The sequence below is a fragment of the Symphalangus syndactylus genome, chromosome 17 (genome assembly GCF_028878055.3).
Source record: "Symphalangus syndactylus isolate Jambi chromosome 17, NHGRI_mSymSyn1-v2.1_pri, whole genome shotgun sequence".
Lineage (NCBI taxonomy): Eukaryota > Metazoa > Chordata > Mammalia > Primates > Hylobatidae > Symphalangus > Symphalangus syndactylus.
In genome coordinates this window covers 36,740,467-36,810,728 of record NC_072439.2, presented here as the reverse complement: position 1 = coordinate 36,810,728, position 70,262 = coordinate 36,740,467, and the positions used below count along the sequence as shown (strand labels likewise).

At 46.8% G+C, this 70,262-nt stretch overlaps 2 protein-coding genes and 1 long non-coding RNA gene across 5 annotated transcripts; 1 reads left to right on the top strand and 2 right to left on the bottom strand.

Moving 5' to 3' along the window:
* Positions 1-10,051: 10,051 nt before the first annotated feature.
* LOC129465405 (keratin, type II cytoskeletal 72) lies at positions 10,052-25,869 on the bottom strand. 3 transcript variants are annotated; one of them, XM_055247452.1, is made up of 10 exons: positions 25,434-25,869; positions 23,304-23,518; positions 17,325-17,385; positions 16,846-16,941; positions 15,914-16,078; positions 15,266-15,391; positions 12,082-12,302; positions 11,398-11,432; positions 10,428-10,637; positions 10,052-10,300 (listed from the first exon to the last, which is right to left on the bottom strand). In XM_055247452.1, exons 1-9 carry the CDS (start codon positions 25,857-25,859, stop codon positions 10,447-10,449), a joined length of 1,536 nt encoding a protein of 511 aa, XP_055103427.1. In that variant the 5' UTR covers positions 25,860-25,869; the 3' UTR covers positions 10,052-10,300; positions 10,428-10,446. The 3 variants fall into 3 exon arrangements, with proteins under 3 accessions (XP_055103427.1, XP_055103426.1, XP_055103428.1); XM_055247451.1 differs by having other exon boundaries at positions 10,052-10,637; XM_055247453.1 differs by lacking the exon at positions 15,266-15,391 and having other exon boundaries at positions 10,052-10,637.
* A 6,062-nt stretch (positions 25,870-31,931) lies between these two features.
* Positions 31,932-43,269, bottom strand: KRT73 (keratin 73). Its single transcript, XM_055247795.1, has 9 exons — positions 42,791-43,269; positions 40,879-41,093; positions 39,959-40,019; positions 39,258-39,353; positions 38,366-38,530; positions 35,554-35,679; positions 34,966-35,186; positions 33,609-33,643; positions 31,932-32,814 (listed from the first exon to the last, which is right to left on the bottom strand). The coding sequence occupies exons 1-9, from the start codon at positions 43,235-43,237 to the stop codon at positions 32,558-32,560; spliced, it is 1,623 nt and encodes a 540-aa protein (XP_055103770.1). The 5' UTR covers positions 43,238-43,269; the 3' UTR covers positions 31,932-32,557.
* Positions 34,214-39,985, top strand: LOC134732875 (uncharacterized). The gene is made up of 3 exons (XR_010116407.1): positions 34,214-35,777; positions 36,690-37,184; positions 38,243-39,985. It is a non-coding gene; the product is annotated as an uncharacterized lncRNA (long non-coding RNA).
* Positions 43,270-70,262: the final 26,993 nt, after the last annotated feature.

Here is a 70,262-nt window from a genome sequence, read left to right as displayed (position 1 = left end):
GTTGCTTGTGGTTTTCTAAGTCAGGCTGCAAAGGCAGCAGCAGGGGTGCTGCCAGATGCTGGGTTTGCCGCCTTCCTGTGCTGGAGTGTGCAAGACAACAAATGGTGTGAGTTCTTTGACCTGGGGGTGACTGTCCTAGGGCCCTAGCCACCAAGAAGCCTGCAGACCAATGAGAGGAATCTACACAAAGAACTTAAAGTAGAGCCAAAGCTCTGGGATAACAGAAGAGCATTATGAACCATGAATCAGAGGTGCACTGAGGAATGGCTCATCTTGATTAGGGTTTTGGGGGATCTCCAGAAGCCAGGCTTATATTCCCAACAACACCCATTACAGGTGCTGACTCAGAGTAGTGGCTCAGAGGTAGTGGGGCTGGAAGTATTCCTTATGGTAGTAGTAGCAATAGTGGTAGTAACGTTGTTGTATAATAGTGATGGTAGTAACAGAAAGAGTTAACATTTATTGTTCACTTCACATGTGCCAGGCATGGGATGTCTCACTTAACCCTCTTTAACTAACTTCATTTACAGTTGAAGAAACGGAGGAACTTACCCATCTCACTCAACTAGTAAGTCAGAGCTGGGCCTGGAATTCAAGTGCGTCTGGTTTCAAAGTCCATGTTCCTGACCATCATGTTATGTGATAGAGATGGAAGTTAGTGGCAAAGATGCAAAGACATTGTGATACGTGTGGCAGGCATGGCAGCTGTGGGCTGGGGCCCTTGTGCTTGTGTTTCTGTTGTTTTTGATTCAAGTGTGACATGAGGAGAAGGGGAGGTTGTTGCTGAACTAGGGGCTTGCAAAGGGTAGCTGCTCAAGATAAGACATCACTCTAGGTTCAGAGAGAAAATCAGCCACAGCAAGGATGGGCAGGCGGAAGGAAGAGACTCACTTTCATGAGCGGCTGTTTTATTCTAGAATCACCAGCAGCTGACCCTTCGTTGCCCGGCTCTAAGGGGAAATAATCATAGTTCTGGCTAGCTGAGTCTTTGCGCCACCACTGCCTGGCTGACTATGAGCCCCAATCTGATAGGAACTTCAACAAAAAGGCATTTACAAAGCAGAAAAGGCAAGAGGCTAGATCTTTGAGGCTGGAGAAGACTTGGAGTAAACAAAAAGCAGACATCCAGGTGCCCAGGGAAATAACAGCAGAATGAATGGGGTCCATCCACACTCAGAAGTGATGGGCTGGGGAGGGCCAGGACTAACGCTAGGTGTCCTGGCACCCTTTGTATTCATTACAAAGGGTGCCCCTGTGGGCTGGGCCCTGTACTGGAGGCTGGCCAATAAGGGTTACTGACAGTGGCGGTAATGATGGTGGCAGTGTGGCTGTGACGGAGAAGGAAAAGGTAGAGGCAGAGTAGAATTTCCTGACAACACTGTTGTGATTGTGGCCACACAGAAGCAATCCTCCTAATTGGTTCCTAGGGAGCTTAATTGCAGGGGAATTGCCTTTGGCTTATGCAGTCAGATCCCTAGAGTTCCAGCCTTCACTGTGTTGGATACCCTTTAATTAGTAATCACACACCACACCCTGGTCTTTGAGTTCATTGGACTAATGAGTGTCCCAAGGCCTGAAGAGATTAGTTCATTAAATGCATATAAAACTGGGCATCTACTGTGTGTTCAGCTCTATGCTAGATAGGGGGAGATGTCTGAGACACTCTCTTTCTCTTTTAGGAAGTTAATTGAACTGGAGGAGAAACAATATAAACATACAAAAGTTGTCTTGCTGTTGTTATTGCTGTAGTTTTAATTCTACATGCCTATATTGGATTATGTGCTTGAACAAGTAACTCAGACAAGCTGCTCATTGAAATTCTGATCTAAAAAAAAGAATTTAAAAAGTACATGAAAATCAACTTTTTGCTTACCCTAAATCTTCTCCGTCCTTGAATTAAAAAGAAACAGAAAAATAGAATAAAAGACAGGTTGGGATCTCTGAGGTAGGGGTTGGGAACTGGAAGGTCGGCCAGATTGGGCAGGTGCATGGGGCATCCCTGAGACAGCGAGAGGCCCAGGCAGATTGTAAATGAAGGGTTGACTTGGGAAGCAGAGATGGAGGCAGAGATGGCAGCGCAGGCCTAGACAGTTCCCTTCTCCCTACAGAGAGTGTGGAATCATGCAAGGGTCCTGAGGGGAAGCAGTTTCACAGGGCCAGTGCTTTCGGTTAAGGAATAGGCTCTGTGTTGCAAGAGGAGGGCTGTGGAAGACACAGGTACCCCAGGGAGCCCAAGGGAGCTGAGTTAATTGTGCCATAGTCTCTCACCATCTTCCTGGAGGGTAAGAATCCCATTCTGCAGAGCACATCTCACCAGAGGGAAATAAAAAACAGCCCCATGAAAAATCCCAGTGGCCATAACCATCATGTCTGTAGTTTGAAGATGAATAATGAAGGTCATTTTTCTCTAGCTCTTTGGCCTTTGACTGCTCCTGGGCACAGAACAACAGTTGAAGGACCCAAATTCTGTAGATCAAAGTCATTAAAGAAAAGAGAAAGAAGGCCGGACATGGTGGCTCACACTTGTAATCCCAGCACTTTGGGTGGCCGAGGTGGGCAGATCACTTGAGGCCAGGAATTAGAGACCAGCCTGGCCAACATGGTGAAACCCTGTTCTAATAAAAATTAGCTGGGAGTGGTGGCACATGCCTGTAATCCCAGCTACTTGGGAGGCTGAGGCAGGAGAATCGTGTGAACCCAGGAGGCAGAGGTTGCAGTGAGCTGAGATTGTGCCATTGTACTCCAGCCTGGGCACAAGAGTGAAACTCCATCTCAAAAAAAAAAAGAAAGAAAGAAAAGAGAAAGAGAAAAAGAAACTAGAAGGATTCTTGAGCTAACTTTGCGGGAACAAGACTTGGGGACAAACCACAGCACCTTAGCACTGGAAAGGACCTGAAACTGAGTTCTCTGATTTCCCTTTGAAAATAAGCTCAGTGCAGAAACCTAATACTCTCTGCCTGTCTGAACCGGTTTGAAAGGAGCCTGTTTGTCCATCCTAGTCCAAAGTTAGCTAGCCCAGACAATAGAGTTCATCTGCTTTTTCCCCATGTGTCTCCCAAAACCTTTCACTTTCCTGACATTAAATTTTCTGTGCCAGGAGTCCGATGACAGATGGGATATGCACCAGAGACATGGGCAGAGCCCACTGCTGCAATCCCCGGCTCTAGACATGGCTGGGAGCCGAGTCGGAGTGGGTGTGGAGAATGAAGCAGAAAGCTCTGTGTTGGTGAGTAGGGGAAGAGGAAACTCTCGGCACAGAGGAATAGGAAAAGCGACCCAGGCAAGATGATAGGGAGTATCTAGATACTGTTTTGTAGAGTACTCAACTATCCCAGTCTTCCTAGGGCTGAGGGGTTTTCCAGAACATCCGACTTTCAATGCTGCAGAGGTTCTGGAAAGTTCTGCACTATTCTGGAAAAAATTGGACCCTTGATCGCCAGAACATCACCCATCATATTGCAGAGCTCTGAGTACCAGACTCTCCAGTGGACCCTAAGGATCACTGAAGTCACATCTACCAAGCCTTTAAAACTTAAACACTCAAGCAATCCTTGGTCTGTCTCCATCCCTACTAGACCCGCTTTTCCCCTCACACACACTCTTGTTAAATGAATTCCTAAGATTATGAGAAGAAAGCAGGTGGCTGGATGGCATCAATTTTTATTTAATTCCAATCCCTCTCACTCAATGCTTATTCTGTTACAGGCACTGTGCTAAGTGAAATCCCAGACAGGCAGTCAGCATGGTCAAAATTCCCATTTCTTGGTGTCACATTAGTGTACAGCATATTGTGCAATAAGCCTCTATTTATGAAACACTTAGCAGAGGATATTTAGTGACCTGAAACTTGGCAGTTTCCTTATCACTGCCAGTCTCATGGAAATTTCTACCTGCACCTCTCGGGGTAAACATGGGGGAGCTGCGTCTCTGCAGACACCCTTCTCTGAGTCTAGGACCTTCCCCACTTCTTCCCAGCATGGGTATCTCCCTCGTCTCTGCTGCAGCCCAGCTCAGGAGGGGTATGCTCCACCCTTCCCACCTGGAGAGAGAAACATCAAAGCAGTTTAACCAAGTGGTTGCAGGGCCCGTATGGCGCCTTTATGCCAATCAGAAAAAGGCACCCCTTCCTCTGGGCAGACGCAGCCCTTTCCCAGGGTGCATGGCTGGATTTCAGCCTCTACTTCCCCCGCACTGAGACTTAGTGCTCAGCACAACCTGCATGCCCCTCCAGGGCCACCCTGGTAGCTTGCCTAAGTCTTGGGGATGGGCTCACGTTCCACAGATGAGTTGGAGCCTCTGATCAGAGCTGTCCTCTTGCACCAAGGGTCATGGGAGCCTTCTGGCTACCCCGAGCACTCGCCTCCTTCTCCAGGGCTGCCTGAGCTCTGTCTGCCAGTTCCCAGGGTCTTTCCTCTCTGATCCCTGGGGAAAAGTGGTGGTCTCCTAGCTCCCCCAAGGGCTTGTCCACCAGGAACTCTGCCCCGCCTAGCTTTTCTCTGGCTTGGGGATCGGCGGACTACTGTTCATTGTCCCAGCCTGAGTCTCCTTTTGTCTTCAGCACCTCCTGGATTGTGTCTCTCCAAGCTCCTCCATGCTTGGTCCTCTCCCTGCTCGGGTTCCTAAGGCTTTTATGATGGAACAGGCCCCTGGCCCCTTACTGTAGATCAAACACTCTGTAGTTCTCTTTCTCTCCTCCTCTTTTTTTTTTTTTTTTTTAAAGAAAAGCTCTTTGAACTCTTTACGACTCTACCCACCACCTACCTAGTCATCACAGGGAACTTTTCTCAGCTCCAGTGCACATAGGTATGTGAAGACAAGCACCGTCTTGCCCTGGGAAGGACACATTTCTTCCATTTGTTCATTTTAAAATTCGACTAGGCCCCCATCTGGGCACTATTTAATCCATCTCCTTACCTCAGACCTCCTCCACCTCCCCTCCAGCCACTTCAGGAAGAAATTTATATTTTCTGAGACCCCAACATCCTTTATTACAGGATTCGTTTTTGAAAGAGAACAGGGAGGCTGGGGGAAATGCCTTAATCTTTTGATCTTCACTGTGAAGTTTGATGCTTGATCCACCTCTTCCTCTGCCCATTTGCAAAGCAAACAAGCCGGCTGTGCACTGGGCTATAATTAAGCCACATCATCGTTAATGACATGCTCTCTATCTCCCATCATCAGAGCATCACACAATCCATCCAAACAGGAAGGAGAAGCCCAGCCCTGCACTGTCCCTGGGGAGTGCTAGAGTGGTGGGTCAGTCCTGGGGTGGCAACTGCCTCCAGTGTGGAAGGAATGACCAGCATCCCCCCCGGGCCCACATCATATCTGAGCCTGCTGAGCCCTGGGGAGAGGCGTTAAGAAGGGACAGGAGAAAGGGAGAGATACCAGGCAGGGCAGAAGCACTAGGGGCCTGGACCACCATAGGCAATGTGGAAATTGGGAGGAAGAAACATCAAAGTAGCATGTCAAGAAGAAATAGAAGAAGTAGAGTCTTTAGAGAAAGGAGCTAGGGAAGGCTGGGTCAATGAGGAGGGGAGGTTGCTGCTGAGGGAAGGGCTAAAAACAGAGAGAATGGAGGATGAACCCCAGGCTGGGGCAGGGGGCTGAACTGAGCCCTCCAGAGCTCCATGAGAGACACATCCATGCAGCCCCGGCCTGCGGGTGGAAGGGATGGGTGGTCTGCTGGGTACAGGGAACCTCTCACTGCTGTGGGGTGAGGGACCCTCAGCACCACCCTCACCGATGCAGACCTGCCATGGAATTAGAGGCTTGGGCCCGTGGGGCCTAGGGGAGGCTGGACGCTGGCACCTCAGCTTCCGGGTCAGAGAGTGAGCTCCTCCATCTGGAGCCAAGACCACAGGCAACCCTTTTGGAAAGTTCTATCCCCTCTCCTGCAGAAAAGGAGGCAGGAGATGTTGACACCAGAAGACCAAGTCCCCATCTTCCCAGTGTCATGGGCCCCCACTGAGGCAAGTGGTGTCTTATGCAGTGCTACCAGGTTGGACACACAGCTGTGGGTTCAGGAGGCAGGTTATGAAATGAGCCAGGAGGCTGCAGATTCGAGAGTTGGGGAGAATGACTCATATCACAGGGAAAGCCGTCTGGAAGTGAGAACCAGTGAAAGCAGGTCCTGGGTCATGGTGGCTCCTATTTCAGGGAAGAGGAACAGGGGCAGCGTGGAGCAAGGATGGGGGCTGCATGTTATAACAGGGGGCCAAGGAGAAGGCTCAGAGGAACCGGCGGCCCTTCCTGGAGGAGAGAACCTTCTGGAAATGGATGTGGGCTGGAAGGCTGGAGGAGAATGTAATGGGACTGGAACGGAGCCGGAAGCTAGCCTGGCAGGTGTGCCTCAGGTGCGACGGGGCTTGCTATGCACTAGTCACTGTGCTAAGCTCTTTGCACATTTTAACTCATTTCATCCTCGCACCAACCTGTCAGGTAAATACTCTTGCTTTTCCCACATTACAAGTGAGGAAAGAGAAACTGAGCAGAGAAACTGAGTTGCCCACACCTCAGTTATAACTGGGAAAAGAAACAAATTAACAAAAGGATTCAGATCCACACCTGGCCGACTGCAAAGTGTGTGTACCTCCACACGGGACTTCTAAGGTCCCTTTCAGTCCTGGATCCACCACGCTATGGTTCAGGTCCTGAGCTGGGAGCAGCTTTAATCTAGAACTTGGGCTGCATCTGGAGTTCCAGTAAGAAGGATCTGGAATCTCTCCTGGAGATGGAAGAATTGGAAGCAAGAAGGAGGGATTTCAGGGATAAGCCCCCTAAGAGGGGTCTGCATCTAAATGGGGATGCGGCGTGGACGACTCACCAGGGAGGAGGAAGGGACAAGCCAATGGCAGCTGGTTTGCAGGAGAGGAGAGACCTTCAACATCTCTGGTGCTCCTGGAAGCTGTGCTAAATGTGAATGTAAGGACTGAGGGGCAGTGCAGAACAATTGTCCTTTGTCTAGTTGCCATTCTCTAGGTAGCAGAAGTGGCAGAGCCCCTGAGAGGGAGATTGGAAACGGCGGCAAAGGTCAGCTCAAACCCCAGAGCAGCTGCCAAATGGGACCTAAGCAGTCTTTAACAAGCTCCCTGTCTCCAACAATTCACGTCCCTATTACTGCCTCCTCCAGGAAGCCTTTCTAGATTGAGTTCATCTCTCAGGCCTTTCTTCCTATGGAGCCCCTTGGCTGTGCCTTGCCAGTGCCTCCATGCCTGGCTCATCTAATGCCTGAAAAAGAAAGAGTTCTCAGAGGAGGGAGGGGTTTGCATGTGCAGGCAGGGCTTAGGAGAGGGGGTCTCAGCTGAGTCATGGGGGCCCCCACTCCAAGGACCTCTAGATCAGCACCAAGATTTTCAGGAAAAGCTGTCTGAAGGCCTCAGGTTCTCTAACTAGAGGGGCGGAGGTTCAGGCATCAGGCAGCATCAGCCCCTGCCCCCTCCTCCTTCCTGTAAGAGAAGAGGCCAGAGAGGAGAGGAAGAGGAGACAGGAATCAGGCCCAGGCAACACAGAGGCTGGAGCCAGCCTGTGCACGCCAGGGAGTGAAAGAGCATCCCCTCCCACTGGCAGCTCCGCGAGGGGTGCAGAGGCTGTCTAGGGTCATCCCACACCTTCTCTGCTCTAGGGAAGTCTTTCCACCTGAGTCACAGGAATAGAAAATGCAGTATCCAGGACCGATGGCAGAGGGCAGTGTGTGCACAAAATAGAGGCACCGAGGGTTTTTTCCCCTGCTTGGAAATGAACAGCCAGTGACCAGATAGGAATGTATTTTAGTGAGTGGACCCAGTGCCCTCCACCTGTCACTTAAGGTCTCTGGGCAAAGTCCTGCTGTTGATCCACACTCCTCGGACATGAACCAGCCCACAGCCGGCAAACACAGACACATGCTTTAAAAATACTAACAGTGAGCATCTACAGGTGGCAGACTGTGTTCCAGGCACTGTTTTACTTCCCTTATCTCTTTTCCTATTCTCTGATCCCCTCTAAGGTGAGTTCTTTGAAAGGTAAGGGGGTGTCGAAGCCGGGAGCAAAGACTCCAGAATCAGACTGGAATTCAGTGCCTCCCATTTACTAACCGGGTGACGTTTGGTTAGTTTTAACTCCTGTTAGCTTCAATACCCTCACAAGTTAAATGGATATTATAAAAATCGCATCTTATAAAAATAATACGTGTCAATTGTTGGGAGAATTAATTGAGTTACCAGCCATAAAGTGCTTACCAGAATGAGTGCTGAGAACAGTTTCTGGCACACAGAAAGCACTTTATAACGGCCAGCTTGTATTCATCTTCTTTTACAAGGGCAGGATTAGAAGAGCCAGAATTCAAAGCTAGGTATATGACTCTTCTGCCACAATGCTAGGCCCAAGGGGACCATTTATCTGACAGTCCTGGCTTTGCCAGTTGTCCAAGGATCCACCTTAGTATGTATTTAGATCAAAAGGGTCCCAGTTTGAGTGACTGCCTGCACACAAATGCATATAAGACACAAATTTATTAACACGAATATGTCTCATCACTTGCATACCAGACCATCGAGACATGGGTATGTTGTGTGTATATCCAGCTCTTTTTCCCAGGGAAAGTGGGCTAAACTAAGGCATGCATTCCCGTGGCAAAAGTGCTGACTGCGAGCCAGATGTAGGGCATGGAGTGGGATGAAACAAGGGGATGTAGGGCATGGAGTGAGGGACAGACATGTGAGCAGCTGACATGACATCAGAAAAATAGAGTGCCGGCTTCAACACACCTCAGGACAGGGCTGTGAGTGTACAGGCCACTGGTCCAGCCCCGGCTGCTCACCAGTGCTGTGAACATGGACAGATCACTCAGCCATCTGGGACTCGGTTTGCCTGCCTGTAGAATGGGGGTGTGGGGTAGGGAGGTGTTGGGCCACAGCCGTAATGATCCTTCTCATGTAATGCTTGAAGATGGATGGATCCACCTGGAAAGACCAGGCACCACAGAAATGTGGGTGGTGCAGTCTCAGCCAGGCCACACAGGTGCGCAGGCTGTCCATCAGCGGGTAATGGACATCTGAGGTTGAGAAAATGATATGTGCAAAGGCCCTCAGGTGTGGCCTGCATGGGGAAAGGCTGGAGAATAAGGTGGGAAACGATGCGGCGGAGACAGGATCTCGGGCACTCTGAACGCCATCCTCAAACGAGGCTTGCACTTGAAAGATGGTCTCGCATTAAGGGTTTTTCTCAAATCAACTGTGCTAACTGACTCTGAGAAACAAACATTCTTGCAGAAACACACACATACACACACATACACACACACACATACACACACACGCAGAGCTAAAAGAGCATGCTTGAATCTCTCAGCTTCTTACTCCACTGAATTTTTCTTCATAGTAGTTAACACTGCTTGACTTCATATTATATATTGCTTTGGTAGGTGCATATTTTCACTCTCCCTCTATAGGGCCAGTGTCTGTCCCTATTTTGTTTATTCGGGTATTCCCAGTGCCTGAGCAATGCCTAGCTCACTGAATATTTGTTAAACGAGCACTATTTCATATACACCTTAGATAGAGAGGCTATAAGCATATATACACACAGGCCTTACATATTAGGGTGACAAGGAAGTCGGTTAAAAGAAGAGGAAGGCAGGGCCATTGTGTGGCAGCAGGACTGGGGAGTGAGTGGTGGGTGGTGGAGAGTGAGACAGTGGGGAGAATGAAGGGATGACCCCTTGCTACACAGACAGTGGGTGTGCACAACCGTGGGTGCTTTGAGAACCAGAGCAGGAAGCCATGCAGAAGCTCTAACGTCTGTATCTATCGTGGGGTAATGATGTCTTGCAGGGCTATTGTGCAGAATAGGTGGCACAGGGCACATGAAGCAACGGGCCTGCCCGGCAGTGGCCTCGGTAATACATTTCACCTGTTTACAAGGATCCGCCCTCACCCAGTGCCTACCTGGCTAAAACCAGTGAAGAGCATCATGAGCCCAGGGACCCAGAGTGAAGCAAGAATCAGATGAAGAAAAGCTAAGGCACTGCAGATGGTGACATCCTGGGCAACAGATTCAACTGAGAACCAAACAGATTTAATCATTTATTGCAGGAGAAGCAGAGGACTGGACACAATCCCAATCAGAAGATGAAGAGAGTCCCTTAGCAGTGAAGGCCCGAGAAAGGCATGGGGGCAGAGGGGCTTGTAGCTGGCCTTGGGGAAACATCCTGGGCATGTGTGCTGTCTTTGCATTTCAGGCAATGACCCAACGAAACGGGACCAAGAAAGAGGCCACTGAGAGAGCTCCTGACTGGACTCCTTGCATCAAAGCATCACACCTTGAGGACAACAGGGAGAGGAAATGGGGTTGGGACTGTAGTGACAGACAAAGCATTTCTTGACTTGGAAAGGGAGCCCAGAGAAGGAGAGGGAGGAGATGGGTGGGTTGGGAAGCTTTCTGCTCACAGAGCCAACCACTTGTCCATCATCTGGAGGCCTTTTTGGTGGCACAGCTGCTCCCCGAGGTTTTGGCAAGGGGATCCTTGAGCTCGCTGCCACAGCTGCCTTTGGTCTTGACGTCTGCAGCTGCAGTTTTGTAGCTATAACTGCTCGAGGCTCCAAAGCCCATGCTGAAGCCAGCCCCTCCTGCCCCAGCATTGGTGCTGCTGATGACAGCTGGAATGCATGAGAGAAGACCTCAGCCCCAGTCAGCTCCAGCCCCACATCAGAGCCCCTCCTGGGGCATCCTAGGCCACCCCCTTTACTCTTGCCCGCAGTGGCTTCCTGCTGAGATGGATTCTCTCTGTTGTGTGTTTCAGTCTACTAAGAGATTTTTATCAGCACTGATCATACAGCTTCATTTTTCATGCACTTAGCCTCATACATTTTACCTTTTCCTATTAGTGTGTGAATTTCCCCCATGGGCAGGACCAAATGAAGAGAGGCACTTCCCAGGGCCCATCTGGTGCTGCTGGTCTGCTGATGGGGAAAGGGGCCACTGAGGGCCCTGTCTCTCAGCACCACAGCATCTCCACACAGGCTCTCTGAGGACATGCTCTCATTCATTCATTCAACCATTCCATCTCATTCATTCATTCCATCACTCAACCCTTCAGGCCCCCCAATTCCCCTTAACTACAATTGGAGGCCTTTGCTTTGATCAACAGAAAAATAATGTCACCATTAAGCATCATTCGTTGGATGATACACTCATGAGTATCATTTGATCTTTCTATAGGTTGTACTTTTGTCTCTCATGATAGTCTTCTCCATCCACTGCTTCCCCTTAGTTACTACAGCCAGCTCCTTCCTTTTGCCCTTAAGTCTCCCCTGAGCCCCCTCTGTCATTCTGATTTCTCTTTTGTGTCATGAATTAAAGGGACTCGGACTTTTGGTAAGGTGACCAAGGGCAGAACTGAGATCTGCAGATACTTACAGATGCTCACAGAATTTGGATATTCGCCAGACATCCTGAAAAAGGAGAAGAAAAACAGGTAAATCTCTCATAAATAATCACCCCAACCACCTGGAAGTCACCTCTGTGAATAAGCCTCTCCACACAGAATGTGCCTTCCCAACCTCATCCCAGCCTCCTTTCTTCCCACACACCCCAGTGCGACCCCCCCAAGAAATAGAAAACTGAGATGAAAATCTGCTGCAAGGAGTCAGCCCTCCATCAAGATGCTTTAGAGCTGCTTGCTGTGTGGGATCATTAGGCTTCCACTTCCCTCTAGTCATGCCACTGTTCTTAGACAATTAAGAAGAATGAGCTTACCTCCCCATTGGAGCCCCAGGCTTTGCTGGAGCGACCTTGAACTTGGACAGCCCTTAGAGGCCATCTTGCTCCTCTCCCCACCCACAAAAATGCACCATGAAGGGTCAGGGGATGCTGTTTCTCAAACATTGCCAGCATTAATACCTCATCTCCCACAGCCTTTGGGATTTTTTACAACTTGGTCTTTCTTGCTGTCTAACTTTGGCCTTCCTAATCATGTGACAAGCCTATTTGCTGTATGGTTTTACTTCAGTAGGACCTAAACAGGACCAAACTGTTTGCCTTGGAGCTTCCTACCAAAGCAGAGAGAAAACTGGCCCCGAAACATGGTATCCGGCCCCTCACCTGCACTCCTCACTCTCCAGCAGCTTGCGGTAGGTGGCAATCTCCACATCCAGGGCCAGCTTCAGACTCATGAGCTCCTGGTACTCACGCAGCATCCGTGCCAGCTCCTCCTTGGCCTGGTGCAGGGCACCCTCCAGCTCATCCAGCTTGGCCCGGGCGTCTTTCAGGGAGCAGTCCCCCCGCTGCTCAGCGTCGGCTATGGCAGTCTCCAGATTGGTGCACTGAGGGGCAAACAGATCCAGCACTTAAGAGTCAGAGCCCAGTTCTGAGATCTTGCTTGGACAACCTCCCCTTGTTTTGTCCTGACTGATGGTAAGTACTTGGGATCCTCCTGGTTTATCCAACTTTGGCCATCCCTAGAGGTGAGTCTGTCCTTCCCCTAACTCCAGGCATGGTTCACCCTGGCTCATGCCTCTGCATCTGAAAGTAGAAAACCTTCACCTGGGAGGGGGGAGGGGAAAGCGCTGAGAAAGTGGGTGGCCTGGGCACATGGCCCCTGCCCTCTCCCTCCTGGCCTGAAATATCAGCTGTAAGATTCTTATGTCAACTCTGAAAAAAAGTCTCTGAGCAGCTAGACTTCAATCAGCTCTGCAGTGTACAGGTTGTTTTAGGAGATCCCATAAATCACAGGGAAAACATGAGGGCTAATAAAGGTCCTATTAATAAAATGTCCTATAAACTTGCCACATTTAGAGTTTGGTCCCCAAATCCCACAGAGAACTATGCTAAATGGCAACAGGCTTAGAAGATGCCTTTACATAACTAGAAACAGAAAACCAAACACCACATGTTCTCACTTTAAGTGGGAGCTGAACAATGAGAACATATGGACACAGGGAGGGGAACAACGCACACTGGAGCCTGTTGGCGGGTGGAGGGAGATAGAGCTTTAGGAAAATTAGCTTAAAAAATAGCTAATGCATGCTGTGCTCAATACCTAGGTGATGGGTTGATAGGTGCAGCAAACCACCATGGCACACGTTTACCTGTGTAACAAACCTGCACATCCTGTACATGTACCCCAGAACGTAAAACCAAAATTAAAATTAAAAATAAATAAATAAATAAAACAGACTAGGCACAGTGGCTCATGCCTGTATTCCCAGCACTTTGGGAGGCCAAGGCAGGTGGATCACCTGAGGTCAGGAGTTCAAGACCAGCCTGGCCAACATGATGAAACCTCGTCTCTACTAAAAATACAAAAATTAGCCGGGAGTGATGGTGTGCAGCTGCCTGTGGTCCCAGCTACTCGAGAGGCTGAGGCAGGAGAATCACTTGAACCCAGGAGATGGAGGTTGCAGTGAGCCCAGATTGCGCCACTGAACTCCAGCCTGGGTGACAGAGGGATAATCCCTCTCAAAAAATATATATATTAATTAATTAATTAAAGAAGATAGCTTTGCATAACTGCAGCTGGGGCTGTGTGCTTGCACTTATGTGAAAGCCCCCAGGGGACTTCCTGAGCCCTTCAGTCTGAGTATGTGTTTCCTCAGTTAAGGTTTTGGTGGGAGCTGAGGTTTTCTTTCTGGGCTGTGCCCGTCTGTGGAGCCACATTTGCTTCACACCAAGGAAAGCAGCTGATCCAAGGCCAAATGGGCTCTAGAATATTGTCCAGCTGCCACCATCCTCCTCTGCTGGGCAGGCCCCCAGCAGTGCCAATGCCCTCGCATTTTGGATGAGTGGCTCACAGCCTCAAGGAGATGCCTAGGACCCAGCCTTCTAACCACAGAAAACCCTGCCCCACCCTTGGGACTGTAGAGGTTTTAATCATTCATGGAGTGGCCACACACACTGTCACCTGAACTCATCAAACTGTCTTCTGTTCTTTTTTACTGACCAAGATCCCACAGAGTGAACCTGGGGCAGAGGGACACCAAAAGCTTGGGTCTTGTGAACATGACCCGAGTTGAGAGGACTTGAAATTTTAGCATCCTTTGAAACAAATGTCACATGAATGCTGAGGACACCAAATGCTAAGAAACTCTGCATGTGACATGGTGGGCTTCTTTGATGGAGGAGGCCAGAAGGGCAGGAAGCACCTTAGCTAAGGGCCCTCAAAAGGAGCCGCAATGGGGACTCAGCATTGCGAGGGATCCCCATTTGTTCCCCACACAGGGTATCTTCCCTGACCACCAAAGCAAGTCACTTCCTGGTAATAACCTCATCCAACCATAAACACATAGCATTTCATTAGTTAAACACTGTAGTAGAATACTGAGGGTAGCTTCAAACATCTGTGTTTTTTCTGCACTTATATAGCTCTTGATTAAACAAAAACACCGTAAGTTATTTAATGCTGGTCTTTCTTCTTCCCACTACCATAAGCACAGAGGATTAGTGTGTGTGTGTGTGTGTGTGTGTGTGTACATGTGTAAGCATGCACCATGCAGGGTGAGAGATGGGGTGCAGGGGAGGGTAAGGAGATGGGACAACTTGACTTGCCTGGGAGCTGAGAGCCTTAAACCCTTGCACTGCCTTCACAAACTTGAGGACTCATGGGTTTGCTTGCTTTAGAGCCACAGATGTGGTTGCACGGGTACTACCTCCCAAAAAGGGGGACCTCGGTGCAGTGTCCTCTCCATAGCACAGCACTAGTTCAGGAAAGCTCCACACGCGTGCAGGGCCCTGAGCCCGATCTGGGTTGTGGGGGCTGTGCCTCCTCCATTTTGTTCTAAAATCTCCTGCTGGATTCTCTCTCCTCCCACAAGGTATCATCATGGGAAATCTCCAAATGGCTCCCTTTTACCTCCCGCGTTAGGTCTAAACCTCAAGGCCTACCTATTCATACCCAGTGGTGTCCCCTGCTCCCTACCACCCCTGCTGAGCAGCGAGCCGCCTGCCCCAGATAGGCAAGCCCACCTGCATGCGTGCCGTGCACATCCCTACCTAGGCCCATTGCTCCTGCGGGCTCCTTCACCTGCTCCTTCCCCTCTCCTGGTGTAATCCCACCTCCTGCAAAGCTTCCCTGGGGTCCTCATTCACCTCTCACCCCTCTGGGCTCCTGTAACACTTACCTACAGTGTGTAGGCCGCTTTATCCCTCCATATCTGTTCAGATCATCCTCTCCTGGTAAATTGGAGGAGGCCCTAAGGAGGGCACTGTGTTTTACCCTTTCTTCATATTCTGTCTGGCCCAGATTGTGACTCAATAAATACTGTTAGTGGATTAATTTCATAGAACCCACCTGCTTCTTCACATTCCCTATCTCTGAGCGGATCCTCTGGATCAGGCGGTTGAGCTCAGAGATTTCAGCCTTGGTGAGCTTGAGGTCATCCCCATGCTGGCCTGCTGTGACCTGCAGCTCCTGGATCTGAGGTTGGGTGACAAGAGAAGAGGAACACAAGGATCCTACTGAACTAGGGCAGGTCCCTTTTCTTCTGGACAGAAAGGATCCTGCCCTAGTTCAACAAGATCCTCAGGTTCTCAAACACGAGAGCCTTGGCAGAGTGTGAATTTCCTATCCTCATTTTGCCAAAGTGGAAACATGAAGAAAACATGAAGATAAGAAAATATATGTGAATTACCCATAGAAACTGTGTCAGAATCCTATCAGGGTTGTAGGTGGTGTGGCCTCAGCCAAGGGCCGTGACAGGAGAAGGGCTAAGCCCCACATATGTCCGCAAAACAAGCCAAGACTGTAGTTAATCTCCCTCACCCATGGGGTGGCACTTCCGTGAGGCCCACCTCCAGGACAAAGAAGGTCTTGACTGAGCCCAAATACACACACACACACACACACACACACACACGCACACACACGTACACATGCACACATACTGAGAGGGTGCTAGCTGTGGCCAGTGGGACTCAGCACACCTGGCACCCAGCTCACCTTGGTCTGGTACAGGGTCTCAGCCTCGGCCTTGCTCTTTAGGGCGATCTCCTCATACTGGGCACGGACCTCGGCAATGATGCTGTCCAGGTCCAGGTCCCGGTTGTTGTCCATTGACAGGATGACGGACGTGTCGCTGATGTGGGACTGGATCTGAGCGATCTCCTGGGGATGGTTGGGGGAGGGGAGCTAATTAAGGGGTACTCATGAGGAACCAGTTCTCTTGGTCCTCCCTGGGCAAATTCCTCACTGTCCCTCTGCCTTTCCTCAGCGTTTGAACTCTGCCTCCGCACCAGTGCCTGGCAGGCACGTGAAGGAGCACCTTAGGCTTTCAGCCGCAAACGCTTGGACTCCTCTCTCCATTGCACACTCAGGAGCACTCCTGCCCTCTTCTACATTCTCATCCTCAGAAACCAGCCACCGCCACCCTCCACCCATAGGACCAAGTCTGGACTCTTTACCTAGCACGTGAAGGCCCCTAGGGAGTCACCAGCACCAGTCCCTTCCCCAGGCCTCTGGGCCCTTCCTGATTCCTCATGCTTTAGCACAAGACAGGCTCCTTGACCTTCTATTTTTCTGCCCCCCTCAGCACCCACTGAAATCGTCCTCTTTCTCCTCTGTCTCCAACAACCTTCACTGATGGCCCGGGCGGAACCCACCATTCCTTCCTCTGTTCTCTGAAAGCTCAGCTACATGGTGTTTTCCTGCCAGGCTGTGAACTCCTGGAGGGCAATAATCATTTCTTCTCTTTCATGGACTCCTCAAAACCTAGCTCATTGTTCAGCACCCAGTAGGGCCTTGGTGAATGTCAGGGGCACCAGGTTGAAAGCTTTCTCCCTCCCAATTCTTGGTCCACACCACCTTCCAGCCAGGGGCCAGAAACCACTTGTTAAAAGAGCAGACCTCACAAGAGAGGTCAGCCAAGTCCTTACCCCTTCATAAAGGCACTTGAAGAATGTAATCTCATCTGTCAAGGAGTCCACCTTGGCCTGGAGCTCAACCTTATTCATGTAAGCAGCATCCACATCCTGGGAGCACATGACAGTCAAGCCGCCCTGAGAGGGCCTCCTCTGCCCATTCCTCCCCCCCGCCACAGGAAGCCTTGCTCTCTCCGCTCCCTTCACCCTGTGCTTCATAGGGGGCTCAGTCCCTGAGAGTAAACCAACTAACGTGCAGTGCAATGGCTACACCAGTAGTGCAGTAAAATGCCCAGATTTTAGACTGGCAAATTCTAGAAACAGCATGCATCCCAGGCAAGGGACTTGGAGGGAGGGGCTGGGAAGTTAGAGTACCAGTCACCCCTGCCCAAGGGACTGAGTGACCTACAGGGCCCCTTTCCTCACCCTACAAGCATCATTGTGCCAGGTGGTCAGGTCTAGGCTTCTTCCAGCCCACCTTGCACCCCTCTTACCTTCTTCAGCACCACAAACTCATTCTCAGCAGCTGTGCGTCTGTTAATCTCCACTTCATACCTGCATGGGGCAAGACAATGAGGTAATTCAGTTCTGCAAACACTCACTGAACAGTTAGTGACCACCTCTGTGCTGAGAGCTGCAGGGTGGGGGTCTTCAAACTGGGATTCATGTACCCCTGGGGCATACATAACCTTGCTTAAGGGGATGCAGGCAAGGACATATTTAAAGGAATCAATTTCCAGCTCCTCTGTGCCTATGCAGTCCGTCTTAAAACTACCTGCCTCAGAGAGCACCTGTGGTTGAGATGTCATGCAGATTCTACTGTCCCTCTCCCTGTCACAATTAGCCCCTCCCACATTACAGCAGAGGTGAAAAGACACTCCCTTCTGGCACATGGCATCTTAATACTGTGCAATGGCTCAGGGTGCAAAAACCTCCTAGGCACCAAACAAAAGCACCATTCTCACTTTCAGACTGTATGTTTTACCTATTTCTTATACATATTTCTGTTCCAGGTGAAGCAGAAACAGAAGCAAGGTCTAAGACACAGAAATGTGGTTAGGACTGGGATGTTCTTAATAGACATATTGTTGATTGGGGAAGTAACAGTACTAACCATTTTATTTAAAGAGCTTACCTCTTCCATCCCTTATTATTCTCAAAGAATGCGTTACAGGACATTTGTGAGAGTATGGTAACGAAATAGAGCATTGGTAAGAAATAATTAATGCTAAATGGATAAGCAAAATGTGGTGTATACATACAATGGGATACCATTCAGACTTAGAAAGAAAAAAAAATTCTACCATATGCTACGACATGGATGAACCTTGAGGACATTCTGCTAAGTGAAAGAAGCCAATCACAAAAAGACAAATATTCCAAAAGACAGATGGTCTCATTCATGTGAGGTACTTAGAGTAGTCTAAGTCAGAGACAGAAAGTAGAATGGTGGGAGCCAGGGGCTGGGAAGAGGGGAGGGAAGAAATGAGGAATTAGTGTTAAGTGGGTATAGAGTTCTCATTTCACTAGGTGGAAAGCATGTTCTGGAGGTGGACAGTGGTGATGGTTGCACAACATTATGAATGTATTTGATACCACTGAACCGTCCACTGAAAAATGGTTAAGATGGTAAATTTTGTTATGTGTATTTTACCATAGTAAAACATTGAAAAAAAGAATTAAGGCTAGATAATAGCTTTTTTATTCATGTACTTAACATAAACAATCCTTTTCAGCTCTTCACTCATTCCTAAGGCATGTCCTTTTGAAAGCCCCCTCCTCAAAAAGCACTGTTGAGTGTGGCAATTCCTCGAGGATCTAGAACTAGAAATACCATTTGACCCAGCCATCCCATTACCAGGTATATACTAAAAGGATTATAAATCATGCTACTATAAAGACACATGCACACGTATGTTTTTTGTGGCACTATTCACAATAGCAAAGACTTGGAACCAACCCAAATGTCCATCAGTGATAGACTGGATTAAGAAAACGTGGCACATCTACACCATGGAATACTATGCAGCCATAAAAAAGGATGAGTTAATATCCTTTGTAGGGACATGGATGAAGCTGGAAATCATCATTCTGAGCAAACTATTGCAAGGACAGAAAACCAAACACCGCATGTTCTCATTCATAGGTAGGAATTGAACAATGAGAACACTTGGACACAGGAAGGGAAACACCACACACTGGAGCCTGTCGTGGGGTGGGGGGAGGGGGGAGGGATAGCATTAGGAGAAATACCCAATGTACATGATGAGTTAATGGGTGCAGCAAACCAACACAGCACATGTATACATATGTAACAAACCTGCACGTTGTGCAAATGTACCCTAAAACTTAAAGTATAATAACAACAAAAAAGCACTGCTGAATGGCTGAGCAGTGCAGAGTAGTGAAGGGAGCTATTTCAAATGTGACTGGGATGTTTTCTGAGGCTGTAGATCTTTCTAGTTATGCTGTATAAAAGACACAGAAAGCAGTTTATATGATTTATCCCAGATTCTGTGTCTTATTCAAAAGATAACTGAAATCTTTTAATCAAATTATGTCATGAAACAGCCATTTCTATTACAGTCAATCTTTATTTTATATTATCTTACAAAATGATTAATAATGTCTACCCCCTCTTAATAAAAATAAAACATATGGTAGTTGCCAGACCAATTAATTTTTAGTAGTTTATGTCTATTTCCTAAAATACATAGAAAACGTTTGACCAAGTGGACTATCAAAATCAATGACATTAGTTGTAAATAATTTTACGTTATTTACTTCTACATGCCAAACACTAGAGTTCAATACACACATTAAAAAGAAAAATAAGTTTTATAGCATTATTAACCTAAAAATAACTTATTATTTAAAAATATATTACAATGAATAACTAAAAGTTAAATCATGAAAAAGTACATATTGATTTCTCTTGTTTTATAACATAAACAGTTGTATTAGTTATATTAAATCTAAATCATTTTAATCTTGAATGCTTTCAGTAACCTATTATACAAGACATATTTCTTAGTTTATTGCTGAGTGGATTTTATAACAGTCCCTAAAGTACAAAGTCTTATTTTTACTTGAATTTAGAAATGAAGTCAGGCTTTTTCTGATAAAAAGCAACTCATGTCTCTGATTTGAACATGAAAATTGGCTTTTCCAATGAAGCTAGAGGGCAGATATTTTCTATATAAATTGAATGAGGTAAATCTGCAGCTCCAAAGTTTCAAAAATGTGCCAGTGTGTGTATTCGTGTACAAAAACATGAGGCAGAATCACATTATTTTTTAAGGATAAAGAATTGGCATAGGTGTATTGAGTACTAACAATGTTTTATGTTTCCAGTTCTTTCTGATCCATTGGATTAAACGTGGTGCTCCTAAAGGACAGAATAAGTTGTATAAGCATGGTCATTTGATCAGTCTTGGTAAAGCCTTATTGAAAAATTTTCCAGAAATTTGGAAGCTAATGACTTTACTGACTAGGAAACAAGTTCTTTTTGCAAGTCAGATGGTTTTTAATTTTTGCTTTCAGAAAAAGAAGGATTTGAATTGTCAGCTGACAGATGGTTAAACATGATCTTTAATGATGAGTCATTATGTGATTTTGACATGTAATCATTCACCTAAGAAAGTATGTATTGAGTGTGGGGTACTTTGTAGGCACAAAACAAAACAAAGATCCCTGCCCTTACAAAGCAGAGAGAGACAAACAACAAATACAACAAATAAGTTGTGTCAATTATGCAGCATGTTACAAACAGTAAGCACTATGGAAGAAAGAAAAAGCAGAAAAACTGGAAAGGCATTCCGAGAACTAAATAACACTGGGCTCGCAAAGCTCCTTCTATTAAAATCTACTTATATAATTAAAGTTTCCCAGCACTCACCTAAGAATGGAAAACACACAGGACTAGAATCCTATCTCAGCTCAATAAGAATCAATATTCATACATAGATAACTAAGCCACTTAGAAAAAAATCTGCCCCATTCAACTCATTAGAAAAAGTAGTTTCAATTTTTTTCATTTTTTATGTTTAATACTTATTTAACAAAATTAGCAATACGTTTTGCTGTTTGGATAACTCAACCCAAAATAAGTCTTTTGACATTTAAAAACTTATGATCACAAAAGGTAAACTTTCTTTTTTTCTTTTTTTTCTAGACAGAATCTTGCTCTGTCGCCCAGACTGGAGTGCAGTGGCTTGATCTCAGCTCACTGCAACCTCTGCCTCCCAGGTTCAAGACATTCTAATGCCACAGCCTCTGAGTAGCTGGGAACACAGACACGCGCCACCATGCCCGGCTAATTTTTTATATTTTTTGTAGAGACAGGGTTTCGCCATGTTGGCCAGCTGGCCTCTAGCTCTTGAGCTCAAATGATCCACCTGCCTCAGCCTCCCAAACTGCTGGAATTACAGGCCACAAGAAGCAAACTTTCTAAGGTTTCAAGATACATGCATATTTTGTGATAGGGTGATCAATAAAAGACTTAGAGGCATAAAAATATATTATAACAAAATTATGTGGGGAAAGTGGCATGAAAATTGGAGTCCAAATGGGAAAAGGATCAAGGTAAAAGTTATGATTTTTAAAGCAGAGCCCATTCATTGGCTTTTTAGATGAAGGGTGATGGGCACTAACCTGCTGCAGCACCTGGATGCAATTGGATACATCTAAATGAGTGATGTGGCTATTACAATTTTAAATGGGAACACACATAATACGTTTGAAATTACACCCTTTGAAACTACTTACACTTATGATTAAAAGGTTGTAGCTTCAATTTTTTAACTGTGAAATTTTTTAATTATGAAGTTTTTTAAAATCATTTTAGAGAGTCTATGAGAAAAGCTTCAGCGTGTACAATGATGCTTAAGACATATACACTGTGCATCTTCTAGAAACTCACAGTTTAACAGGAAGGCAAATGCACTGAAAATTCTAATTCAATGATGATATATGATTAGCATTTCTTATGATATAAGAGAGATGAAAAACCTGGCATGAGGACCCACAGGTGGAAGAGATGGGTGATAAAATCAGTTTTAAAATACTCCTAATAAATGCAGCTAATATTTATTGTATCCCTTACTATATGCTAAACACTGTGCTAAATTCTTAGCACAAATTATTTCATTTAATCCCTGCAACAGCCCTATGAAGTAGATTCTATTATTATCCCAATTTTATAGATGAGGTCATAATGCTAGTTACTAGTGAAGCTGGGATTCAAATCCAAGCCTTCCGACATAGGGAAAACAATGCCTTACATTTGTGTAGCACTTGGATTCTTTTCAAAGCTGCTAATACGCTACTGTCTGGCTGGCATTATCCTCTCAATAGCTCTTTTAGGTAGCAAGGCAAGTATCAGTATTTGGTTTTCATAAACACTAAAACTAAAGTTCACAGAGGACACAGAGACTCACCTGTGGTTGCTCAACTAGTTCATGGTGGTTCAGGAACACAAAGCCACTCCAATCTGAAAGGCCCAGAGATAGCACCGCCCCTGTACGCCTCCATGTGAGACTTCTGGACTATGTCTGGCAGCCGCCTGTTCTTTCCAGACCCTGCTTGCATCTAGAGATTGGGCTCCAGTTCCCATCTTAATTCCACTGATCTCAGTTCACACCATATTTGTTTCTTCTTGTTGGTGGCTATCTGAAACTGTTTTTTAAGCCTGTCCTCACAATCTGTGTGCTTTCTGAGGTCAGGGACCGTGTCTCCTCCTTCCTCAGGTTCTCCATGCATGGCTTGGGCCAGGGTTCCGCTTTGAGGGAATTTCAGAATAGGGATGGGCAGGTAGATTGAATAGGGAACAAGAGAAAGAACTCAGCTCTGACGGTCTCCAGCCACTTGAATTGTGGAAGAAGCCACAATTCAGGATTTCCCTAGAAATTCTGGCATCTGGAAGCAAACTTCCAAAATATCAGGTCACACTGAGCCTTGATTTATTACTGTCTCATATTCAGCTCAACTTGGAGGAAGACACAACCTCTGGTTCCATCTCATTCTCAATCATCCTCAAACATTCTCAATTATTCTCTTTAAAGCCAGGATTCAGCAGCACAGCCATGATTCAACGTGGAATAAGTTTTTAAAATTCTTTTTTTTAGATTTAAAATTTGTTCTGGAATTGATGGGGTGTCTTACGTTCTGGGAACTGCCATGGAAAACTTAACTCAGGAGGAACTACAAAGGCATTTGGGTTGTCCATCTGGTTTTGATACAACTCTCTTTCCCCATTCCTCCATTTTCAGTGCTAGAAATTGAGCACACATTTCCTAGACAGTTTGGAGAACTGGTGTAGGTAGATCTATTCTTTTCCTAAGTCCCATTCTGTCTGGATGTTCCTTCCTCCCCCGGTATCAGCAAAGGTTCTAAGAAGCAAAAATGCTGTCTCCAAACAAAAACCTCATTTGAAATCAGATCCTCCAGGGGCATATTCCCTGCCACTCACTCACCTCTTCTTGTAGTCCTCCACCAAATCCTGCATGTTCCTCAGCTCCGAGTCCAGCCTCACCCTGTCCCCAGACAGCGTCTCCAGCTGCTTCCGCAGGTCGCTGATGTAGCCCTCATAAATGGGCTCCAGGTTCTTCCTGCAGTTGTTCAACTCCAGCTGCTGTAGGAGGTTCCACTTGGTCTCCAGCACCTGATTCTGCTGCTCCAGGAACCGCACCTGGAACCCAAAGGCAGTCATCTCCCAGAGTCCCCATGTTGTTGCCTCTCAAGAGTGAGGAGAGGGCCCCAAAAACCAGAGGCAGCCATCCTGGGGGACTGAGGGTAGGAAAGAACAAGGCTCATCCCGGGGTGGATTCAGCCGAGGGACTTGCTCACCTGGATCTCCAAGACAAGAAATAGGACCTGGTCTATAAGAAATCAGGAAGAGGACTTAAGCAATGGTACCATCTGCCTCTGCCTCAGTGAGTTTTCATGAGACAGAGGTAGCTTCTCTTGCTATAAATGCTGGTGTTTTCTGAGTAAAGAGAAATGGGGAGCAGGGGAGAAACAGGGACTGGGGAGTGACATTGGAAAGCACACAGGCATTTAGAGCGTTCCTCCTGTTGTGTAGCCTAAATTGCACTTGGTTTGTTCGTTTCTTTGTTGTTCACAGCAGGTTACCACATCTTCGCAAGGTTCCTTCGTACTTGACCAGGGTGCACATTTTTAGACTCAGTAACTCCAAGCCCTCTGCCACACACCAGCATTCCTCTTCTCACCTATCTTTTAGTTTGAGGGGCAGAAGGAAACATGCTAGGGAACAACAGACATAAAAGAGCAAGAGAATGCCCCGGCCTCTGGAATAGCCACTGTGTTTCTTCCATGCAGACCTGTGCCCTCCTGCCACCTCACTTCCTCTTCCCTAGCAAAGTGGTGACACTCGGTCCACCACTAACTGTCCTGTCCAAGGTGAGCTCATTTCTTAGCCTCCCATGTCTTACTATCCTCACCTGCAAGGCAGAACAACGACAGAATCATGGGTTGTGCATTAGTAAATGAGAATCACTTGGGACAGCACCATAAATGTCAGCTATTGGTATCAGGCTGTCCCCTTATCACTCACCGTCTACACCTTCCACCCAGGTGGAGACAAGAGAAGCCCACTCCCTGTCTCCTCTCCACTCACTGGGGTCATTGCCTCGGAAGCTCCAGGGACAACTTCCCTATTACCCCAATTTCTGGATGCCCCACCCTCAGCACACACCTGTAACTTTACATGCACTCTTTCCAAGTGCCTCCTCAGCCTCACCCTTCAGTTTTCTGGCCCTTTCCTCTCACCTCTTCTGTCACCTTCCTGGCTACACACTCACCCCACTCCTCAGGCACCAAGCACCATGTCCTGCAACGTCTCTTGGCCTCTGTTCCTAATGCCCTGCCCTGAATGTGGGTCCCATCTCTTCTTCTGATATTGGGAGCTCTCAAAGTGCCCATTCCTTGGAGATCCTGCCCCCTCCCTTCCCACGGTCTTGTCTCATGCAAGAAAGAAATGAACGTCCTTGACGGGTTTTGGCTGTGTCCCCACCCAAATCTCAACTTGAATTACCTCTCCCAGAATTCCCACGTGTTGTGGGAGGGACCAGGGGGAGGTAAATGAATCATGGGGGCCAGTCTTTCTCCTGCTATTCTCCTGATAGTGAATAAGTATCACGAGATCTGATGCGTTTATCAGGGGTTTCCGTTTTTGCTTCTTTCTCCTTTTTCTCTGGCCACTGCCATATAAGACGTGACTTTGGCCTCCCGTCATGATTCTGAGGCCTCCCCAGCCATGGGGAACTGTAAGTCCAATTAAACCTCTTTTTTTTGTTTCCCATTCTCGGGTATGTCTTTATCAGCAGCATGAAAACGGGCTAATACATCCTGTTTATTGGAAGTATGTGCCGGGCACTGTTCTGAGCACTTTGTAAACATCCCCATTAAGCCTCATCTCAACCCACTCGAGTAAGACCCATTATTGTGCCCATTTACAAATGGAAAAGGGAGGCTCGGAGAGGTTATGACCCGCCCACGCTCCCACGCAGCTCGCCAGTGGCAGAGCCAGCACCACTGTGCACACTGCGCCCAACGCAGGGACAGGCCGATGCCTGAGGACTCACCTTGTCGATGAAGGAGGCGAACTTGTTGTTCAGCGCCTTGATCTGCTCCCGCTCCTGGGCGCGCACCCTCTGGATCTTGGGGTCCAGCTCCACGTTGAGCGGGGCCAGGAGGCTCCTGTTGACGGTGACCTGAGGGATGCCCCCGGGCGGGCACACGGAGGGACACGTGGGCCCCAGCCCGGCGCTGCCGAAGACGGTGCCCACGAAGCCACCCAGGCGGCCGCCGCCTCGCCCCGCCGCAGCGCTGAGCGCCAGACGTCGGCTGCCCCCAAGGCAGAAGAGGCTCTTGCTGCCAAAGGAGGCCGAGCCCTTGACCCCGGCCCGGAATGAGGCAGAGCTGCTGCCGATCCCGCCGGAGAGGACTGCGGAGTAACCGCTGAAGCCCAGGCGCTCCCCGCAGGGGAAATGGGTCAGTTGGCGGCTCATGGCTGGCAAGGAGGCAGGAGGGGCGCAAACAGCCGCTGCGTTCTCGGTCCGGCTTGCCTCTTAAATAGCCTGGCTGGCTGGAGTCAGCCTAATTTGTATGTCGACAACACCTTTTAGATCCCTTGAGGCCTCTTGGGTTCTTCATGTAGGAAATTACCATGCACTCACCGAGATTTTTGTCTGTTCCACCGTGAACTCCCCATGAATCCCTATAAAGTGACCCAGCACCCAGCATTTACTTGGCTCACCTCCTGCATTATCATGGCTTAGCGACCTTATCTCCACCTGCTGGCCTCCAATTACTGGGGTTATCACTCCCAAGATCGCCCCTGGAAACTTCCAGTGGGGCTGACCCTCTGGGTGTGTGTCTGGGGAGACGGGGGTGTGTGTCTGGGGAGACGGGGGTGTGTGAAGCAGAAATCCAGGCTGCTTCTGCTTCAGAAGGCCATGGAATAGAGTCAAGACTATCCCAGAAAATCATCCTTAGCCTGTCCTCCTCCTGCCTCCCAGGCTTCTGGATGAGGAAAGCTCTGTCCCGTGTGCAAGAAGGAAGTTCAGAAGGAGGAGATTTTGGCCCCGTCTGCAGAGACCTCTCAGTCTACTGGGGAAGGCAGGACACAGAGAGCTCTGGTCACAAGTGTTGGGGGTTGACTTTGGACCACAGAGAAAAGATTTCTCCACTAAACATTTCTGGATTAAGAATGGGGACCATGCTATCTGGGAGGGAGGGAGGAAGGCCTGGGGAGGTGGCACAAGAAGGCTCAGGCGTGGTTTAGCAAACGATATTTCCTAAGGTTTTGGTTGTTTTCATTTTTGTTTTCTTTTAATAGCAGAAGAGGCTTATTTATCCCATCCAGGAAACCTCTGCTCAGGTCATTTGCAACCCTGTCATTTCTAATTCAGCATCAAAATGTGATCAGTTATTAGGAACAGGTCAAGACTCTTCAGATCTAAAACCAAGAACTAGATTCTAGAACTTCATTCCCTTTAAGCTACAGAGGCTCCTTCTTCCACCTAACTCGATTTCCTTTTCTCAAACTTAAGCTGCCTTCAAGTCTCCTCCTCTCTTAGCAACAGCTCTCCTGTTCCTCTGGCATGCAGGTGGGATTATTTCATTGCTCTTATTTCTCAAGCTGCCTGAGTCCTGGGTGTGTGTTCCATTTCCTCTATCAGATTGACAGGGACCCCTGGATTCACCCTTCCCTCCCCTGCTTCCCCAGTGCTCAGCCCAGGCCTTGGCCAAAGGGACATTCAGGATGATTGTGAAACAGCAGAGTGCTTAGGGCAAGGCTTGTTTCTGCACCTTCAGTGATACCCTGAAGGCTGGGCTCCCCTTGGGGACCTCATGGGATGGCTAAATGGTACCTGGGGGTAATTGGCTGACATAGCCTCCTCTGGGCCAATGACAGGACATAATAACAGCCGAAGCGTTTACTCCATGGGGAACGAAGTTGTGAGGGCATTGTTAAGCGGTGGAGATGGCACCGATCACAGATGAACAGATAATGGCGTCTGGGTGTCCTAGGTGGGACAGAGGGTGGGCTCTCAGTGCTGCCTCAGAGGAGGGGCTGTAGTCCATTCCCTCTGAAGAGGAGAAGGGCAGTGTCAGTGTGGCTGGGTGACGGCAGACCCTTCAAGAAGATCAAGGTTATGTTTTTCATTATTACATGAGATTTTCCCTCTACCCCGTAATTTTAGCCAGTTTTTTTTCCACAAGCACAAAAATGAATTTACGTATTCTAGCCACTGAGAGTAGAAAAGCAAGGAATGGATTACATTGAAAGAGGAGAATTTTTCGTAGGATTGACTGACAAAGGGTGTCTTTGAAATCTTTTTTTTTTTCTTCCTAGAAATTTTCTAAGGAGTTGAGATATCCTGGGACCAGGGCTCTTCTGCCCAGGGTTAGGGAAGAGTAAGATGACCTTTTCTTATCTTCCTATGAGGGGTTGACTGGCCGGATGAATAAGGAATTCCTCAACCCCTGAATCACCTTTATTACAGATCATGAGGAGACAGAAGTGACACATGCAGATTTCAAAGGCCTCAGATGTGTGGGGATGTCAGCAGATCAAAGGGGGTTGAGGCCAGGGAGGAGGGGTTCTCATTGCCTCTGCCTCTGACAGCAGCTTATGGTGTCACCTCAGGCCTTGGTGACCACCTCTGTCATTAGTTCTTGGGTTAAAGCAACCCCTGGATTAGTAAACCAGACAAGGAACATCGCCCTTAGAAATCAGATCTTTACTACAAAAGACGGATGAAACCACTCTAGGCTGAGAATTGAAAATGCATTGCTGGTTAAACTGGGTCTCCTTTGCCCTATAACACTAGTTCTTGGGAAGTTAATAGGTATCATGCAAAAAAAAAGATATGGGAATGGATTCTGTGCTTGGCTTAAAAAAAAATGAAGTGAGCATCTTATTGCAGGACTTTCTAGGCCCATTAACATGCTTAGTGCTAGAGCAATTTTAGGGCAGTGAACTATTCTATACAGTACTGTAATGATGGCTACATGTCATTATACATTTGTCCAAACCCACAGACTTCCCAGTGAACGCCAATGTAAACCTGGGACTTGAGGTGATAATGCTGCATAAGTGTAAGTCCATCAGTTATAACAAATGTACCCCTGTGGAGGGAGATGTTGATAAGGGAGGAGGTTATGCATGTGTGGGGGTAAGGGGTAAATGGGAAACCCAAGTACCTTCCACTCTATTTTGCTGTAAACCTAAAACTGCTCTAATGAATAGTCTAGTAAACAAATAAATGGATGTATAGATGGGTGGGTGGGTAGATGGATGAATGGATGGACAGATGGATGGTATTAAACCATAATAACAGAAAAACGCATGATACTTTCTGTTGTACCAAAGGGTAATACAAAACTTCATGTTTTTCACACCTGATGGCTGAGAGGTGAACTTGTGAATGGGGCACTGTCAGTGGGTTTTTTTCTATTTTTTAATATTTCTGAATTTTCTAATATGAGCATATAATGCTTTTATAAATAAGTTATATTAAAAAAACAAACTAAAGATGAAAGGAGAGGGAAGTTGATTCTAGAATCAGAAATAAAGTACTGTTCTTGTCACACACAAAAAACCTCCACAAAACTCAGTGTTTTCAAAACTATTTTTTAGGCCATTGAGCCCTCTCTTTGGCCAAATACTTTATGGGGCCAGAGTTTCAAGGAATATACTTTAAGAAACACTGAACAAGATATCTCCACTTCACCATTAAATTGACTTAAATTTCCCATATCTGAAGAGACTTACAATATCTCCCTAAAAACATGAAGGAGGCCTAAATATAATATGCAGGCTTATCTAGTTTATGGCAATATGGCCAGGGTTGTACTGTCCAAACCAAAGGGAGGTAGTTTGCATGGACTCCTGAGAGCATGGTCAGCATCATCCCTGCACTGGCCAAGGGAGAGAGAATTCTCAGCCTCGTGATCAGCCTTGGGTACCTAGACTGAGCAAGGTGAGCCACAGACTGCCAGAGCTCACCAAATAACCTTGCTCTCCTCTCACTTCCCAGCCTCCTTTGCAGTTCTGGTGGGGCTTGGGGTCATGTGACTAGTGCTGGCCAATGAAACATGAGTGGCATTGAAGTGTATCATTTCTGGGGTGGGGCAGTAAGCAGGTCATGTGCCTCTTCCATCTCTTTTCCCCTGTCTGGTGACCTTGGAGTTCATGTGTTCCATGTGGCAGGGCTACAAGGCAGAAGAGCCTGGGTCCCTGAGACACCCAATGGGAGAACCACATAGGGCAGCTGCCCTAACCTGCCTTGGACAGTGAGTGAGAAATAAATCTTTGCTGTGTTAAGTTAAGCTGCTCAGATGTCAGGGTTTGTCTCTTGAGGGTGTCAGCTTTCATTATATGAACCCAAGCTTAGAAGTTAGATGGCAGAAATCTTACATAATAGCTAATGTTCTGTATCCTAAGTTCATGTTCTCAAACAATCTTCTGATCACTATCAGACATTCTCTACTTCCCTTCTCACTTCAGTTTCCTGAAAGAATAGTCTATACCTAAAAACAATAGGGGCAGCCATTTATGGAGCACTTACTATGTGCTAGAAGAACTAAATTCTCGTACATTATTTCATTAAATTTAATTCTCATGACAACTCTATGAGGTAACTCCAATTATTAACCCCTTTGTACGGATGAGAAAACTGAGGCTTATGGAGCAGAAGTATCTTGCCTAAGTTACACAGTTAGTAAGTGGCAAAGACCTTCTGACTCAGGGTCCATCTGACACCCAAGGTGTTAACTTCTCTCTCAAGCTCTACAGGATAAAATCCCAGCTCTTAGCATACATGAAGGGGCCTCTCTTACACATCTGCTGCCTGCCTCACCAACTCTGGATGCGACTGCACCCTCCTTTTCCACCTGCTGAGTCTCCTCCATCCTTACGCTTCACACTCCAGCAACAGTCACCTATTTGTACCATGTTGGTGCCTCTGGCTAGAAAGCCCACTTCCTCCTCTTGTCCACCTAGTAAATTCCTATCCATCCTCTAAAACCTCTACACATATTGCCTCCTCTGTGAGCTTTCCCTGACCTCCCTGAAGTTCCTCTCTCTCCTCTGTGATGCCTCTGTGTCTTCTATTGTTGCTGATACCTCACCATGTTACAGTTAGGTGTTTTATGGTTATGCCTCCATTAGGGGCATGGACAAGATTTCTTCATCACTGTATCCCCAGCACTAGCACATGCCAGGTATATGATATATGCTTAATGAATATTTGTTGAACTGACTTTCTTCACTGGCTCTAAGAGTATACTCCTGAGACTAATTATTGTGCCTGCCAGTTCTCCTTTGGGAAATAAGCTTGTGCTGTAATTTATGAGATGGTCTCTTTAAAGTCAGAATTTTTGAATGGCTTTACTGGCAGCTGTACACCTCTTTCGGCAAGCTAATTAAGTCAAACCAAAAATACGGAGGACACGCTTTTGTTTCCACTAACATTTATTAAGCATCAATTTTGTGCCAGTAATTGCACAAGACATCCTCGTGTTGTCTCATTTTAGCTTAACAACAATTTAGGGGCATTAGTCTTCCTGTTTTATAGCTAACGAAATGAGGTTCAAGAAGATTGAGAGCTTCGTTCATTATTGCCACTTAGTTGCAGAGTCTAAATCTGAATTCAAAGCTATTGACTTGAAGTCTAGGACCCTCCCAGGAACCACAGGGACCTGTTCAGATGCAACGTGGTGGCCCCAACCTGAATGTGTGCTAGCCTCTCACTTGCCTTTGCATCCTGTTGCATCCTGATGGCATCGTCATGGCCTGGGGATCTATGAGAAATCTCTGAGCATTTTCAAAACAAACATTTCCCCCCTGAGTTCCTCCCTAGGCCTCACTTCACCTCTCCCATGCTCACAGTGGTTGAGCCCTCCTCTGTCCTGCTCCATCTCCTCCTAGAGCAGAGACCCAGCCATATCCAGGTGGAGTCCTGTCAATCTGGGACTGAGAGGCTTGTTACGCTGGGCCCCACAGCTTTATGAAAAGAATCTGCAATTGTGTGTGTAACAGAGAGCCCCGTTTTTAAACACATACACATATGCACACACATATTCATACATACATAAACAAACTCATACATACACACATATACATAAACACCCATGCTCAACTCAGTGGGAACTTTACTAAGGGCCAAGAGAAAATGTGTCATTACTTCAAAGAGGAGTCTCTACCTTTGGGCCTTTCCTTAGGGGACATGGAGCCATCATAATTCAACCCTAGGCTACCTAGAACTGGCCTTCTTCTGCCTCTTGACCAGTTTTAAATCTTGATACCAGGCAAGTGTGGGCTCCTTCTCTCTGCCAATAACCCGAATATTCTTAGAGATCCCCCATTCACTGGAGAATTGGCCTGAGAAAAGCATGACTTAGAAGGTGATGGTGAGATAACCCAGGCTGAGTAGGGTCTCTTTCTTTCAGATCAAAAGATCCTTCCAGACTTCAGGTGCCTCAGGCTCCCATTCATTGACCACTCCACAGGCAGAAGACACATGGACGGAGATGAGGACTCCCTTAGGAGAGAGAAGCAGCCTGACCCCACGTGGGCTTTATAAGTTTATTGGTAAGACACAGGAGCAGGGAGGTGAGGCCTAAACAAGGACAAGTACCCACAGATGAAGAGCGCAAATCCCTTGGTTGATAGAATTAGCCTCAAGGGGTACTCCCGGCTATGTAATACTCAGTGGCTATGCAAGATACAACTTCCCACCAGGTGTTTTGCCTGAGCCAGTATTGCTCTAACACGAGAGAGTTCCTGCAGGTCTATCAGTAGATCTGAAACCTTGTGTACCCAGGCAGCACATGGCCAAATAGTTACTGAGACAGGATATGAAAGAGCAGCGCAGGCAGATTGGGGTTACCCTTGAGAGATAGCCTTCCTCTGCACAGGGACATGCAGGCAGAGAAAGGGCCAAGTCTTCATCCAGAAGGGGAGGCTGAGTTAAAAGGCCTCTTTGAATGGAGGCAGAAAGATGGGCTCCAGCTCTCAAATCCTGATTCAACATTAACAAAGACTGAGGCAGAGAGGTCAAGGAGAAGGAGGAGAGGTCCACAGCAAAGCAAAGCAAGAAAGAGATGAGGACAAATGAGACAGAGGAATTTCCTAGAGGAGTCCGGAGCAGTCTGCCAGGGCAAGGCAGACTACTGGGAAATGGGCTGCCTTGAACTTTTATCTCACGGTTTTTTTGGTGGGTGAGCTTAGAGCTAAGGTCTTTCCCTGGGAGTCCTTGAACTCACTTGCACTCCCCAGCCTGGTCCTGGCTTCCCCACGGGGGCTGCAGTTCCCACTGCCAGTGACACAGCCCCCAGGCAGCATGCTGTAGCCCCCACTGACAGAGCTGGGCCAGTAGCCATAGGTGCCAGCATTGCTGAATCCAAAGCCAGCCCCTGTGCCTGCCGTCCCGGCCACAGAGCTGTTGATGACCGCTGCGGAGGAGGGAGGGACGAGTGATCAGTGTATATCCCAGGACAGAGGTGGCCCTAAGTCCGCCTCCAACCTCCCAGCCCCACTAGCTTAAATGCTTCCTTCTTAAGCAAACACTTCCCATCAACCATGAACTTGGGTTCATTTGAGCAACTCAAGCACGGGAAGAATAGCCCCAATCCTGCAAGACTCCCAAGTCAGGCACCTTGTCATTCTATGAACAAACAGGAGTAGCAGGGGCTTTCCCCAAGGGGCAGATGATGCTTGAGCATCAGATAAGCCAGCAGGTTCTTGCATTTAGCTTTACAATACCTTCTGAGTATTTTTCAAAAGAATTTCCTGATTGTTAAAATTAGGGAGTTTCTGCTGGTCCCGCTATAAGAGGGAGACTGCCAAACCCTGTGGGGCCAGCATTAAACTGGCTTTCACGGTGGTCCACACACCGGTCTCTACTCCCATTGAGGAGGCACCACCCTGTGCTCAGTTTCCTTCATGCAGGAGAGCCAGTGTGGGGGTGACAGAAGAGGGGAGGGGCTGAGAGTTTCACCGCAGCAGGGAGGAGATTGCTATGAAAGAGGCTAGTGTGCAATATCAGAATGTGCTGGGCACTGACTCCACCTGGAAGAAGCAGCTCTGAACAGGGAGGCCACAGGTCTCAGCAAGGAAGGTGAGTATGTTATAAAGTGGTCAACAGGCAGAGCCAAGCTGTTCCCCAGGGGGCTGGGTGGTGGACACCCACCCACTTTGTGTTTGTTGATGGACTAAAAGTATTCCCTCAGAGTCATGAAATACTTACAAATGCTCACAGAGTTGATATATTCTCCAGACATCCTGAAAGAGAGAAAAGCACTGGAGAGTCTGAATCACGTGGACTCCCATAGTGGCCCTCACTGCCTAAACACAGGCTGGGGATCCCCAGCCAGACAGATTCAGCCTCCACGCACCCCACACTTGCCGGATGGCACTGGCTGCCCTTGCGTGTCTCTAAGTCCTCCCTCTTGCTCCTCAATCTACTCTTCCCGCTGCAGAGATGTGGAACCTGCAACTTTGGAACCCCCAACAGCATTACCACACCCAAGGTCCCTCCTGCAGGGTTTCTCTTGAACCCTTTTCTTTACTACTGTGAGCAGCTGCCTGAATAAATACATATGTGGAAAGATCAGGATCAGGAGTTGCTACTAATGAACGAACTGTATGATTTTGGGACAAGTGACTTCTCTCCAGGTCTCAGTTATAAAATGGTGCTAGGTTATAACAGGGTTTTTCAAATGTTCATGCTTCGTGTGTCACCCTTCCAACTGTTGCTAGGACCATGTTTGACTTGTACTGTTAGATATTTAGTATTTTTAATTGACTCTGCCTTTTACGACAAAAGTGCATTTCTTTTAAAAAGAAGTTTTATATCACCAGGGTAAATAGAAACCAGTATTATTACCTAATCAAATAAGAAAAAAAGTAGCAGTAAAAATAAATATAATGAAAAGAAAACAATTTAAAACTTTTGGGCTAGATAATGCTATTATCTTCCCAGAGATTCTGCATCTGAGATCTACTGTCTCTTTATCAATAGGGGATATTTGCAAGTGTCTGAGAGGTGTTTTTGTGTTTGTTTTGTTTGTTTGTTTGTTTGTTTTTGAGACAGAGTCTCATTCTGTCACCCAAGCTGGAGGACAGTCGTGGGATCTCAACTCAGTGCAACCTCAGCCTCCTGGGTTCAAGCGATTCTCCTGCCTCAGCCTCCCAAGTAGCTAGGATTACAGGCGTGCACCACCACATCCAGCTAATTTTTGTATTTTTAGTAGAGACGAGGTTTCTCCAATGTTGGCCAGGCTGGTCTCAAACTCCTGACCTCAGGTGGTTCACCCACCTCAGCCTCCCAAAGTGCTGGGATTACAGGCATGAACCACTGCGCCTGGCCATCTGAGAGGTGTTAAAGACACAACAGAACCCGGCTAAGACTTTCTCCAAAGAGTCAAAAGAGAACTGTAAAGGAAATTGCTGTCACATTATCTGGCAGGATGCTGTTTGAAACTATGCTTGTGGGTGAAGTAAACACATCTCCAGCGCCCCCTCCCCGCCCCACCCCCAACCACACTCTGGGAAACTTTAAGGTGGAGACTTGCAGTTTCTTCCAGTCCCTCGGTCCCGCCCACCTGCACTCCTCGCCCTCCAGCAGCTTGCGGTAGGTGGCGATCTCAATATCCAGGGACAGCTTCACGCTCAAAAGCTCTTGGTACTCGCGCAGCATCCGTGCCAGCTCCTCCTTGGCCTGCTGCAGGGCGCCCTCCAGCTCATCCAACTTGGCCCTGGCGTCCTTGAGGGCGCAGTCCCCCCGCTGCTCGGCGTCAGCGATGGCCATCTCCAGGTTGGCACACTGGGGTCAGGAGGTAGCATTTCTCCCTGAGTTCCTCCCTGGGCCTCACTTCACCTCTCCCATGCTCTCAGTGGTTGAACCCTCCTCTGTCCTGCCACATGTCCTGGAGCAGAGACCCAGCCACATCCAGGTGGAGTCCTGTCAACCTGGGACTGAGAGGCTTGTTACGCTGGGCCCCACAGCTTTATGAAAATAATCTGCAATTGTTCCAAACTTCAGATGGGAGCTAAAGGTGAGGGATGAGAGCAGGACCTCCATTTGAGGAAGGGGATTCTGAAATGGATGCTCAGGAGAAGGAGGGGCAGGGGGTGCTAAGAAGTTCACCCCTCCCTTAGGAGTGAGTAAGGAACGCTCCAGTCCCCTTCACCTGCTTCTTCACACCCTCAGTCTCCGAGCGCAGCCTTTGGATGAAACGGGTCAGCTCTGAGATCTCATTTTTGGTGTGTTTCAGATCATCCCCATGCCGGCCGGCTGCTAGCTGCAGCTCCTGGAACTAGAGGAAAAGGAACCAAAGCAAGGACACTGACTCAGGGCTTGGCTGGGATCAGCCCGGTACAGAGGCTGTGCCTGCACTTGCAGAGCCTGGCAGAGGTTGGTCCAGGTCCCCCTCCTCACTGTGTCTATCAGCAGCCTCCCATTAAAGCATTGGGCCATTGCATTTGCTTGCCTTAAGCATGGCTGATATGGATGGTTAGAATTGGCCATAAGGACTGGTGAATGTCCCAGACTCTCCACGTGGCAACTTTATAACACACTACTCCAATTATGACATTCCTCTGCCTATCGTCCTTCAACGTCAAGGTCAAATTCAAACTCTTACATGGCATCCAGGGGCTCATTTCTTCCTGCCCTTGCCTAACACCTGTCTGACTCCCAAGCTGGGCCAAACAGTCCCACAGTTCCCCCAGATGTCCCATGTGCTCTTGTGTCTCTCTGAGTCTTTGCCTGAGCCTCTCCTCTGACCTGAAAAACCCTACCCCATCCATCCTCCTTTTTCCCTAGCTAGCTCCAGCTTAGCCAGTGCAGAGTCCCTTCCTCCATGAGGCCTTCCGTGATGCCCTGGTTGGGTGCAATCCTACTCCACTGCCACTGGCACACCAGTCCATAGGTCTCCCCACACTGTACTGTATTGTGAACCTGTTTCCATGTGTTCTCCATCAGACCCAGAATGAATGGATGACAGAGACTTTTTCTTTTAACTTTAAATTCCCAGTACCTAGCATAATGCCTGGTTGGTGCTCAAAAAAACTCTCATGAATGAATGAGTGAGCCAGTGAGCTGTCCATCTGTATTTTCTGTGACTCCCTCCCCTTGATACCTTAGCTGGGCCCCAACCCACAGGCAGCTTTGCTGGGCTGGGATGGAGGGAGGCATTACCATGGAGGAACATTTTGTGTGCATGATGGGGGTGGATTCAGCTATATCCCAAAACCACTAGCCATGAATTTTAGGTCATCTACTAATTTGGGATTATTTCTGTCTTTGATGTCATCTATTAAACAGTCACAGAGAATACATCAGTTCTACTCAGAATGTGGCTCAAGGGGAACACAAAACAGGGACCCTTCAGCACTCTGGAGGTGGTGTACTGCTCTGTCTCTGTCACTGGGTGCTCCACCCCAGCATGGCCCAAGATTTAGGATTGTTCCTAAAGATACCAAATTATCCAGAAGGCAGAGAAGGCAGAGGGGCTTCTCTCTTCACTCCTGGTGTTTTATCTTTGGTGCCAACCCTAAACAAGGGGCCTTCTCCCACTTCTCTGCAAGGCTGTATGAGCAGGATGCCTCCCCCTACACTGGTTCTGACACCAAGCAGCTTCATTCTGAGACGAACAGGTGAACATCTTCCTGCCACTCCTCTGTCAAGCCACACAAAGCCCTTAGAGTAAATGCTTCTTTCCCAGAGTCACCTTCTGATTTTCTGTCTAAATGCAGTGGAATTTGAAGTCAGTCACCTAGATTCTGATCTAGCTGTGTCACTTGCCAGCTATTGCCTTTGGTAAGTAGCTTGAACTCCCTGGGCCCTACCTTCTCTATCTTTAAAAGGGAATCATCAAAACAAGCAATCATAATACTGTTATGATTCTGGGCATTCCTGACCCTAGCTTGCAACACTAATGTGGAAGGCTTTGGGGACTGAGGAGTTGAGTTTGAACCTCTACCAAGAAGCCCTAGGCTATGTCTCCTAGACCTTGAAAGCCTCCCTCCTCCACCGCTGCAGGCTAGCAAGGAGGCAGGGAGAGGGATGAGATAAAATCTCCCAAGAGTGAGGATTCCCTTGAGAAGGAGCCTGATAAACAGCAAGGAACAATTAGGAAGTTGCCATCTTGATCTGAGAAACCAAATTATCTAAAGAATCACTTCCCAGGCAGGGCGTGGTGGCTCACGCTTGTAATCCCAGCACTTTGGGAGGCTGAGGCGGGAGGATCACGAGGTCAGGAGATTGAGACCACGGTGAAACCCCGTCTCTACTAAAAAGACAAAAAAATTAGCCGGGCGTGGTGGCGGGCACCTGTAGTCCCAGCTACTCGGAGAGGCTGAGGCAGGAGAATGGCATGAACCCGGGAGGCAGAGCTTGCAGTGAGCCGAGATTGCGCCACTGCACTCCAGCCTGGGCCACAGAGCGAGACTCTGTCTCAAAAAAATAAATAAATAAATAAAATTTAAAAATAAAAAAAGAATCACTTCCCACCCACTACCATTAGGGGAGTTAAGATCTGAGGCCTCAAACTTCTGCTTTATCCTTGGAGTTAGACTTGAATGAAAAGGTAGAAATTACTTGATTCCAGATCACACTGAAGAGACCCCCTCACTTATGATAATTAGCAAGGGAGTTGAGATGCCAACTACTCATGTTGCTTCTCCCCTCCAGACAGAACTCTCTGCCTCCAGGGAGTTGTTTCTGACCTGCCCCACCTGGTCCTAGTTCCTCAATCTGGACTCTGTTTGCACCACATTCACCTGCACTCAGCTGAGTGCATCCTCCAGGGGTGCTGTTGATCTAAGTGGGTGCCAAGGACACAGCTGTGTCTTCTCCTCCCCTCTGGCTTCCCCCAGTGCCCAGGACAGTGCTGTGCTCCCAGCAAGCTATGGGCCACCACAGTGAGTCACGGGGCAGACAAGACAGATCTGGAGCAGAGGGCCCTGCATACTTCACTGTGGGGAGTTTTGCGACCTCACCTTGGTCTGGTACAAGGCCTCAGCCTCGGCCTTGCTCTTCCGGGCGATCTCCTCATACTGGGCGTGGACCTCAGCAATGATGCTGTCCAGGTCCAGGTTCCGGTTGTTGTCCATGGACAGGATGATGGATGTGTCACTGATGTGGGACTGGATCTGAGCAATCTCCTGCAGAGGAAACAAGGAAGCATGAAATGCCTTCTATGACCAGAGAAAAGTGCCAAGGTGATGGCCCTGTCCCAGGGGGATGGCCCTAGACCATCCCACACAGATGGAAGCTGCACTTCCCAAAGCTTGTAAGAACGGAGCTCACAGCCCAGAGGTTCCAATAGCACATCTGAAAACTGCTGAATGGGTTTGAAGCAGCCCAGGAAGAAAACAGCCCATACGTCTGTCCCCTGGGACAGGACAGGAGTGGGGAAGGTGGAAGACAACAGCCTGGCTGCCACACATGGGACACTAAGGGGCACAGGAGCCCAGGAATGCTTGGCCAATAGGTTGAGGCTTGAAACCAGATGTGCATAGAGAAGGTAGAAGGGGTATGAGGACTTCCTACCTCTATCCCTGGGGATTCCTGCCCAAGACCCCCAGGAAACATCCCCAGCCACAGAGAGAAGAGAAGCAGGAATGAGAATACGCTTGGCTGAAGTTCAGTGGGAACGCCTTAAGGACTCTGTTTTCCTGGAGGAAGTGAAAGCCGGACATCCTCAGGGCAGTCAGGGATGGATGGGGCACCAGGATAGATGGCCACTCCCACCTTTGATCTACAGATTTCTCAGCACCCCAATGCTGGAGGTGCCCTGGACTGTTTAAGTTACTGATAAGTAAGAAACTGTTCATCACATATCTGTCCTTCCAGAAGACAGAGCCAGAGGTGGGGCAGGGGGAGCCTTACCCCCTCGTACAGGCACTTGAAGAACTTGATTTCTCCATCCAGGGCATCCACCTTGGCCTGCAGCTCCACTTTGTTCATGTAAGCTGCATCCACGTCCTATGGAGAATCCAGATACCCCTGACCTCACCTTTCTTCAAGCCCAGACAGGCCTCTCCAGCGAACTGACACCCGCAGGCCCTGCCCTAGCTAGCTGCCCAGGACTGCAGATCCAAGGGGCAGGAACCTGCCTTCCAGCCACAACTTCACTGTCAGACTCACTGCGAAACCTGGGGCAAGTTTCTCAAACCTCTGGAACTCCTTCTGCCTCTATTTCTCAGAGAAGGGTGTGGGACTCTGTACCCCACTCAGCCAGTCATTCAGCCAACAGAGAGAGCCAAGGACAGCCACGGTGATTTGCCAGAAACTAGCAGAGTTGGAAGGCAAACCTGCAGCCTCTCCCAAAGCCTGTCCTGTTCCCCAGCCAAAGTGGACATGAGTTGGGACTGACTATCCACATCTAGGTTCCTGTCCACAGATAAAGTACTGTGTGCTAAACCAACACCCAGGTGTCCCAAAATGTCCTGAGCAGCCATCCCTTCACCTCCTCCTTCAGCACTTCGGCTCCAGGCCCTTCTGTGGGGGACTCAGACCTCAGCTGCTCCTCTCTCTTAGACCAACACCCACTGCTGGGGGACTGAAGGGAACCCATGCACCCTCCTCACCTTCTTAAGCACCACAAATTCATTCTCAGCAGTTGTGCGCTTGTTTATTTCTTCTTCATACCTGCAGGGAAAGCATCACAGTGAGCAGAGTGTGTGTCTGTCTGTGTGTGTGTGTGTGTGTGTGTGTGTGTGTGTGTGTGTGTATACGTTCTCATAGTGAAATGAGAAAAGAGATATCCATATTCTATGCCTTTTAAGAGGTATTATTCTATACCTTTGCAAGTCCGTCCCAACGCACCAGGACTATTTGGCCAGAGTTGGAGGCCGGGCATGAAGTAACCTCCTCCTAAGCCTGGTGGTTTGAGGCCTGATTTCCTCTGATGCCTGGGGAGTGAGTAGGTTCTTCCTCTTCCCACTCAGTATCTGAATCACAGAAGCATGCCAGCTACCCCTTTCAGCCATGATTCTTGTGCCAATCCTGCTGCCTGACACCCTACCAACAACTCCCCTCCATCCCTAGGCAGGGGTCCCAAGGAAGCCAGAACTATCCCCCAAGGGAAAAAGGAGGCACATGGCCCAAGTGTCCAGGACCTAAAGGCAATGAGAGAGGAAGCCCAACAGGAACTCCACCTCCTTCCCTACGGCAGAGAGCAGCGGGTGGGTTGGGGGTGGTTCTTTGGAACTCAGGGGCACAGTGGTGAGCTTAGGAGCCAAGAGGCTGTGGCACACACAATACAGGTTCTCTTGAGTGGGGAGCAGGAAGGAGCGTGCCAAGGAGGGGATCACCTGCCAGGACCACCCTGACGCTGCCCAAGAGGCTGGTTGTCCACTGTCCAGTCTGCCTCGTTGCCCACAGAAGGCTCTCATCTTGCCGGGAGAGATGAACCCAGTACCTTTGAGGCCAGAGGCAAACATCCCAGTGCCTGCTGGGAAAGCCTCACCCTGGGAGGCAGGCCAGCCTGGAGTGGCGTCCTGCTCACCTCTTCTTGTAGTCCTCCACCACTTCGCGCACGCTCCTCAGCTCCAAGTCCAGCCTCACCCTGTCCCCGGACAGCGTCTCCAGCTGCTTCCGCAGATTGCTGATGTAGCCCTCGAGGATGGGCTCCAGGTTGTTCTTGCAGTTGTTCAGGTCCAGCTGCTGCAGCAGCTCCCACTTGGTCTCCAGCACCTGGTTCTGCTGCTCCAGGAACCGCACCTGGAACCCATGCCACACATACTTAAGCAATGTGGAGAGGGGATGTGAGATTTCCCTTCCCAGACAGGAACTGTGTTTTCTTATGCTACACTAGTTTTAAAAATGAGCCCCATCCCTTAAAAACTGCCACCCATGCCACTCACACCCCCACTCCTTACCTAGGGTCCTTTGTCTGACTAAAGTTCTCACTCTGAGGCAGCCCCTAAGGTTGGGATGGGCACCAACATCTTCATTTCCCTCTCAAACTATCAAGATCTAGATCTCCTGTCTCCTCTGCACTTATCCAAACCTGCCTGGACCAATGTCCATGTTCAGCCCAGGCCACCTCTCCAAGGCAGCTCCTTAGATACAAGCTGGCCTGTGCTAGCCTTCACACTGTCAGTCCCTCTGCTTGGGGTCTGGTGGCCCGTGCTCTGCCTTTTCTCTCCCTCCTTGTGCGTGGGCTCTCCTAGCCCAGCCAGAGGCAGATGCTCAGCTTATCTGGGGTCTCCGGCCCTCCTAAGTTGCTTTCATGTCTAAGTCTCTACTGTCTCAATAACAGCATTGGCCCAGCAGCAGAACAAGCATTCTCAAGTTGCAACCTACAAATATGTCATTCCCTTGCTTAAAACCCTCAGGTGGTTCCACATCACCCTCAGGGTCAAGTCCATATTCCTTATCACACTCTTCATAATGTGCCCAGCCCTCCTGGCTTCCTTCTTTACTCATACAATGATATCGTAAACCCAAGGTCTCCCATTCCCCAGACAAGTCCTACCATGCTGCATGTGCTGTCTCCCTAAATTGCGTTTTCCCCACTTTCATCTGAAAACTCCTACTCATGCCTCGCCACCCTACCTCACTGTCACTCCGGGTGAGCTTCCCCTGCTCCTCTAAGCTTAGGAAGTCTCTGCTTCCCAATACCTTCCTACCACTTTGTTCCTCAGTGATTCTCAAACCTGAGGGTACATCAGCATCACCTGGAGAGCTTGTTAAAATGCAGGGTGCTGGGCCCTACTGCAGAGTCTCTGATTCAGTTGCTCTGGGGTGGAGCCTGAGAATGTGCATTCTAACAAGCGTCCAGGTGACATTGCTGCTGCTGGTTCCAGGGCCACCTTTGAGAACCACTGCTCTAGGGCACCATGACCTCCAGCTGCCTTGCCTCATAGGCTGCGTGTGTTACAGACTGAGTCTGAGCTGTCAGGGGACACAGGAGGAAGAGCTGGGTCGCATGGCAGTCTAGATGCCGCAGGCTGTCAAGGGCATCTCCTTCGCCTAGCTTCTAAGTCTCACAGGCTGTCACTCTCCTACTTCTCAACTCAGAGACCACTCTCATTGCTTCCTGGACACCTTCCTGGGCTAGGCTGCTGGCTCCTCTCATGCCTCCAACCCCGATCCCTTTGCTCTGATGTCCAGGCTTTGTCCAGTTCCTCCCTGGGCTATGTCTGCATCCTGGGGAGGTGTCCTGCCTTCCTCTGCTTCAGACAGGGAGTGCCCCAAGGACAATGAAGGTGGGGGAAGGAAGGGGCTCTATGGCATGAGCAAACCTTATGGGCCCAGCACCTGGGGAGCTTTCAAGTTGTTTACCTGGTGTCTGATTTTGCTGGGAGAAAATGATTTCTTGCTCTCAGGCAAATTGAACCACAAATTAGGGAAGCAGCTCCCTCCTGAGTCCTTAAAAGGGGACCCCAAGATCAGCTTTCTCCAGAAAGACCCACCTTGTCGATGAAGGAGGCGAACTTGTTGTTCAGCACCTTGATCTGCTCCCGCTCCTGGGCACGCACTTTCTGGATTTCACGGTCCAGCTCCATGTTCAGGGGTGCCAGGAGGCTCTTGTTGATGGTGACCTGACGGATACCCCCGGGCGGGCACAAGGACAGACACACAGACCCCAAGGCCACACTGCCAAACATGCTGCCAGCAAAGCCACTGGCCCGGCCCTGGCCAAATCCATAGCCTCCTGCCCACCCACTGCCACTGGCCACATTGAAAGAGATGCTCCGGGCACCCCCCAGGCTGTAAAGGCTCCGACTGCTGAAGCCCCCACTGAGCCCTTTGCCCCCTGCTCGGTAGGAGGATGAGCTGCCCCCTGAGAGCACAGCCGAGCAGCCGCTGAAGCCCCCCCTGGCAGCAGCTCCTGACTTGTAGGTGAATTGGCGGCTCATAGTGGGGAGGCCAGAAAGTGGTGATAAGATGCCAACCCTTAGCTGAGATGCAGTTCACCAGCCTGTGATCCTGGGCTCCCACTTTATAGGACTCAGGAGGGAGCCACTGGCCTAATTTGTGGGATCAGTTTGCCTGGGAGCAAGAAATCATCTTCTCCCAGCAAAATCAGACACCGGGTAAATGACTTGAAAACTCCCAAAGTACTCGTCTTGCAAGTCTTGCTCATGTAATTTGAGTTTTATCTAATGAACATGGGTAATTAGCATGGGCACATTATCCATAGAAAGATCTTAGGTGGGAGGTTTGTCGCAGTCTCAATTGCTGTTCCCCAGGGAGTGGTGGGGCCTGGGATTGTAGGGGTACAGAGGAGAGACCTTTAATTGACAGTGTCATCTGTGGGAAATCTCACAACCCTGCCAGCATCAGATGGGCTGCTTCAGGGACCCTGGCTGAGCTGCTTTTATGTGGTTAAGAAGAGGCTCCTGCTGCCCAGCTTCCCGGGGTTCCTGGAGACAGGTTTCATGGCTGGCCAGGGCCATAGGAGAGGAGCACACTGGGATTCCAGGACCAGCCTCTGGCTGCCAGCCCCCTGCTGTGCCCTCCCAGGCAGCTCTCCTGCTCCTCTGTGCCAGCTGGGCTGCCCTGCTCACCTTCCTTTGCACACACTGACTTCTTTGTCCCTTTACCATCCACCACTCTGACTCTTGACCTTGAAATAATGGTCATTGTACCATTCACGATGGCTGACACTGGTGCAGCACTTTACAGTGTAAAAGAGCTCCTCACACAAGAAGCTCATTTAATCCACTTAGTCTGCCTGGTGGGGAATGGTGATGATCCACATTACACAAATGGGGAAAGCAAGGTTCAGATAGTTGAGGATGTCATTCCTTTAGCAAACATTTAGTGAGTCTTTTCTTTGTGTGAATCCCAGAGAATGAAAATGCCCCAAAAAAGCACAGGCGCCAGCCTTGAGGACTCCCTTGGCTGGTCTTCTGACTCCACATTCAGAGCTATGCCAGCCTTATTCATTCGTCCATCCATCCATCCATCCAACCAGCCAGCCAGCCATCTACTTGTTCACTCATTTATTCATTTGTTTAACAGACTTCTGTTGAGGGCTGACTCTCTCCCAGGTACTGTGCTAGGCTCTTGGGTCCCGAATTATGAAGACCAAACCTAGCTCACAATTTTGGAGATGGAGAGGTAGGGGCAGACATTTCAATTTCATGGATCCTTGACATTGCCAAAGTATGTGACCCAAGAGTTTCCCAAATCCCAAATCCCAAATATATCCATAGTATAGAATTTCCTCCACAAAAACACAAGTATTTCACTAGCCGGAGTACTTGAATGAACAGTTGGCCCATCCTTCTTTTCTATTTCTGTACAGAGGTTATGATATGCCCCTAAAATTGTTGTACTAAGCAATTGCCAAATTTAACCTCCCCTCTTTTTTATACAATACAGTTGTTTTCTAGTTAAGAATATTCATTTTCTTCGATGTCTTCAATTTCACTAAAGGCAATGCCACCTGGCAATCCTTTAATCTTTTTTAGCTAACACAAAGTTTCTGTTCCTTTTTTTTTTTTTGAGATGGAGTTTCACTCTTCTTGCCCAGGCTGGAGTGCAATAGCATGATCTCGGCTCATCGCAACCTCCACTTCCTGGGTTCAAGGGATTCTCCTGCCTCAGCGTCCTGAGTAGCTGGGATGCAGCACCACCCCCGGCTAATTTTGTATTTCTAGTAGAAACGGGGTTTCTCCATATTGGTCAGGCTGGTCTCCATCTCCCAACCTCAGGTGATCTGCCCACCTCAGCCTCTCAAAGTGCTGGGATTATAGGCGTGAGCCACCTAGCCTGACCCAAAGTTTCTATTCCTTTGTAAGTTTCTTTGTAAGGCACAAAGAAGACCAACAAAACTGCATTGTGATGAGAATGCTGAGTATTCCAGCCAGAATCACTCCCTAATTGGCTCATTTCAGCACACCAGCACTGGGGTGGAGGTGATTCAGGCCTGCATCTCAGCAAAACTACAAATTGCTGCATGTCACAGGCCCTGAGATCACCCCCAATGGCATTTATGCTGTGAATGCCAACTCTGCAGTATGGCGTGAGTGTGTTTACGAGCAAACAGCCCCTCTCCTTATGGTTTTCACTTCCCCTCCCCTCCCTGGCCTTCTCATCTTGTGAACCTGCCACAGAGGCACCCCCAGAAACCACCTCTGATCACTTTCCTAATCCAATCACACCTCTCTTCCCAGCCTCCCACATGTTGTTTGTTGTCCAAACAACAGCATCTATTATGTCAATTGTCTCTTCTAATTTGATGTCTCTACCTGTGTTCAGGAGGTATGTCAATCTTTCCCAATGGCCAGAAATTTTCCTGAGGACAAGATCCAGGTCCTATCCTCCCTTTGGTCCTCTCTACTCACTTCCTAGAACTCCAGTGGCAAAGGACTCTCAGGCAGTTATGGACTAGGCTAAAAAACTCTTAGGTGCCCTTTGAAATCATTCTCCCTATGAACAGTATCCCTAGCACCTGTCATTGAAACTCCTCTAAGTGGGTTTTCACATAGTGAGCTCCTTGTATTTCACATCCTGCTATTGTCCTCACCAGGGGAAACTCAATGCCAGATGAACCCAATTACCAAGTCAGCCCCACTTCCCACAGTGGGGCTGTCCTGCCATTAGCCTCTGCCCAGACACTAGGGCAAGAGTTTCTGATGGTTTCAGAAAAGAGAGAAAGAAAGGGGGGGGGGGGAGAGAGAGAGAGAGGCAGGAAATCAACTTTCTGTCACCCCCAGGGGCAATCAAATAAATATTGTGAAATCAGTATTCCATATGTGGATATTCCACAACTAGAAAGATGAAGTAGACATACTTTTCCCTTCTTCACAAACATAAGAAGACTCTAAAGCGTAGAGAAGAAGGCACACCAACAGGGACCTCAGGACCCAGTGAAAGACATGATGATTATTTCTCTAGGTTTTCTATTTGTCTCCTATATTCCAGACTTGGGGCAGAAGAAGTCAGGAATCTGGAAAGGCTCAGATTTTTAAAGACTGAACAAAAGCCTGATCTCTGTAGCCACATCATCAGGAAAGGGGCAGCATAGCAAGATGGGAAACTTACAGAGAATAATCACTCTATTCCATCTCAACACACAGAAAAAACTATGGTTTCACCTACACCCACATCAGCAAAAGCTGAGTGTGAGACCTAGACCTTCACACTCACCAGGCTATAACGAGGTGCCCCAACTGCCCCCTCCCCCAGCAGTTAGATGGAATCAGGGAAGTCCAAGAAAGAAGCCGGGATTTCATCCCCACCAGGAGGTAATAAGTGCCTGACCCACTTGGTGCCAGTGGAGACCATGTGGGGAGCCCAGACTTCCACCCTCACCTGGCAATAACAAGGTAGCATCCACAGCCTTTCCCTGGCAAGGGCAATGTCAGAAGAAGGCAGCCAAAACAGAAGATTTAAACAATATCCAGAATCTCATAATAGTACCAAAATGTCCAAATTTTTATTTTAAAAATCACTCATTGTGCCAAGAACAAGGAAGTCCTCAAATTGAATGAAAAAAAGACAATTGATAGATGCCAATACCTAGATGACAAAGTTGTTAAAATTATCTGACAAAGATTTCAAAGCAGCCACAATAAACATGCTTAAATGAACAACTAAGAACATGCTAAATAGATGAAAAATTAGACAGTTTCAACAAAGAAATTAAAAAACCAGAAGAACTAAATGGAAGTTTTATTTATTTTTTATTTTTTTTATAAACATGTCCAACTTGCTTGTTTTATTGGAGAAGAGGACATGGAATAAACATCTGGGACATGAGTCTGGGAAGAACCCCCTCTCCTCCCTATACATGCCTACTGCCCCAAACTAAAAATAACCAACTCTGGGAGAGTAGCTGAGACAGCAACTGGGGGCAGGGGAAGGAGACACGGAACTCGAGAGCAGTGGTGAAGAGACCACACATGTGCTGGGAGGGCCCAGAGGCAGCGACAGCACAAACAGTGCAAGTACAAGTCTCTGTGTCTTCCCTGGGGTTATGTATAAATATATAGAAATGAGGCCTTCTATCCCATTTCTCTCCCTTCTGCTCCATGCTGCCTGCCACAGTCCCAGCTCCTCTTTCCACATGAGGGCGAAGGGAAGTGGAGGATGAACAAGTCATCACTGAATTGCCATCAGACCCACGTCCATCAGCTTCTGGATCTTTAAATGGAAGTTTTAGAACTAAGAAATATAATAATCAAAATAAAAAAACTCAATGGATACACGAAACAGGAGAATAAAAGGCCAGAAGAAAGAATCAGTGAACTGGAAGAGAGGACAACAAAAATTACCCAATCTGAATAATAAAGAGAACTGAACAATAGACTGAAGAAGAATAAAATGAACCGAGTCTCAGGATCAGGGAGACTCTAACAAAAGATCTAACAATCAAGTCACTGGGGTTCAGAAGGAAAGGAAAAGAAGGATTTCTGAAAAATAACTCAAAGAAATAAGGAATAAAAATTCCCCTGATTTGGCAAAAGACGTAAACCCACAGATTCAGGAAGCTGAGCAAACCCTAAACAGAATAAACCCGAAGAAATTCATACCCAGACATATTATAGTCAGAATTCTGAAAACTACAAAGAAAAATCTGAAAGCAGCTAAAGAGAAACAATGCTTTACCTTTAGGGAAAAAACAATTTGAAGGACAGAAGATTTCTCATCAGAAACTATGGAGGCTAGCAGGGAGTGGCATAGTTTTCAAGTGCTGAAAGCAAAGAACTGTTGATGCAGAATTCAATGCCCAGTAAAAATATCCTTCAGGAATGAAGACAAAATGAAAACATTCTCAGATGAAGAAAAACTAAGAATGTGTTTCCAGCAGGCCTACCCTGAAAGAATGGCTAAAGTAAGTTCTCTAAACAGAAAGAAAATGATAAAAGAAAACAACTTGAAACATTAGGAAGGAGGAAAAAACATGATAATTTTTAAAAAATAAGTTAATACAATAGACATTCCTTCTCTTGAATTTCCTATAAATTATGTTCAATGGTTGAGGCAAAAATTCTAACACTGTCTGATGTGATTCTAAATGTATTTAGCTGAAATATTTAAGAAATTATATTATAAATTAGAGACGGTAAAGGAATATAAAGAGGTAAGGATTCTTCAACTGATACAATGATAGCAATAGACTGTGATAAGTTATGTATATATAATAAAATACTCAGCAGCACTAAAAATGCTATACAAAAACGTTTACTAAAAGACACAATACATAAATCAAAATGGATTCTTAAAAATGTTCAAGTAACCAACAGGACAGTAGGAGAAAAATATAAATAGAAAAAAGAGAACAATTAGAAAACAAAAATTTAAATGGCAGCTTAAGCCCTAATATATTAATAATTATGTTAAATATAAAGGATCTAAATATACCAATTAAAAGACAGAGATTGACAGAGTATATTTTAAAACATGAACCAACTATATGCTATCTCCAAAAGCTTATCTCAAATATAAGTGTCTAGATTAACATCAGATAAAGTATACTTCAAAGCAAAAAAAAATTATGAGGCAGAGAGAGACAGTGTATAATTTAAAAAGACCAATTCACCAAGAAGAAGTAGTGATTTAGTAAGAAGACATTCCTAATGTTTATACACCAAACAAAAGAGTTGCAAAATATGTGAATGAAAGACTGATGGAACTAAAATATTAGATAGACAAATCCACAATTATAGTTAAGGACTCCAATATTCCTTTCTCACAGTCAATAGAACAATTAGCAAGAATATTATCAAGGATATAAAAGAGCTTAACAGTACCATCAACCAACAGGATCTAATTGATATTTATAAGACATTCTACCTAACAAAAGCAGAATAAATATTCTATTCAAGTACCCAGAGGACATATTCCCATATTGCTAATGGGAATGTAAAATGGCACAGCCATTCTGGAAAACAGTTTGACAGTTTTTAAAGAACAAAACAAGCAACTCTCATACATCCCAGCAATTACAAACCTGGTCATTTATCCCAGAGAAATGAAATCTTATGTTCACACAAAAACCTGTATGCAAACATTTATAGCAGCTTTATTTGTAATAGCCAAAAAATGCAAACAATCCAGGTGCCCTTCAATGCGTGGCAAACCGTGGTACATCCATGTCATGGAGCACTACTCAGCAATGAAGAGAAATAAACTATCAGTACATGCAATGACCCATGTGAATCTCCAAAGAATTATACTGAGTAAAAAAAAAAAAAAAAATCCTCAAGGATTGTATGATTTGTATATTGTATGATTCCGCTTATGTGATACTCTGGAAAAGATTTCATTTATATAACATTCTTGAAATACAGAAATGGGGAACAGATTAGTAATTGATTGGGGGTTAAACAGAGTGTCACAGGAGAGAAGTGGGTGTGTCCAAATGAGGACAACATGAGGGAAATTTGTGATGATGGTAATGTTCTATATCTTAATTGTATAAATGTCAATATCCTGGTTGTGATATGTGATAGTACGTCTTGCAACGTTTACTGACCACATTAATGAATTAAGCACGTATATGACAGGTACTGTTCTGAGCACACTAATCTTCAAAATAACCCCATCAAGCAGGTTCAATTAACACACATTTTATAGATAAGAAAACTGAAGCACAGAAGGTTAAGTTACTTGCACAAGGTCACATAGCTAGAACCAGGACTGGAAGCCAGGCAGCCCACTGCAGAGTCCATCCTTTTAACCACTACTGCCTGAAATCTTTCTAAAATCACCACTTTCCCTGACCCTGAGATTCTTATTTAAAAGGTCTGGGTCAGGTCTTGAGCTTGGAGAGTTTCTTAAACTTCCTCATATTGTTTGCATCATAGCCTGAACCCACTCTCAGGAGTTCTGCCTTTTAACAGCACAATCAGGAGCAAGATACCACAACTCGTATCCCTCTGACCAGAGCTTAGTTTCATGGCCACAGTTATTTTCAAGGGAGGCTGGGAAATGTCATCTTTGGGTGGCTGGCCATGTGCTCATCTAAATTTCTACTTCGGTGAAAGAAAAGGAGAAAGGATACGGGGCGGGGTGGGGGGGGCACCCAGCAGGCTCAGCTATGCTCTGCCTGCTAGGTAAGCAAGCATTCTTGCCATTGTGTCTGATAGCCCACTTCTCAAAGCTGCAGCATGGAGTACAAATCTGGGAAGGCAACGCAGCCATACGATGACCAACCTTTTCCATTTGCCTGGGCTTACTGGGTTCTCAGGATGTGGGACTTTCAGTTTTAAAACCAGGAAAGTTCCAGGCAAACAGGAACAAGGTGGTCACTCTACCCAGAAGGGCTCTCTCGTCCTGATCTTGCCCCACCCACCTGTCCTGCCACATCTCCCCGCAAGCTCCACCAGACTGCAGTTTCTTACACTCTTGTCAATCTCCTTTTGTTTCATTTGACCATTTCAACCATTTATGATGCACCTACTTATGTGCCCGGCACTGCTCTGTTCACAATAGATACAGCACCTCTACTTAAACACTCCCTTCCCCTTGGCTAACTCTTCATCTTTCGGGTTTCAGGTTTCAGCTTTGAGAAATCTTCATCAAGGAAGTCTCCCTTATCCTCCTAATCTGGGTCCCTTGTTCCTGAGATGCTCTTCCCAGGATAGCATCTGTCTCACTATACTCTGCACCTTCACTTACCTGCTTCCCAGTAGCCAGAAGTCTTGATCACCCTTTTGTATTAGTGTTGAGAACAGAATCTGGCACATAAATGGTTGTTGAATGAATGCATGCTGCCTCTTCAGAAGTGTAGGAGTGGCTCAAAGGCAGGACCTGTGCCCCATTATCCCTGGCTATCTTCCTCCCCTTGCTGCTCAAAACAGAGCTCACAGCAGGGAACTTTTGACAAGACCTGCCTTCCAATACAACAACTCTGGACTCCAAGTGCAGTGCTGGACTGCAAACTGCCTTCTGAGCAAAGCAGGAGACAAAACAGGAGAGCTGCCCTTGTGACCCAAGCCCCCAGGCTGCTTTTCCCGCTGCATACCCTCTGGCCATTTAGTTACCTGATAATAATCCTCCTAGCAATAATGATAGCAGCACTATTATCCTGCAATTAGCCAATAATAACACCAGCTTGGCTGCCAAACAAGGCTCAAGGCCTGAAGTTATTGCTGTAAAAATGGAAGCTGAGTTTTCCTAATAGAGAGAGGAAACAAGGGTCCTTTGTGCCCACCTTCCAAAGCCAAACAGGAATACCACCCCTTCCAGTGTTGCCTCCTGTCAGCACAGACAGCCAAGCAAGGATAGAACAGAGAGTGAAAGTGTGTGTGTGTGTGTGTGTGTGCACACGTGCACATGTATGCCTTGCAGGATGGCAATCTGGGGGTAGTGAACAATACTCAGGGAAGATCTTATTAGTGAGTATTTTTAAAGTTTCCAAACAGAATCAATTCCCCATGAAGTTTATTGGAGAGGTGTGGGACAGAGGGTAAGGTGGAAGTGGGCAACCCTTTAAAACAAAACACGGGATGCAAGATCTCCTTCATAAACTGGAGGGCTCCAGGGCTCTAGTCACACCCCTGATAGCCCAGCAGGTCACACTGGACATTATTTCAAACTAGACTCTGCCTGAAGTATGGCCCTTGTGATGGATTTGCTTCTGCTATGTTTTTTTTTTTTTTTTTTTTTTTATTATACTTTAGGGTTTTAGGGTACATGTGCACAATGTGCAGACTTGTTACATATGTATCCATGTGCCATGTTGATTTCCTGCACCCATTAACTCGTCATTTAGCATTAGGTGTATCTCCTAATGCTGTCCCTCCCCCCTCCCCCCACCCCACAACAGTCCCTGGAGTGTGATGTTCCCCTTCCTGTGTCCATGAGTTCTCATTGTTCAATTCCCACCTATGAGTGAGAACATGCGGTGTTTGGTTTTTTGTCCTTGCGATAGTTTACTGAGAATGATGTTTTCCAGTTTCATCCATGTCCCTACAAAGGACACGAACTCATCATTTTTTATGGCTGCATAGTATTCCATGGTGTATATATGCCACATTTTCTTAATCCAGTCTATCGTTGTTGGACATTTGGGTTGGTTCCAACTCTTTGCTATTGTGAATAGTGCCGCAATAAACATACGTGTGCATGTGTCTTTATAGCAGCATGATTTATAGTCCTTTGAGTATATACCCAGTAATGGGATGGCTGGGTCAAATGGTATTTCTAGTTCGAGATCCCTGAGGAATCGCCACACTGACTTCCACAATGGTTGAACTAGTTTACAGTCCCACCAACAGTGTAAAAGTGTTCCTATTTCTCCACATCCTCTCCAGCACCTGTTGTTTCCAGATTTTTTAATGATGGCCATTCTAACTGGTGTGAGATGGTATCTCACTGTGGTTTTGATTTGCATTTCTCTGATGGCCAGTGATGAGGAGCATTTCTTCATGTGTTTTTTGGCTGCATAAATGTCTTCTTTTGAGAAGTGTCTGTTCATGTCCTCTGCCCACTTTTTGATGGGGTTGTTTGTTTTTTTCTTGTAAATTTGTTTGAGTTCATTGTAGATTCTGGATATTAGCCCTTTGTCAGATGAGTAGGTTGCAAAAATTTTCTCCCATTCTGTAGGTTGTCTGTTCACTCTGATGATAGTTTCTTTTGCTGTGCAGAAGCTCTTTAGTTTAATGAGATCCCATTTGTCGATTTTGGCTTTTGTTGCCATTGCTTTTGGTGTTTTAGACATGAAGTCCTTGCCCACGCCTATGTCCTGAATGGTATTGCCTAGGTTTTCTTGTAGGATTTTAATGGTTTTAGGTCTAACATATAAGTCTTTAATCCATCTTGAATTAATTTTTGTATAAGGTGTAAGGAAGGGATCCAGTTGCAGCTTTCTACATATGGCTAGCCAGTTTTCCCAGCACCATTTATTAAATAGGGAATCCTTTCCCCATTTCTTGTTTTTGTCAGGTTTGTCAAAGATCAGATAGTTGTAGCTATGCGGCATCATTTCTGAGGGCTCTGTTCTGTTCCATTGATCTATGTCTCTGTTGTGGTACCAGTACCATGCTGTTTTGGCTACTGTAGCCTTGTAGTATAGTTTAAAGTCAGGTAGCGTGATGCCTCCAGCTTTGTTCTTTTGGCTTAGGATTGACTTGGCGATGCGGGCTCTTTTTTGGTTCCATATGAACTTTAAAGTAGTTTTTTCCAATTCTGTGAAGAAAGTCACTGGTAGCTTGATGGGGATGGCATTGAATCTATAAATTACCTTGGGCAGTATGGCCATTTTCACGATATTGATTCTTCCAACCCATGAGCATGGAATGTTCTTCCAATTGTTTGTATCCTCTTTTATTTCATTGAGCAGTGGTTTGTAGTTCTCCTTGAAGAGGTCCTTCACATCCCTTGTAAGTTGGATTCCTAGGTATTTTATTCTCTTTGAAGCAATTGTGAATGGGAGTTCAATCATGATTTGGCTCTCTGTTTGTCTGTTATTGGTGTACAAGAATGCTTGTGATTTTTGTACATTAATTTTGTATCCTGAGACTTTGCTGAAGTTGCTAATCAGCTTAAGGAGATTTTGGGCTGAGACAATGGGGTTTTCTAGATATACAATCATATCATCTGCAAACAGGGACAATTTGACTTCCTCTTTTCCTAATTGAATACCCTTTATTTCCTTCTCCTGCCTGATTGCTCTGGCCACAACTTCCAGCACTATGTTGAATAGGAGAGGTGAGAGAGGGCATCCCTGCCTTGTGCCAGTTTTCAGAGGGAATGCTTCCAGTTTTTGCCGATTCAGTATGATATTGGCTGTGGGTTTGTCGTAGATAGCTCTTATTATTTTGAGATACGTCCCATCAATACCTAATTTATTGAGAGTTTTTAGCATGAAGGGTTGTTGAATTTTGTCAAAGGCCTTTTCTGCATCTATTGAGATAATCATGTGGTTTTTGTCTTTGGTTCTGTTTATATGCTGGATTACATTTATTGATTTGCGTATGTTGAACCAGCCTTGCATCCCAGGGATGAAGCCCACTTGATCATGGTGGATAAGCTTTTTGATGTGCTGCTGGATTCGGTTTGCCAGTATTTTATTGAGGATTTTTGCATCAATGTTCATCAAGGATATTGGTCTGAAATTCTCTTTTTTGGTTACGTCTCTGCCAGGTTTTGGTATCAGGACGATGCTGGCTTCATAAAATGTGTTAGGGAGGATTCCCTCTTTTTCTATCGATTGGAATAGTTTCAGAAGGAATGGTACCAGTTCCTCCTTGTACCTCTGGTAGAATTCAGTTGTGAATCCATCAGGTCCTGGACTCTTTTTGGTTGGTAAGCTATTGATTATTGCCACAATTTCAGAACCTGTTATTGGTCTATTCAGAGATTCAACTTCTTCCTGGTTTAGTCTTGGGAGGGTGTATTTGTCGAGGAATTTATCCATTTCTTCTAGATTTTCTAGTTTATTTGCATAGAGGTGTTTGTAGTATTCTCTGATGGTAGATTGTATTTCTGTGGGATCGGTGGTGATATCCCCTTTTTCGTTTTTTATTGCATCTATTTGATTCTTCTCTCTTTTCTTCTTTATTAGTCTTGCTAGCGGTCCATCAATTTTGTTGATCTTTTCAAAAAACCAGCTCCTGGATTCATTAATTTTTTGAAGGGTTTTTTGTGTCTCTATCTCCTTCAGTTCTGCTCTGATTTTAGTTATTTCTAGCCTTCTGCTAGCTTTTGAATGTGCTTGCTCTTGCTTTTCTAGTTCTTTTAATTGTGATGTTAGGGTGTCAATTTTGGATCTTTCCTGCTTTCTCTTGTGGGCATTTAGTGCTATAAATTTCCCTCTACACACTGCTTTGAACGTGTCCCAGAGATTCTGGTATGTTGTGTCTTTGTTCTCATTGGTTTCAAAGAACATCTTTATTTCTGCCTTCATTTCATTATGAACCCAATAGTCATTCAGGAGCAGGTTGTTCAGTTTCCATGTAATTGAGCGGTTTTGAGTGAGTTTCTTAATCCTGAGTTCTAGTTTGATTGCACTGTGGTCTGAGAGACAGTTTGTTATAATTTCTGTTCTTTTACATTTGCTGAGGAGAGCTTTACTTCCAACTATGTGGTCAATTTTGGAATAGGTGTGGTGTGGTGCTGAAAAAAATGTATATTCTGTTGACTTGGGGTGGAGAGTTCTGTAGATGTCTATTAGGTCCACTTTATGTAGAGCTGAGTTCAATTCCTGGATATCCTTGTTAACTTTCTGTCTCGTTGATCTGTCTAATGCTGACAGTGGGGTGTTAAAATCTCCCATTATTATTGTATGGGAGTTTAAGTCCCTTTGTAGGTCACTGAGGACTTGCTTTATGAATCTGGGTGCTCCTGTGTTGGGTGCATATATATTTAGGATAGTTAGCTCTTCTTGTTGAATTGATCCCTTTACCATTATGTAATGGCCTTCTTTGTCTCTTTTGATCTTTGTTGGTTTAAAGTCTATTTTATCAGAGACTAGGATTGCAACCCCTGCCTTTTTTTGTTTTCCAGTTGCTTGATAGATCTTCCTCCATCCCTTTATTTTGAGTCTATGTGTGTCTCTGCACGTGAGATGGGTTTCCTGAATACAGCACACTGATGGGTCCTGACTCCTTAACCAGTTTGCCAGTCTGTGTCTTTTGATTGGAGCATTTAGCCCATTTACATTTAACGTTAATATTGTTATGTGTGAATCTGATCCTGTCATTATGATGTTAGTTGGTTATTTTGCTCATTAGATGCTATAGTTTCTTCCTAGCCTTGATGGTCTTTACAGTTTGGCATGTTTTTGCAGTGGCTGGTACCGGTTGTTCCTTTCCATGTTTAGTGCTTCCTTCAGGAGCTCTTTTAGGGCAGGCCTGGTGGTGACAAAATCACTCAGCGTTTGCTTGTCTGTAAAGTATTTTATTTCTCCTTCACTTATGAAGCTTAGTTTGGCGGGATAGGAAATTCTGGGTTGAAAATTCTTTTCTTTAAGAATGTTGAATATCGGCCCCCACTCTCTTCTGGCTTGTAGAGTTTCTGCTGAGAGATCAGCTGTTAGTCTGATGGGCTTCCCTTTGTGGGTAACCCAACCTTTCTCTCTGGCTGCCCTTAACATTTTTTCCTTCATTTCAACTTTGGTGAATCTGACAATTATGTGTCTTGGAGTTGCCCTTCTCGAGGAGTATCTTTGTGGCGTTCTCTGTATTTCCTGAATCTGAATGCTGGCCTGCCTTGCTAGATTGGGGAAGTTCTCCTGGATAATATCTTGCAGAGTGTTTTCCAACTTGGTTCCATTCTCCCCATCATTTTCAGGTACACCAATCAGACGTAGGTTTGGTCTTTTCACATAGTCCCAAATTTCTTGGAGGCTTTGTTCATTTCTTTTTATTCTTTTTTCTCTAAACTTTCTTTCTCTCTTCATTTCATTCATTTCATCTTCCATCAGCGATACCCTTTCTTCCAGTTGATTGCATCTGCTACTGAGGCTTCTGCAATCTTCGCGTAGTTCTCGAAACTTGGCTTTCAGCTCCATCAGCTCCTTGAAGCCCTTCTCTCCATTGGTTATTCTAGTTATCCATTCTTCTAATTTTTTTTCAAAGTTTTTAACTTCTTTGCTATTGTTTTGAATTTCCTCTCGTAGCTCAGAGTAGTTTGATCGTCTGAAGCCTTCTTCTCTCAACTCATCAAAGTCATCCTCCATCCAGCTTTGTTCCGTTGCTGGTGAGGAACTGCGTTCCTTTGGAGGAGGAGAGGTGCTCTGTTTTTTAGAGTTTCCAGTTTTTTTGGTCTGTTTTTTCCCCATCTTTGTGGTTTTATCTACTTTTTGTCTTTGATGATGGTGATGTACAGATGGATATTTGGTGTGGATGTCCTTTCTGTTTGTTAGTTTTCCTTCTACCAGACAGGACCCTCAGCTGCAGGTCTGTTGGAGTTTACTAGAGGTCCACTCCAGACCCTGTTTGGCTGGGTGTCAGCAGCGGTGGCTGCAGAACAGCGGATTTTCGTGAGACCACAAATTCAGCTGTCTGATAGTTCCTCTGAAAGTTTTGTCTCAGAGGAGTACCCGGTTGAATGAGGTGTCAGTCTGTCCCTACTGGGGGGGTGCCTCCTAGTTAGGCTGCTCAGGGGTGAGGGACCCACTTTAGGAGGCAGTCTGTCCGTTCTCAGATCTCCAGCTGCGTGCTGGGAGAACCACTACTCTCTTCAAAGCTGTCAGTCAGACAGGGACATTTAAGTCTGTGGAGGTTCTTGCTGGGTTTTTGTTTGTCTGTGTCCTGCCCCCAGAGGTGGAGCCTACAGAGGCAGGCAGGCCTCCTTGAGCTGTGGTGGGCTCCACCCAGTTCGAGCTTCCTGGCTGCTTTGTTTACCTAAGCAAGCCTGGGCAATGGCGGGCGCCCCTCCCCCAGCCTCGCTGCCGCCTTGCAGCTTGATCTCAGACTGCTGTGCTAGCAATCAGCGAGACTCCGTGGGCTTAGGACCCTCCGAGCCAGGTGCGGGACACAATCTCCTAGTGTGCCGTTTTCCAGGCCCGTTGGAAAAGCGCAGTATTAGGATGGGACTGACCCGATATTCCAGGTGCCGTCTGTTTCCCCTTTCTTTGACTAGGAAAGGGAACTCCCTGACCCCTTGCGCTTCCCGAGTGAGGCAATGCCTCGCCCTGCTTCGGCTCGCGCACAGTGCGCTTCACCGACTGTCCTGCACCCACTGTTAGGCACTCCCTAGTGAGATGAAACCGGTACCTCAAGCAGAAATGCAGAAATCACCAGTCTTCTGTGTCGCTGGGGCTGGGAGCTGGAGACCGGAGCTGTTCCTATTCCGCCATCTTGGCTCCACCCGCTTCTGCTATGTTTTTATCCTCATTCCAGTAGAAGGGGAGATACCTTAACCAGGCCCACTCTCAGGTTGCTCTCCAGGTGGATAATCCACCTGGCTTTCTCGGGGAATGGGGTGGGGCCAGGCTGGCACACTTTCACCCTTTCGTCCCCATAGATCTTCCTCTCTCCTCCTCCCTTTGGTGGCCACCCAGAGTCTATGAATCCATGGAAGGCAGAGAGTCTCTCTGCCTCAGAATAGGTCATAGGAGGCCTTGTAAAATGAAACAAAAACAACTTCTTGCTAAACATGGTTGCAGATGATCAGTACCGTGGCTGACATCCGCTAAGGTGGATAACTGAGAATTGATAGTCATCATGTTTCAAAAGGTGTTTATGCATGCCCTTACTTCAGTACCAGAGACAGGAGAAGAGCTCTTGCTTCTGCATCACAGAAGGAGACAGTGTGGGCTAAGAGTACTACAAGGCTGCAGGGAGAGACAAGGGAGAAGGTGACGGACACCAAAGGCCCACTGAGATGGGCTTTCCTGTGGGGCCTGGCATTTGGATGCATGAGGGAGAAAAGAAAAAGAATTTGTTTTGACCCAAAAGCCCATCTCCACATTGCCACAGAAGACAAAAAGGTGGGGGTAGAGCCTGAGCAGGTATGCGTGCTCAGGCAGACAGATACCAGGAGAGAGCAGGGCCAGAAGATTGGCCTTTGCCTCTGGGAGGGAGACCCACAGGTTTCTGTGCCCTGAGCTGGAGACCTGGACTCTCATTAAACTGGACTCCTCATCTCCCAAGTCAGGACCAGTGCGTCCAGGATTCCTAGCTTGAGGTCTGGACCCTCCAGCTGGCTCCCAAGGACCTGGCGGCCCTGGACATGAACCTGGATGCTGCACCAGATCCTCAGGGGATGGTGCCCCCTCTCAGGAAGGCTCTGTTCCCTGAGCAGAAGTCAGACACAGTGGCCTGAGAGCTGAAACAGCGCTTCACACCACAGCTATGGGGAGACAGCTCTGTGCACCCCCACACCCCTTCTACATCCCTGAATATCCATCTCACAAAGCATTGAGGGGTGCCTTCTTGAAGTGTCCCATAAAGGAACAGTGGCCAGGGCTCCCACACCACCCACTGTCTGGGCCATGTGTCTACCACAGGCAGAGAGGGCCCTGAAGGCAGGGTCTCCCCTTCTCCACGTGGAGGCACGTGAGCTTCTACATGGAACAGGAACACTGCAGCTCCTGTACTGTGGAGGAGGAACCTTCACAGGGCCATGGACAAACAGTGACTTGCCCAAGGCCACACAGCCAATGCCTACAGAGCAAGCTCAGGGCCCCAGGGCCTCAGCTGCCTGGCCAAAGGCTCCTTCCTTTTACTCTCAGGAAAAGGGAAGGTTAGATCCTGACCGCCCAAGAAATCCACTCCCACCTACGTAGAGCAGCTCATGTTGTTGGTGACTTCTCTAGATTGCCTGCTCACATGAAAACAGAATAATCAGTAGATCCTCTCACAGGGCTCAGAGGAGAACAATGTCAGAGGAAAGGATACCTCAAGTCTGCTTCATAATTCATAATTCAATCTCATGCTGGGAATGGCATCAACTCCTGTATAGAGTAACAAGAGCAGCCCTTCTCAATCTGTTCGCCTTGCTCACCCTCCCAACCCACAGTCGCCTCATGGCCACTGTTCCTAGACTTGCACAAACACTCACACTCTCCCAGGCCCCTCAGCCCATATGCCCTCCACACTTTCCAAGCCCAGGATCAATACAGCCATGCCTGGACCAGGCGAAACCAAGGAAAACTATAACTTTTCTCCCAGCCTTTCTCAACAGCAGGGAAATCCCCACCCTTTTCCCTCTTGTTCAGGTGAAGGAAAGTCTTAGAGAGTTAAGGAGTGCAGCGTACAGAGCCAGGATCAGTGCTCATCACGTGCACCCTAGTCAAAGGCCCTGACTGGACAGCACTGCTGAACGAAGCCTGAGGGACATTTCAGGAATTAATGAGTTAATCAATTGCCTATCATACAGATGGGAAGGTTGACAGAGTGCCTGCCATGACAGAGTGCAGTGAGGACCCTTGCCTGTCCTGTCTTCTCTGGAGACAGGACACCCACCTGCATGCCTGGCTCGCCAGGGCCACCTTGATGCTTATCATCTCCTGGTACTCACAGAGTAGATGGTCCAGCCTCCACCTCAACCAGCTTGTCCTGGGCATCTCCAATGGCTACCTTGCCCTTCTGCTCTGCCTCCAGGATGGTGTCTTGCAGGGCAGCACTGTGCCGAGGGCCAACAGCAGGCAGTGAGTGGATCACGGGAGACCAGGTACCTTCCCGCACCCACCTGTGCTTGTCTCTTCTCCACCTTCTTTCCCACTCTTATTGTGGGAAATATGAGAATATAGAAAAATCGGAAAAAAATCTATCTTAACCCCACTCTCCCCCCTCCAAAGGCTACCACTGCTGAGTTGGGGTCCCATCTGTTTCCTGAGGTTGGTGATTTCTGCCTGAAGTCTCTGGGTGGCTCAGTTCAGCTCATCGACCTCCATCTAAATGGCTTTGAGGTCCTCACCCTTCCTCCTGGCAGTGACCTGGAGCTTCTGGTACAGGAAGTGGGGGAAGGCAAGAGTGAAAAGATGGCACAGAGAGAGTGAAAGCAGGGCTCCTAACCCCAGATCTCTAAGCCTCGGTCAACCAGGACTTGTATGTCTTGCCCAGGCTGGTCACTGTGGCCAAAACCAACATACAGAGCAGACATATTCCTGTCTGCTAGGAATGTATAGTCTAGCTGAGAAAACAAAACATTCCTGTGTAATATACTTAAGTAACTATCAAAGATCACCTAGCCAGTTCCTAGACAATAATATGGAATGCTCTGCCCCAGTCAGATCTTGATGAAAGAGATAGTAACATAGACAATCCACAGTGGGAGGAAGATATCCACTGTTTTATGTGTGGACCTAGAAGTGTTATTTCTACCAAAGAACCACCTTAAATCATTTTCCACCCAGGTGAGTATTAGGAACGTCAGGCTTCCCAGAGATGGGCTTCCATGCACTGTGGAGGTAGGAAGGCAGTGGGGAGCCAGTGGAGGTAGAAGGATGGCAGCCTGAGTTGAAATATTGGCCAGCACAATGTGTGGAATGAGGAGCTGGCTGCACTGGTGTGAAGGCTGCTTGGTGTTTCTCAATGCACCTGAGTCTGCAGAGTTGAGATGGCTCCGCTGACCCAGGACCAGCAAGACCCCAGGAAGCCAGAGCTCCAGTAACTTCCAGTGGCCTAGCCGAAGCCTTTCACCAGATGTATGAGGTTAGGCGACCCTTCCAGCCACAGGACAAATGGAGCAGGTCAACCCTGCATGCAGGATACTTCTCTGGGTGACCTTGGACTGACCCAGTCCTCCCTGCTCTCTCACTTATAGTTCTCAAGAATAACTGCAGGATGTTCTGGGAATGCAGCATGCTGAGGTAAAGCGGTCAGAGCAGCTGGGGCGCTGTTCTGGTTTCCCCTAGAAACACAGTGTCCTTCAATGCTTTAGCCCAGCACATCACATTCCCTTGGGGTATAAGACCCTGGGCAGGCTGCTTTTCAGGGTTCCTTAGCTGTAGTGTAAGTGGGGTACATGGACCTCATCCACTCTGGGCAGCTTTTCTAAGCCTTAGGGACCCGCTCAACATGAATCCTGGGCTTCTGCTGTTCTTTGCTGTCTGGAAGCAATAAATATTCTTCCTGTAACTTGTTGCATGTAAGTGTGGTCTATCTCGCTGGACTCAGACAAGTTAGTAACCATTGGACAATAAGCCGGCTTCACAAACCCCTGTTGGTGGAGGGAGGGGATCCTTCAACTTCCCTGGGCATAACCCAGTGCAGAACACTTCTCTGGGTCCTCACCTTGGTCTGGTACAGGGCCTCCGCCTCAGCCTCAACCTTGCACCTTCAAGTAATCTCCTCTCACTACACCTTGACCTCAGAGAGGATGCGGCCAGGTCCAGGTGCTTGTTGTTGTCCATGGAGGGCCCCACGCTAGTGTCACGGATGGTCTGCTGCACCTGGGCCAGCTCCTATGCAGCAGGGCAAGGGTTACTCCTCAAGAAACAGTCTCCCACCTTTTGGGGCTCTCAGAGCCACAGCAAGCCTTCTCCTTCTTCAGATCTCCAAGCATCCCAGGCCCCCAGGGAGCTTGGACCCCAGACTTACGGCAGCATAGAAGGCTTGGAAGAAATAAACCTCCTGCTGCAGGACATCCACCTTAGCACTGGGGTCAACCTGGACCAAGCAGGTGCTGTTGACATCCTGAAAGAAAGGAGGCAATGGGCCTCTCCAGGTTGGTCTGGGAGACTTCTACCTGCACTGTCAGGATGCCAGAGGGAGAGTAGCACGGACAGGGCAAGCACAGAGGGAAGGTCAGTTCCCTGTCTCAAAACCAGCAGAGTGGGTTTGCAGCCTGAACAGTGATATCCTTAAGAAAACAGGACTTTAAGCCAGAATAAAAGGCGAGGCCTTCATTTTAATTGTTTCTCACAGGCTTGCACTTAGCCGCTGCTGACTTGGAGGTTAACTGGGCTCAGAGGTTATTTACAGCTGAGGAAATCAAGCCCACTGCAGAGCAGAGTGAATTAAGATGCTAGGATTAAGACCAGGAGTGTGGTAAATCCAGCTGCCTCTCAGCACCACAAAATCATTCTCAGCATTTGTCCGGTTGTTGATTTCTGCTTCATATCTGGTCGGATTTAGTAGACAAGAAGACTGTTGGCTGGGCACGGTGTCTCACGCCTGTAGTCCCAACACTTTGGGAGGCCAAGGTGGCAGATCACCTGAGGTCAGGAGATCGAGACCAGCTTGGCCAACATGACAAAACCCTGTCTGTACTAAAAATACAAAAATTAGCCAGGCATAGTGGCGGGTGCCTGTAATCCCAGCTACTCAGGAGGCTGAGGCATGAGAATCGCTTGAATTGGGGAGGCAGGGGTTGCAGTGAGCCAAAATCGTGCCACTGCATTCTAGCCTGGGGGATAGAGCTAGATTCCGTGTCAAAAAAAAAAAAAAAGAAGATTGTTATGTCTGCGGATAGTCCCTTTTCCCTGTATTTCTTACACCCCTGAATGCACATCCACAAGAAATAGATTCACAAAAAGAAAACAAACAGAAAGAGATCCCAAGGATTCCTGGCTGGAGAGACTAATTCTCTGCCATTGCACTTCTTTCAGACCGAGATCTGGGACCAAATACCAGCTGTCCTACCATCCCCAGACTCACTCACTTCCTCTTGTATTTCTCCATCGAGTCCTGAGTGTTCTTGAGCTCTACTTCCTGCCTGGTTTTCTCTGCCATGACCTGGGTCACCTGCTTCCTGAGGTTGCTGATGTAGCCCTCAAAGATGAGCTCCGGGCTAGTGGTGCAGCAGGAGCTGCCATCCAGCTGCCACAGCAGCTCCCAGTTGGTTTGCAGCACCTGGTTCTGCTGCTCCAGGAACTGTACCTGGACATAGGAACTTGAAAGGCTCAGCCCCAGAGGACAGCCATAGAGGACTTCAGAAGTCCCTGCTGGCCTGGCAAGAGTGACAAGTGATTCCAGTGTGGCATTAATTCCCACAGGCTGTGACAGAAGTAGTTTAACCCTATTATTTGCTGAGGCTCAGACACAGTCTCCTGGGGGAGGCTTGGAGAACATGAAAAACAAAGTGTGCGCCTTTCACCAGGGCCAGTTTCTGGAGATAGGGACTAAAGTGGTTGGCCTCAGATAATCTGGACTTGCACTGTCCGATACCGTAGCCACAGGCTACATTTCCATGACGGCAGACAGGCCTTTTCCGAACGTCCCTCGAGTTATCCAGCTCCGGCTTTCTGACCTCCAAGCATGGGCACTCACTTGTCAGTGAAGGAGGAAAACTTGTTGAGTTTCTTGATCTGCTCCTGCTCCTACTACTTTACCTCCTGGACCTCAGTGTCAATCATCACATCCAGAGACTCCAACAAGCTTTGGTTTATTACAACTTCCTGGATGCCTCCTGGGCAGACCAGAGAATCTATAGACCCATGCTCCCCAAAACCACTGTCAAGACCAAAGCCCTCCCTACTAGGCTTCCCATGCCAAACTGTCCACCTCCATAGCTCCTTTGCCTGCCTCCATGGTCCCAGCCTCCAGCCATGATGGTGAAGATGCTCTTTCTCCCCCCAGGGCTAATGAGACTCCAGCTGCTATAACCGTCTGGCTCAGCATAGCCTTGGCTTCGTGCCCCTCTGTGCTGGTCCACAAGAGTGGCGGCCTCTGCCAAGGCTGTGCTGCTCCTCTCTGGCACCCTCCCAACAGCATGACCCAGCCGCTACCAAAGCCTGTGCTCTGGCACCTCAAGCATACACCTGCCTGCTCACAGTGACTCCAAGGCAGTCACTGACACAGAGAGGTGGGAAGAAGGTGTCTCCATGTTCCTCTGTACTCCAGCCTGACCACAGAGCAAGACTTCATCTCAAAAAAAATAAAATAAAATAAAATAATAATAATAATAATAATAATATAGCATGATCAAATGGAGTTTATTCCAGGAATACAAGATTAATTTAACATTTGAAAATTAATCAATGAAATTCACTATATTAACAGAATGAGGGAGAAAAGTTATATGATCACCTGAATGTTGAAAAGTATTTGAAAAAAATCAATGTTCATTCAAGATAAAAACACCCAGTACACTGGGAGTATAAGGAAACTTCCTGAACTTGCCCATCTAACCAAACAAACAAATTTTAAAAATGCTTACATTTAATATTATAGACAATGGTGAAGAAAAATAAATGTTTCCCTCCAAGATTAGGGAAAAGGGAACGATGGCAACTCTTGCTGCCTCCATTCAACATTGCTCTGAAGATCCTAGCCAGACCAATGAGGGGAAATAAACAATAGCAAACAGTTTGGAGAGGAGAAGTCAAAATCATCTTTATTCATAGACAACATAATTATGTACATACAGAATCCTAAGGAATCTACAAAATAACTAGTAGAAGTGACAAATAATTTAGCATGCTCACAAGAAACAAGGCCAGTTTTTAAAACTGTGCTTCTATATATGAGCGAGAAGCAAATAACAAATTAAAATTTTTAAATACCACTTATAATAGCATGAAAACATGAAATACTTAGAGATAAATTTAACAAAACATATATAAGACCTGTACACTGAAAACTGTAACACACTGATGAGAAAAATTAAAGAAGACCTAAAGCAATGGAGAGAAGTACTATGTTCATAGATTGAAAGACTCAAGATACTTAAAATGTCAGTTCTCCGCAAACTGACCTATTGATTCAACATCATGTCAATTAAAACCCAGCAGTAATTCCTGATAGAAACTTACAAGCTGATACTAAAGTTTATACTCAAATTCAAAAATTCAATCCCAAATAATTTTTTAAAAGAAGAAGAAAATCAGAGGTATTATACTAGCTTATTTCAAGACTGATTCAAGCCACCATATCAATACTGTATGTTAGAAGTGTTTCACAGATACATTAATCAACAGAATAAAGAATCCAAAAACAGACCCACACACATAGCTCCATTGATATTTGACAAAGTTGCCAAGCTAGTTCAACAAGTAAACAATAGTCTTTTGAACAATTGGTGTCCAAACAACTGGATATTTACTTGGGGGAATAAAATGAACTTGGACCCTTACCTTAGACCATACCCCAGTGGCCACTTAAAATGGGGTATAGACAATGTAAACACTAGAATTATAAAACCTCTAGGATAAAAGTTTGTATTGTAGAAGAAAATGTTCGTGACCACTAGGTAAGCAAAGATTTCTTAAGACACCAAAAGTCCAAACTATAAAGAAAATTTGATAAATTAGAATTAATCAATATTAGAAAATTCTGCTGCTTATAAGATGCCATTAAGAAAATGACAAGAAAATCCACCCTGAGTGAAAATATTGACAATACATATACCTGGCAAATGACTGTTATCCAGAGTATATAAAGAACTCCTGCAACTATGTATGTCAAACTGCCCAATAAAAACTTTCACAAGATTTGAACAGACCTTTCCTAAAACATGTACAAATGCCCAATAAGAACCAAAAAAAGACACTGCACATCACAAGTCATCAGGAAAATGCTATTAAAACTACAATGAGACAACATGCACGCCCTGTAGAATGAAAAAGACTGGCAATGCCCAGTGTTGGAGAGGAGGTACAGCAACCCTAAGAAATCCTAGAACAGGCAAAACCAGTCAGTGGTATGAACAAGGAGATCAAAAGTTGCCTGGGGGCATAGGGTAACTCACTGGAGTAGTGGAAATCTTCTATATAAGTATTGTAGTAGAGGCTCTAAGGATGTATACATTTGTTTAAAAATATTGAGGTACATGCTTAAAATGTAATACAATGCATTTTCTTATTCATAAGTGAATCTTCATTAAAGTTGACTTTAAAATAAACAGCATGCACATTCAAATGTGATCTGTAGTAAATTTTAATTTGCTGGAGTTCAACAATGCATGAAATTAACTCAGCATTCTGCACTTTGAACTACAGCTTCCCCTGCCATCTATCTTTCAATGGAAAGTAATCAGAAATTTCAAGTCTAATTAGTTACAAATATTATTACCATTTACACCCATCTATCTGTATAAATCAAGATTTTCTCAATACAGAAATATGTTGACTAATAAGATACCTTTGGATTTTCTACATATGCAATCACATCATATATTAATAAATCAGTTTAATTTCTTTCTTCCTATCTGTATGATTTTATTTATTTTTCTTGCATTATTGCACTATTTAAGAATCCCAGTACAATGCTGAATAGGAGTAGTGACAGCAAATACCCTTGCTTGTTCCCAAGAAATGCTTGTGGGAAAAGCATTGACTTTCACCATGAAGTATGTTAGCCATGGGTTTTTACAGATGCCCTTTATTAGGCTAACAAAGTTCCCTTCTACTCCTAGTTTGTTAAGAATCTGTTGTTGTTGTTGTTGTTGTTTGTTTGTTTGTTTGTTTTTACCATGAAGGGTGTTGAATTTTGTCAAATGTTTTGTATCTATTGATACAGTCATATGTTTTTTTCTTCTGTGTCAATATGGTGAATACATTAATTCTTTGAATGTTGAGCAAGCTTTTTATTTCTGGGATACATTTTAAGCATATACCTCAGTATTTTTAAACAATATTTGTAAACACATGGTCATGATGTATTATCCTTTTTATATCTTTCTAGATTGAATTTGCTCATATCTTGCTGATAATTTTTGAATATATATATATATATCCATGAGGGATTTTGGTCTTTAGTTTCTTCCATTAATGCTGGCCTTACAAAACAAGATGGAAGGTGTTTCTTCTTCCATCTTCTGAAAGAGTTCGTGCAGAATTGCTATTACTCTTTAATTAATCCCACCTATCTGCCAGTGCCTACGTATAAAGTTATCTCATCCATGAGGTCTTCCCTGGTCCCAAAATACTGCCTGTAACTTACAATAATAATAATAATAATAATAATGTAACCTACAGTACTGCGTGCTTATGATGGCACAGGTCCTACAGAATAAACATTTATCATTGATTTCAGTGTGTAACCCTCCAGCAATCCTATGAGGAAGCTGTTGTTGCTACCTCTTTACAAATGAGTAAAGAAAGGCTCAGAGTTGTTAAATAACTTGCCCAGGGTCACGCATTCTTTTATCTGATCATCAGCTTTTCATTTAGTGCCTACTAAATTCCAAGGTGCCAGCAACTGAGCCGGCCCCAGAGCCTGCTCCCTTAGAATGTCCATCAGTGCTTTCCAGAACATGGCCCTTGCGTCACCAGCATCCAAATAACCTAGGAGGTTGTTAAAAATGCAGATTTCTAGACTCCTCTGTAGTGGAAACTCAGGGAGGGGGAAGGGATGCTGGAACAAAGAACATGTGTTTTTAGTAAGGGCCGCTTAATGAAATTAATGCACACTACTACATTCTGCCTTATGTTAATAGCTGTTTGCAAATTTCTCATTCATCCCCTACTAGACCATAAATCCCTGACAGGATACACTGTCTTATAAGTCTTGATACGCCCACATAGCCACATGCACAACATTGCCCACAGTCATTGTCCAACGGGCATTTACTGAACTAGAATGAAAACCACTTTGAGCTTCACGTGCTCACACCTATTCACAAAGGGTCTCTTTGGATATCCTGACAGTGTCCCAAATCCCCTGTTAGGCTGAAAGGTTTTAGGAGTAAGCACTGGCTGACCCAGTAGCACAGACAGGGTTCTTTTCATCAGAGCTGGAAGGATCTGTAGAGACAATCTTGGCCGCTGAAAGTCCTTAAAGTGAGGCGGAAATTGAGCCGAGAGAGGAGAAAGGACTTGCCCAGTGTCACGCAACAGTTCCCACAAAGATGAAGATCAGCATTGAAGTCTCCTCACTCCCAGGGCACTCCTTCCCCACTTCGCAGCAAGAAAAGGAGGCAGGAGTGTTCCATTTAGGTGAGCTTCCTGGAGGAGGTGAGCTGGCCTGAAGGAGGTGAAATGTCCAAAGGAATTTCCTTTGGAATGACATGAAAGAAAGAGTTTGGTGAGGAAGAGAAAAAAGGTTTATTTGAATTCATACTAAAGCTCACAGGCAGAGAATGGGAGGGAACCGCAAGAGGGAGGATGTCCCAAATATCCTGCAACATCATCAGAACTGAAATGTTTAGCCCGGTTCCCTATGGAAATCGAGCTCGTAAAACCCTTCTGCCTGTGCCTGTCTCCTTTTTGAAGCCCAGGACCTGACAAGTCAATTACCAAATTTGGTGGAGGAGCAGCAGAGGGCCCTGGTGGGAGGGTGTGGCCCAGATTCTGGGCTACTCTACACTTCGGAGGGAAAGGAGGATCCCTCTCCAGAGGTAGCCCCTCTCTCCAATACCTGCTTAGAGCTTGATTTCTGTCTGGATCCCTCTGAGTTAATGTACAAGGCTAATTTTACTACTGGAGTCCAGCAAGAAAGTAGCATATATATGATCTGGAAGCCAGAAGGGCTGTGTCTCAGGTGGGGAAGGGATGGGGAACTGGAAACGATAGAAGGAGCCAGAGGTTCAGACCACTGAAAGTCTCAAGAATTAAGGCCGGGCGCGGTGGCTCACACCTGTGATCCCGGCACTTTGGGAGGCTGAGGCAGGCAGATCACTTGAGGTCAGGAATTCGAGACCAGCCTGGGCAACATGGTGAAACCCCGTCTCTACCAAAAATACAAAAATTAGATAGGCATGGTGGTGCATGTCTGTAATCCCAGCTACTTGGGAGGCTGAGGCATGAGAATCGCTTGAGCCGGGAGGTGGAGGTCGCAGTGAGCTGAGATCATGCCACTGCACTCCAGCCTGGGCAACAGAGTGAGACTCCGTCTCAAAAAAAAAAAAAAAGAATTAAGGCTCCCCTGGGAATAAAACTGCCACCTTACCTGCCTCACCTCTTTTCCCCTCAGAAAGTTATTAGAATGGATTGCTGTTCCCAAAGCCTTTTAAAAAATGAATGAATTGGGAAGGGGAGACCTGGTTTCTGTGTCCACCCTGGGCCTTACCTTTTTCCTCACCTAAGTGAAACATTCAAATACACTGATTGCCAAAGCTCCTGTCCAGCCTCAAATGTCTGGGACCAAGTCCCTGTTAAAGGTTGTGTTCATGTCTACACTATGTACATACCCGAAAACAGCCAGCTCCCCACACCACTTCTTCCCAGCCTGCACCCTCTCCCCACGGACCTCTACCCGCAACTGAGGCCTGGGTGGTTCTCAGGGACCTTCTCTGATCAGCGGATCACTCTAGAATGCTCAGCCTGGAGTCTTGCCACCTTGCCACCTGCAGCCTTCAGAGCTGTTCCTGCAGCGCCCTCATACCTGGGTCCTGGCTGTTCTGGAGGCAGGTGAATGCATCTGTTCTCTATTAGAGCTGTCCCTGCAACCTCTGGGAACAGGAAGACGGTCACAGACTCAACTAAGGACTCCCCAAGGTTTTAAAGGTAGGGTGGAGTGGGAGAAAAAAGGACCCTCCAGAAGTGGTTCTGAGTGGCTTTAAGCCACAGCTGCTGTAACCAAACACCACATACAGAAAGCTAAGCTGACCTAGCCCGAGCCACCAACTCCCATTTGGGCAACTCTGGCCTGTCTAACACCAACCCCAAGCATGCCCAATCCCACCTGCCCAACCATTCCTGAACTCCCTGGA

What these genes read in the sequence shown, in the direction of transcription:
- LOC129465405 (XM_055247451.1), bottom strand. Translation starts at nt 25,859, where the DNA reads ATGAGCCGCCAACTGACCCATTTCCCCTGCGGGGAGCGCCTGGGCTTC. An exon ending in TCGCCTCCTTCATCGACAAG is followed by an intron (nt 23,519 to 25,433) that starts GTGAGTCCTCAG and finishes TTTGGGTTCCAG; the next exon opens with GTGCGGTTCCTGGAGCAGCA. An exon ending in TCAAGTGCCTTTATGAAGGG is followed by an intron (nt 16,079 to 16,845) that starts GTAAGGACTTGG and finishes AACCATCCCCAG; the next exon opens with GAGATCGCTCAGATCCAGTC.
- KRT73 (XM_055247795.1), bottom strand. Translation starts at nt 43,237, where the DNA reads ATGAGCCGCCAATTCACCTACAAGTCAGGAGCTGCTGCCAGGGGGGGC. An exon ending in AATTTGTGGTGCTTAAGAAG is followed by an intron (nt 39,354 to 39,958) that starts GTGAGGAGGGTG and finishes GATTCTCCATAG; the next exon opens with GACGTGGATGCAGCTTACAT. An exon ending in TATCAACTCTGTGAGCATTT is followed by an intron (nt 32,815 to 33,608) that starts GTAAGTATTTCA and finishes CCTCCTCCGCAG; the next exon opens with CGGTCATCAACAGCTCTGTG.